This window comes from Bufo gargarizans, chromosome 3 (genome assembly GCF_014858855.1).
Source record: "Bufo gargarizans isolate SCDJY-AF-19 chromosome 3, ASM1485885v1, whole genome shotgun sequence".
Lineage (NCBI taxonomy): Eukaryota > Metazoa > Chordata > Amphibia > Anura > Bufonidae > Bufo > Bufo gargarizans.
In genome coordinates, this window is record NC_058082.1 from 563,034,453 (window position 1) to 563,106,541 (window position 72,089).

At 44.9% G+C, this 72,089-nt stretch overlaps 1 protein-coding gene across 2 annotated transcripts; it reads right to left on the minus strand.

The window, feature by feature from the left end:
- Positions 1-20,132: 20,132 nt before the first annotated feature.
- On the minus strand, positions 20,133-58,096 carry LOC122930701 (zinc finger protein OZF-like). Of its 2 annotated transcripts, XM_044284263.1 has the most exons (7): positions 57,974-58,096; positions 49,087-49,243; positions 48,807-48,974; positions 48,599-48,722; positions 44,787-44,884; positions 38,210-38,282; positions 20,133-21,996 (listed from the first exon to the last, which is right to left on the minus strand). In XM_044284263.1, exons 2-7 carry the CDS (start codon positions 49,192-49,194, stop codon positions 21,041-21,043), a joined length of 1,527 nt encoding a protein of 508 aa, XP_044140198.1. In that variant the 5' UTR covers positions 49,195-49,243; positions 57,974-58,096; the 3' UTR covers positions 20,133-21,040. The 2 variants fall into 2 exon arrangements, with proteins under 2 accessions (XP_044140198.1, XP_044140197.1); XM_044284262.1 differs by lacking the exon at positions 57,974-58,096 and having other exon boundaries at positions 49,087-49,762.
- Positions 58,097-72,089: the final 13,993 nt, after the last annotated feature.

Sequence of the window (72,089 nt, forward strand, 5' to 3'; positions counted from 1 at the left end):
CAATGCGCTGCACAGACCTGTCACTTACCAGTAGGTGGAGCTCCCGGCCGGACACGAACATCGCAGCAGCAAGCAGGTAACTATGAATCTTCTACTATTGTACTATTGCTAAGTAACCCCATGGCAACCAGGACTGCAGTAGCGTCCTGGTTGCCATGGTTACCGATCGGAGCCCCAGCGATTAAACTGGGACTCCGATCGGGACTCCGCTGCCACCAATGATCGGGGGGGGGGGAGATGGGAGGCCGCACACTGGCCACCAATGTTGTTACTGCTATAGAGGGAGGGGGGGCCGATGGGGGGCGCACACTGTGCCACCAACGATTTATTACAATAGAGGGAGGGAGGGAGGGGGGGCCGATGGGGGGCGCACACTGTGCCACCAACAATTTATTAAAATAGAGGGAGGAAGGGGGGCCCGATGGGGGTGCACACTGTGCCACCAACGATTTATTACAATAGAGGGAGGAAGGGGGGGGGCCGATGGGGGGCGCACACTGGCCACCAAGCTATTATTACAATAGAGGGAGGGAGGGAGAGGGGGGGGGCCGCACTGGCCACCAATGATATTCAAACTTGGGAGGGGGGGTCTGCCCCCTGCTGCCTGGCAGCCCTGATCTCTTACAGGGGATATGATAGTACAATTAACCCCTTCAGATGCCGCACCTGAAGGGGTTAATTGTGCTGATCACGGCCCCCTGTAAGAGATCGGGTGCTGCCAAGCAGCAGGGGGCAGTCTTGTACACAGTTTGTAGTGTATTCTAACTAGAAGCGTCCCCATCACCATGGGAACGCCTCTGTGTTAGAATATACTGTCGGATATGAGTTTTCACGAAGTGAAAACTTAGATCTGAAAAAGCTTTTATGCAGACGGATCTTCGGATCCGTCTGTATGAAAGCAACCTACGGCCATGGATCACGGACACGGATGCCAATCTTGTGTGCATCCGTGTTCTTTCACGGACCCATTGACTTGAATGGGTCCGTGAACCGTTGTCCGTCAAAAAAATAGGACAGGTCATATTTTTTTGACGGACAGGATACACGGATCACGGCCTCGGCTGCAAAACGGTGCATTTTCCGATTTTTCCACGGACCCATTGAAAGTCAATGGGTCCGCGAAAAAAACCGGAAAACGGCACAACGGCCACGGATGCACACAACGGTCGTGTGCATGAGGCCTTACAGGTCGATGTTAGCGCCAAGAAGAAGTGAACTCCTTTTACACCATTGTCAGCTGATTCCACATAGATGTCTACAGAACATGATCCATTAAATGCTTATACAGGTCCTTCTAAAAAAAATTGCATATTGTGATAAAGTTCATTATTTTCTGTAATGTACTGATAAACATTAGACTTTCATATATTTACAACTGAAGTAGTTCAAGCCTTTTATTGTTTTAATATTGATGACTTTGGCATACAGCTCATGAAAACCCAAAATTCCTATCTCAAAAAATTAGCATATCATGAAAAGGTTCTCTAAACGAGCTATTAACCTAATCATCTGAATCAACTAATTAACTCTAAACACCTGCAAAAGATTCCTGAGGCTTTTAAAAACTCCCAGCCTGGTTCATTACTGAAAACCGCAATCATGGGTAAGACTGCCGACCTGACTGCTGTCCAGAAGGCCATCATTGACACCCTCAAGCAAGAGGGTAAGACACAGAAAGAAATTTCTGAACGAATAGGCTGTTCTCAGAGTGCTGTATCAAGGCACCTCAGTGGGAAGTCTGTGGGAAGGAAAAAGTGTGGCAGAAAACGCTGCACAACGAGAAGAGGTGACCGGACCCTGAGGAAGATTGTGGAGAAGGACCGATTCCAGACCTTGGGGGACCTGCGGAAGCAGTGGACTGAGTCTGGAGTAGAAACATCCAGAGCCACCGTGTACAGGCGTGTGCAGGAAATGGGCTACAGGTGCCGCATTCCCCAGAAACAGCGGCAGAAGCGCCTGACCTGGGCTACAGAGAAGCAGCACTGGACTGTTGCTCAGTGGTCCAAAGTACTTTTTTCGGATGAAAGCAAATTTTGCATGTCATTCGGAAATCAAGGTGCCAGAGTCTGGAGGAAGACTGGGGAGAGGGAAATGCCAAAATGCCTGAAGTCCAGTGTCAAGTACCCACAGTCAGTGATGGTCTGGGGTGCTGTCACGGCCACGGTTATGGTCGTGACTCCTTGGGAGCCGCATACAGTTGCCCGCGGTTGTGGTTGTTGTGTCAACCGCAGCTGAGGCATAATGTAGTTGGCCTCAGTGCAGTTGCCGCGGACAACAGCTATGTGTGCGGTTCCCGGGGAGTTGTGTGCGTGTGTGGATGCACTTTGTTTGTATGTCTGGTGTGCACTTGTTGATTGGTGCGCACGTGCATCTTCCTTTCACTGTGGCTGCCCGTGGCAGCGTCTGCTATGTTGTACATGTGGTGGCAGTGTCCTGGCCTTCGGGCTGTCTTTCTGGATGGCTGCCACCCATGTCGTTGCCAGCGGCAACAGCCACAGTGTGATCTGTTGGACACTTCCCCTGTCTGTGAATTTCCCTTCTGTGGTGCTGGAAGGGTTAACTCCCTTCCCAGTGTGTGAGTGATGTCACTGGGTGTGTCTGACTGTGGGTGTGGCTTCTTGGGCTATAAAGCCTGAGTGTTTTGCATGGTTCAGGAGGTTGCTTCAGCCCTGCTAGCTGGAGCAGCCTCCTGTGTATTTGACCTGCCTGTGAGAGCCACCCCTGTGGTCATAAAAATTATAGTTCTTGTTGATGTCTTTATGTTGGTGAGGTTGTGTGTTGTTCTGTTGGGAGCTTTCTATGTTTTGGTGCAGCTAATGGTTCTGGATTCCTGTCTCTTGAGGGATCCAGTCAGCAAGGCTGTGGCAGGTTGGTGGAACTACTTAGTTCGCCTGCCATTTCCATTAGTCTGTTAGTGTTCCCCTTTTCCCAACAGCTTGGCCATTGAGACTCCTGCTCCTCCGTGCCAAGGAGGAGTAGGTCGTCTTACCCAGCTCCTAGCGCAGGGATCTGCGGAGGGTAAGATAGGGCTCCGAGGTTCCTGCGCATGGGTCCTCCTACCTTAAAGGTCGGCCCATGCTGATTAGGAGTTAGGGTCAGGTTAGGGACGCGTGAGGAGGTGACCTGCTCCCTATCCTGTGCTCATGGCCGAGTAGCCTTTACAACACCTGGCATCTCACGGCTGAGGGTTTCCCCCATCCTCAGCCGTGACAGGTGCCATGTCAGCTGCTGGTGTTGGTCCACTGTGTTTTATCAAGGGCAGGGTCAATGCAGCTAGCTATCAGGAGATTTTGGAGCACTTCATGCTTCCATCTGCTGAAAAGCTTTATGAAGATGAAGATTTCATTTTTCAGCACGACCTGGCACCTGCTCACAGTGCCCAAACCACTGGTAAATGGTTTACTGACCATGGTATTACTGTGCTCAATTGGCCTGCCAACTCTCCTGACCTGAACCCCATAGAGAATCTGTGGGATATTGGGAAGAGAAAGTTGAGAGGCGCAAGACCCAACACTCTGGATGAGCTTAAGGCCGCTATCGAAGCATCCTGGGCCTCCATAACACCTCAGCAGTGCCACAGGCCGATTGCCTCCATGCCACGCCGCATTGAAGCAGTAATTTCTGCAAAAGGATTCCCGACCAAGTATTGAGGGCATAACTGAACATAATTATTTGAAGGTTGACTTTTTTTTGTATTAAAAACACTTTTCTTTTAAAACTCCAGATGGTACCACTAGTAGGCAGATTGGAGATCACTATAGCTTGCCTCACACTCCAGCTATAATGAATGAATAGATTTCAGTCCCCAATAGCACACTTGATTATGTGGGCAATTATTAGTCCACAATGATCGGTAGTACAGTCTGTAAGAAGAGGGTCAACAGCACTATGTGGCTGCAAAGTATCGATATTCACCCCCAATATGTAGTTGTAAACTGCTACCCAAAGTTCTGGTGTAGCGTTCTGCCAAATATATCAGGCTCCGTATGGTACAAACAATCGTGTCCGGTTAGGGCATCAACAAGTAAGTATGTACAAATGTTCAGTACATTACCCCTCCAGACGACACACGTTATAATTCAATCCTCCCAGGACGGATCCGGTCTCCATGCGGTCAGGACGCGAGGTATGTGTGCAGGACCTTCCTGCTTGTTCACGTGTTCTCCGGTTCACACGATCGACTTTGTCCACGTGATCCGGTAGGGGGAGGTGTCGGAGATTGTATCGGAGGCTGTAACAGCTTGTAGCTCTTATAGTAGTAAGGCGCGTGTCTACTTAATCGTCACTCAGCTGAGATTGGTTGATTCTTTAAAGTCCTTTTAAGTCTTTTAAAATGCCATATCATATCTGGGCTCCTTTGGGTCCTGTAGCTGCTATCACCAGAAGCGTTTCGGGGTCTTAACTTGCCCATTCCTCAGTGGAAGGAGCAAGTTCAGACCCCGATCTCAGCTGAGTGACGATTAAGTAGACGCGCGCCTTACTACTATAAGAGCTACAAGCTGTTACAGCCTCCGATACAATCTCCGACACTGCCCCCTACCGGATCACGTAGACAAAATCGATCACGTGACCGGAGAACACGTGAACAAGCAGGAAGGTCCTGCACACAATCCTGGTGTCCTGACCGCATGGAGACCGGATCCGTCCTGGGAGGATTGAATCATAACGTGGCAAGCGCCCGACTATATAGGGAGGGTGCTTAGGGACTGATGGTCCTCCCTCCCCCATTCCCCTTTGGGTCATTGTGGGATCTGGCCCCGTCATGTAAGGTTTAAGCAGGTGGTAGATTAGGTCGGCCGTTAAGGGGTTAATTCTCTGGTGGAACCTCCTTAGACAGGATGGGGGCGGTTCAGGAATCCTGAAGCAGGGCCGGCCTTTGGGGTGTGCGGGCTGTGCGGCCGCACAGGGCGCCATAGCAACAGGGGCGCCGGGCGGCCGACAGCTCGCAATGTAATATGCGGCAGGCGAGGCGGCACTTGTGTTCTCCCTCTGGGCGGGCCCCCCGCCCCCTCCATCTCCCCCTCCCCTGTATCCAGCAGGGGGCGCCCGGCGCCCGTTGCGGTTTAAAAAAAAAAAAAAAAAGTTGCTTATATAAGTTCGGGCGGCCGGCGGCGCCCCTCATGCTGCGCCGCCTGAGCGGCTGAGGCTGAGCGCTTGGCGCTCTAAAGAATCCTGCCTGCGCCTGCTGTGTGCTGTTAATGTAGCATGGCCGAGCTCTGTTCGATCCGCGGTACAGGAGCTTTTGTTTCCTGTACCCGGCCGGACTGACAGGAAGTGCTCACTTAGTGTGCACTTCCTGTCAGTCCGGCCGGGTACAGGAAACAAATGCTCCTGTACCGCGGATCGAACAGAGCTCGGCCACGCTACACTAGAGGTGGAGGTGGGAGTAGAATGAGAGTGACAAGGGGGGAGGGGGGGAGGAAATAATGAGAGTGACGAGGGGGGGGGAAATAATGAGAGTGACGAGGGGGGGGGGAAATAATGAGAGTGACAGGGGAGGGGAGAGGAGAAAATAATGAGAGTGACAAGGGAGAGGGGGGGGGGAATAATGAGAGTGACAAGAGAGAGGGGGGGGGAATAATGAGAGTGACAAGGGAGGGGGGGGTGGAATAATGAGAGTGACAAGGGAAGGAGGGGGGGGGGGAGAAGAGAGTGACAATGGAGTCCCCAGAGCCAGATTGCAGCCAGAGTCCAGATCATCTTATTGTCCTGGTGGTAAGTAGACAATGCAATATTCAGAACAATAGGTTAGTTGGATGCACAGGGTGGCTGATACACCAAAAAGGGTGCTCTCAAACTTGCAGCGTCACCCCGCTGCTAAAAGGCAAAAGTATATATAGGAATGATTGGGCACACCTAAGATACTTGGTAACCAATATTTATTAAAGTAGTTAAAATAGTTGGAATAATTAAACAGTAATATAAAGACAGCAGTACGAATTTAACAGCAATATGAATTTACGAAACTGCCACGTAATTAAGACAGCATTCAAGTGGAAATTAAGTATGTTTGTGACCGAAAGGAGGCTCAAAATGGTCACTTGCAGATGATATTGGTGACTAACAGCCTCATTGCGACCACAAATATTGATGAATCAATTCAATACTTTATAGATTTAAAAATGCATTGTAGGTGATAAAAATATACATAAAATGTTAATGTCCGGATGTAGCAAGTAGGGATCCCTCTGGTATTGTAACCAACTTAAAGCAGCATGAGAATGTTAAAAAGAAGTTACGGTATTCAGAATCAAAATTTCTCCGTCTCTGACCCGGCGGCGTCCCGCTTACAGTCAGAGATCAATCCAGCAGTGAGACAACAGTCAATTCAGGAACAATCTTACCAATGTTGGAGGGTTCTCCTGATTCGGAGACACCTCAGCCGTCTGTCGAAACCCTCTTTCGGTTTTTATCTTTATAGTTAGGTGGATCCAGCGGTAATTTATGTGCGTCACTTGTTAGCAGTGCGGTTGCTGCACGTGGTCCCGCTTGTTTGGATCCAGAGATGCCGAGTTTCCAGGCTAGGTTTCAGATCGGCTCCGTTGGGTACACTGGTTCAGAGTGGTCCTTAAGTCAGTTGGATGCGGTGCACTCGCATGAAATTGGGGGGTCAGACCAGACGCGTTTCGGGGCTATAGTGTCCCCTTCCTCAGTGGCTATGAGGAAGGGGACACTATAGCCCCGAAACGCGTCTGCTCTGACCCCCCAATTTCATGCGAGTGCACCGCATCCAACTGACTTAAGGACCACTCTGAACCAGTGTACCCAACGGAGCCGATCTGAAACCTAGCCTGGAAACTCGGCATCTCTGGATCCAAACAAGCGGGACCACGTGCAGCAACCGCACTGCTAACAAGTGACGCACATAAATTACCGCTGGATCCACCTAACTATAAAGATAAAAACCGAAAGAGGGTTTCGACAGACGGCTGAGGTGTCTCCGAATCAGGAGAACCCTCCAACATTGGTAAGATTGTTCCTGAATTGACTGTTGTCTCACTGCTGGATTGATCTCTGACTGTAAGCGGGACGCCGCCGGGTCAGAGACGGAGCAACTTTGATTCTGAATACCGTAACTTCTTTTTAACATTCTCATGCTGCTTTAAGTTGGTTACAATACCAGAGGGATCCCTACTTGCTACATCCGGACATTAACATTTTATGTATATTTTTATCACCTACAATGCATTTTTAAATCTATAAAGTATTGAATTGATTCATCAATATTTGTGGTCGCAATGAGGCTGTTAGTCACCAATATCATCTGCAAGTGACCATTTTGAGCCTCCTTTCGGTCACAAACATACTTAATTTCCACTTGAATGCTGTCTTAATTACGTGGCAGTTTCGTAAATTCATATTGCTGTTAAATTCGTACTGCTGTCTTTATATTACTGTTTAATTATTCCAACTATTTTAACTACTATTTAAATAAATATTGGTTACCAAGTATCTTAGGTGTGCCCAATCATTCCTATATAGACAATGCAATATGTTTATTATTTAATTGTTTAGTTATTAATACTACATTGGAAACTAATTTTCTCAGCTGGACACCGGCCGTCACTGCGCATGCGCTGGGAGCCTCACCAGCGGTTAGGGAAAAAGCACTGGCCCGTACGTAAATTTTTCCCTTCCCTAACCGCTGGTGAGGCTCCCGGTGCATGCGCAGTGTCGGCCAGTGTTCAGCTGAGAACATCCATCCGATCACTGCGCCTGCGCATTGGCCCATAGTTTTTCCCTACCCTAACCACCGGCGAGGCTCCTGGCGCATGCGCACTCTGCTGTGAAATTTCCCTAACCTGTCATTGTGCGCCTGCGCGGCGCTGCACACCTCCTCACGTCATGTCCGGTGCGACCGGAAGTGACGAGGGTAGGGAAATCTCAGGAAGTAGGGAAGTATAACATTACACCGGCCTTTGGGGTGTGTGGGCTGATAACTACTTGGTTGGATAGTCAGCCAGCCTATGCCATGATGCCAGCAACAAGCAGTGTTTTTTATTTATTTTTTTTTGGGGGGGGGGGCGCCACAAAGTTAGCTCGCACAGGGCGCCTGAACACCTAAGGCCGGCCCTGTCCTGAAGGTACATATACCCCTCCCCTCGTTCCAGCACTTCCTCTTGAAAGTGGAAGCAAAAATTGGAGAGGTATGCTCCCGCTTTGCTCTGTCCACTCCAAGCTTCCGCGGGAGTTGCGGCCTCTGGTCCTCCTGGCGAGTTTGTATGTGGAGGGTGAGGTTTAGCCGGCTCATTTGTGAGTGTTACCGGCTTTCCCTGGCACCCTCCCCCCTCCCCCTGCTCCTATTCACAGTACTGGCCGGGAGCTGCCGCATCATGCGAGCAGCCCCGGCTCTTAGGCAATGGGGCCGGCGGTCACCTCCGCCCGCCGCCCCTTTTCTCCCTCTCCGCTCCCCGCTCTCCGCTCCGTTTTGCTGAACTTGCCGGGAGCTGCTGCGTCGTGCGAGCAGCCCTGGCGCTTCAGCACTAGTGCCGGCGGTAACTCCCGCCCCCCCCTCCCCTTCCCGCTCCATTTACAGATATGGCCAGTAGCTGCCGCACTAAGCGAGCAGCCTCACCGCCCGAACGAGGGACCTGCGATTTGCACGGCAGCCTCCTCCCCTCCACCCCTCTACCTTGCGGCCCTAATCTGTCCTGCGTCCCTCTATTACCTCGCTGCGCCGCCCGTGCCCCTGCTCCCCCCCCCTTTTTTAGCCCCTACACGGCATCTTTGCTGCCCATTATGTTCGGTGGTGGGGGCATGGGGTCTTTTTTCACCCCCAGCACCTGAGCTAACCCCCCCCCCCTTCCCCTTCCACTAGCGGTACTCATGGGGATTCTGTATACATGGACAACCTTTTGTGGCCCTCCGTGCACCAAGTACCGGCTCCAGCACCGCTGTGGCCCTTGCAACCCCCCTTACTGTGTCCAAAGGGGTTTTACCAACCCCCCCCCCCCCCCACACACACACCCTGGCCCCGGTCTTTTTTGGCGGGGCCCTTATGTCAGGCAGTTATCATTTGCTTCTCCCTCCGCACTTTCTATTCAAAATGCATCATGTAGCTCTGCTGCCACCTACTGGCCACATATTTAATATTGCCTGTACAGCAGATTACTGGTGCCCCGTTTATCAAGTCGTGCCCTCCTAAACCATGGGGCACGATGGGTCTCGTTTTTGTCTGTTTGTATTCCCTCCTCTCCCCGCCCAGGAGCAGGGGTTGCTGGTGTTTTTTCCTCCTTCGCAGGTGTCAGACGTCGAGTCCAAAGTGGGTCCCGCAGGTGCGGGCCCGTCGCCGCTTCTGGTGGAAGTAGGCGCCCCAGTTCCCAGTCGTCTTCTGATGGTCTGTCGGGTGCGTCTGAGGAGTCTGGTCTGATGTTGCTTTCGTTACCGTGAGAGGCTGGTGCCTATCATCCATTCAGCCTGGTCGCTGTAGTGGCCCTTTGGTTTGCAGTTCCTGTACCTGCGACTGCGGTGGCGCCGTCCCTGTTTACACTATGCCTGGTGAGTACCGATGCACACTCTTAGATGCGTGCACTTTAAAAAAAAAAAAAAAAAACATTCCCCGAGTTCCGTATTTTGTGCGACGTTTTGGGTTTCTAAATCTTATATTTCTTTTAGCTTGCTACTTTACATCAAAACGGCGAATAAATGATTTGCAAGTGTTTAAATGGAATATGGTTGGCGTGTGTTGAAATGGTACGCTATGGGTTTGATTTTGGGATATTTAGTGTCGCCGTATGTTTGTACTCTCTCTTATGGCTTGTGTGGGTGAATGCTTTAGCCTTTGGTATAGTGTGCCTCCTTTAGTATAGCTCCCACTGGTTCATTCTCGGTAGATGGGTATATAGAAAAGAAAAAAAGAAAAAAAAAGAAAAGGAAAATATATATATAAAAAAAAAAAGTGATTATAATATGTGAAAATAAATAAATAAATACATAAATAAATATATATAAAATAAATAATAATAATAATAAGTAAAATAGTTTAAAAATAAATAATGAATAATTAAGTAAAAAAAATAATAATAATACATACTATTGCGCATGATATGTATATACCAGGGATGACTTAATATGTGCGGTATTTCGCATATTCTGTGATTATGATATAATTAACTTAGTAGAGCATGGGTAGTGGTGTATTTGGTTTTTCACTGTGTAAAGTAGTGCTTCCTGTTGGGCTCCTACCTTTGTCTCTATGCCGTTGTATTTCAGCAGCATAGTTTAGAAATAATAATGATAATAGTCATTTAATCTGTTCTATTTGTGCTTTCAATGCTGCATATGGGCATGGTTTTATTCATATATTCAGGGGATAATAACAAAAAAAAACATTAACTATTGAAATGAAAAAGAAATAATAAAAGAATAGAATATAACAATGAATTACTGGACATGAATAGATATCCCTTTGTGTAGTGGTTGCTTTCTTGCTTCTGGTTTCGAGGTGGTATTTTAATCCTGGCAGGAACATTCGGTAGTGGAGATAACTTTGTGTATTTACTATTTTCTAAGCTCTGGGCTAGTATGCAGTAGCTGTGGGTTCGGCCCCCCTCGGTTTTTGCTTGTTTGTATTTATTGCCTCGTGTCCAGTGTTATAGGAGTTGCAGTTCAGTGGGTTTCGGTAGGGACGGATCCGAGGGGGGTACCCGCGACGTGTGCATTACAAGGGGGGCTTAGCCTAGTGCGGCTGTGTTGTTTGGCTCGGCGGTATTTGGCGCAGCGGTTGCTGGGTTTGTACGTTTTTCCACTGCCTCTATTTGGGTGTATATTTTGAGATCCGTGTCCCAGGTATTATTGTAAGTATACGCAAACGGATATCCGGGTCCGTTCGTCGTTGCTCAGGGTTGAGCTTTTAAAAGATGCGAACACATTTCATGTAATTTCTCTTTAACCTGCAGCCTTTCATTTCCCGTTCTTATTGGTTTTGCGGCTGATCAGACACGCTGTTTGGTCCTTTTGGCCTTCACAAGCCGGCATGCTGTCCCTCCGGAATATAGTTTTAATGCATCGTTCCAATTGCGATGTGGTTGTTATAAGTGAGTATTTACTTTGGTATGTCATTTGTCGTCTCCTTCAGCCTTTTGTTTTGATCTATTGTTGTTTCATCAGGTGTTTGTCTCTTCATTCTAGGCCGCACAGCGTTTTGGGTTTTATCCCTGGTTTTTTTGCGGGGTAGTAGTTTCGTTGGGCTTTTGCCCGTCTATACATTACCAATCTGTGGATCCAGGTGGTGTGTACCTCCTGTCTAGAGCTACAGCTCAGTGATAAGACACTTGCTTTGCATGTAGTGTTCATGGGTTCAAAACCTGTTTCAGGCTTTTCCTCCGCCCGGTTTCAATACAGCGGTTAGTTGGTTATTCAGTTGTGCCCTTGCTGTGATCGTGCTTCTATTCCTTTTTCTCAAATGAATTGTTACTCAAAAAAAAGAAAAAAAGAAGAAAAATGTGGTTTTTGTTTCTTCTATGGTTTTACATTGCGGAAAATTAATATATGTATAATTCGTTAGAAATTGGAACATATATGACTAATTTAATACATAACTCAGAGATGAGCATGAGGTCATTTGTATGGAGTAGAGGTATTCTGTGGCCAGTTATATGATTGATCCTCTATGTGTTGACTGCTCTGGCTAATTGTTTTTCTTTCAGGTCGTGGCGTTCAGCGGTTTCCTGGTTGTCCTTTCGGATATCTTCCGTGGGTTCGGGGAGAGGACCTCGTCCCGGTGGGCGTTTTTGATTGTCGAGAGGTGGAAGTTTTGGTAACGGTATCCGGGATCCCGGGTGGTTGGTATACAGTTGTTCCAGGGGCGCAGTGATGCTGGAGACCCGGCTGGGTTAGTTCCCTGGCCTATTCCGTAGCTTTGAACCTCACGGTTCTTACGTATGTTTATCTCGGTCATTTTGGGCGGTTGGTGATAATCTCCCAGGTGGGTTGTTTCTGGGCTATGTTTGAGAATGCGTTGGTACGATACAAAGGTATAGGTCATGGGGTGGTGGTTTGTCTCCGTTATCGGATGTTGTATCTATATGGTGCTGTGCTTACAGCTGGATCAACGACCTCTCTGACCTTTTTTCTCCGGACGCGGGGGATTCCCTCTTTTAGTGGCTCAGTCCTGTGGGTAGATTTATGGGAGTTGGGTTGCCTTCTTCTGTACCCCCTCCAGCTCCGGTATGTCTGCTTGTTTACGGGACGTCAGAACTGTACACTGTCCTTCATGAGGTTTGTCTTGTATTTTATTTGGGGGTTGGGCTGTGTTCTCCTCACAGGTTTCTATCCCCTGTTTTCTTCAACTTGTTTTGTTATTGGCATTGGTTTTGATGGTGTGTGTTCTTTTTGTGTGTTAGTCGGTAATTCCTTTTTCCGGCCTATGAGTAGGTTTTAATCAGACCCTGTTCTGCTGGGTGGTGGTCGGAGCCCCGTTTGGAAAACCGATCCGTGGCGGCATTTGAGTACAGCGGAGATATGGTGGGAGCAGATGGCGTGCTTGCCCGCTGGGAGTCCAGCTGTGGGCATACTGCTCTGATGATTACGGTTTAACTTGCCTGCTGGGAGTCCAGCGGTGGGCATATCGCTCTGATGATTACGGTTTAACTTGCCCGCTGGGAGTCCAGCGTTTGGCATACTGCTCTGATATTATGGTTTAACTTGCCCGCTGGGAGGCCAGCGTTTGGCATACTGCTCTGATAATATGGTTTATTAAGGTTTGCCGCTTTAATAAAGAAGCTGTGGCCGATCACCATCCAGCAATAAAATGATACAGTTGTCTGTGTTGTTTGTTATGGGTCAAGGTTGTGTAAAGGGGCCAGAGGGGATTAAAGGCGTTACCCCTTCCCATGTTTCCCTGAATACCGGCAGTCTGGCAAGCGCCCGACTATATAGGGAGGGTGCTTAGGGACTGATGGTCCTCCCTCCCCCATTCCCCTTTGGGTCATTCTGGGATCTGGCCCCGTCATGTAAGGTTTAAGCAGGTGGTAGATTAGGTCGGCCGTTAAGGGGTTAATTCTCTGGTGGAACCTCCTTAGACAGGATGGGGGCGGTTCAGGAATCCTGAAGGTACATATACCCCTCCCCTCGTTCCAGCACTTCCTCTTGAAAGTGGAAGCAAAAATTGGCCCTCCCTCCCTCCCTTTGGCGGTTATCATTGTGAGGCGGGTCGAGGTGCGCGGTTATGATCAGTTATGGATACTTGGTTATTCTGTGTTGTTTTTCTATTTCTTTAGGTCCCCCGCTGGGAGTCCAGCAGTATGGATTTCGCTTCGATGATTTTGGCTTTGGAAGAGCTGCGAATCTTGGTTGAGTTTATGAAGTCACAGCTGGCGGCATTTGAGTACAGCGGAGATATGGTGGGAGCAGATGGCGTGCTTGCCTGCTGGGAGTCCAGCTGTGGGCATACTGCTCTGATGATTACGGTTTAACTTGCCTGCTGGGAGTCCAGCGGTGGGCATACCGCTCTGATGATTACGGTTTAACTTGCATGCTGGGAGTCCAGCGGTGGGCATACCGCCCTGATGATTACGGTTTAACTTGCCCGCTGGGAGGCCAGCGTTTGGCATACTGCTCTGATAATATGGTTTATTAAGGTTTGCCGCTTTAATAAAGAAGCTGTGGCGATCACCATCCAGCAATAAAATGATACAGTGGTCTGTGTTGTTTGTTATGGGTCAAGGTTGTGTAAAGGGGCCAGAGGGGATTAAAGGCGTTACCCCTTCCCATGTTTCCCTGAATACCGGCAGTCTGTGTCGTCTGGAGGGGTAATGTACTGAACATTTGTACATACTTACTTGTTGATGCCCTAACCGGACACGATTGTTTGTACCATACGGAGCCTGATATATTTGGCAGAACGCTACACCAGAACTTTGGGTAGCAGTTTACAACTACATATTGGGGGTGAATATCGATACTTTGCAGCCACATAGTGCTGTTGACCCTCTTCTTACAGACTGTACTACCGATCATTGTGGACTAATAATTGTGGCCTCTGGTGGCCGGAGGAAAACATGACAGTCTGCATAGATATAAGTGCTGGAAATGCTGCTGGTTGATTCAGGGCTGCCTCTTACATGGAACATGAGCACAGAGGGCCCCCCAGGGCAGACCTATGTGAGGACAGGCGATGGGGCACATAGGCAGCGACCAACTGACTACATAGGATGTCTCAATAGTAATTCAGTTTGTCCTCCCTCTCAGCGGGTGTAAAAAAGGCCCCCATTTTGTACTGGTAGCAAGGGTCTAACAAGGTGGAGAACCAGTAGTCATCCCTCTGGCGAATGGTGACAATTTGGCTGTCACTGCACAAGCAAGTGAGCATGCATCAGGCCATTTGCGCAAGTGACTCAGAGGGACTCCCTTCCTCCATCTCCACTGCATACTGTCTGGGTCCTCTGCGTCTTCTTCCTCATTGCTCTGTAGCTCCTCTGGCTGCTCATGCTCTTCCTCTCCACTCACCTGTGTAGAAAAATCACCCATTTCTCTACACATTGCTTGTACTCGAATGTCCTCCTCCTCCTCTAGTTCAGCCCCCACAGGGCTCATGTGGCCATGAGATGTAGTCACCACACCTCCTGTCCCCTGGCCAGTCAGATTTAGCAGCATCTGTTCAAGAACAAGAATCAGTGGAATGACGTTATTTATCCAGTAGTCCTGGCGACTGACAAATAACGTGGCCTCCTCAAAGGGCCCGAGCAAACGGTAGGTGTCACACATAAGCTGCCACTGGCTAACATTGAAGTTACACAGGGGAGTACCTCTGTCCGCCTGTATCATCAAGAAATCATTTATCGCCTTCCTCTGTTCATATAATCAGTCCAACATATGGAGGGTGGAATTCCAACATGTGGAAACGTTGCATATCATATTGTTGGGGGATGCCGTTCTGCCACTGCAGCTTACAAATGGCTGAAGTGCATGCAAAGTTTCCAGGCCATTTTCAGGATGTCTTTCAGATGAGTGGAAGACTTCAGGAACCACTTTACAACCAGATTGAACACATGCGTCATGCAGGGCGCATGGCTCAGCCCTCCTTGACGCAGCACCGACACCATGTTCTTCCCATTGTCGGTCACTATGGTTCCGATTTTGAGTTGTTGAGGAGTGAGCCAGGATTCGATTTTTTGATGAAGGACGTGGAGCAGTTCCTCCCCTGTATAACTTTGTTTGCCCAGGAAAACTAGGTGCAGAACAGCGTGACACTGTCATGCCCTGCACATGTGGTATGCTTCTGGGGCACTGTGAAATGTCCCTGCAGTGGAGGCTGAGGACACAGAACCAATAGCGTGAGAATGTGGAGGCAGAAGCAGCGTCACCTGGCCAAGTTGCTGGTGTGGCTGGGTAGGAACCACATTTGCCCAATGGGCCGTAAAGGACAAATATTGTCTTTTACCGTAGTTAAAGCTCACAAGGGCCTGCTCCTGGACCATGCCAACTAAGTGTTGTGTCTGAAGAACCCACGACTCTTGGCTGGGGGTGTCTGATGTCACTTGCGACAAAGTAGAAGATCGAGTCAACAATTCAAGCACCGCTGGGTTGCTGATCAAGACATGACCGCTAGATGACACCAGGAGCTCAGGCCTCTCGCTGCGACTCCTGCTGCCACCCCTCCCCCTTCTTCTGCTGCCTGCAACAGAAAAATTTTGGCCACTGCCTGGTCCCTTTGAAGGGCCTGTCACCTGTCTGTCTGCCATACTTTTAGATAAAATAATTAAATTAAAAGGAAATTAATACACCCCAAAAAAAGCTGTAGAATAATGTAACTTGACCGCAGAGCGGTAAATAAAACGTACTTGTTTTTTCCACTAATACACCCTAAAAATGGCTGTAGTACAAAGTAACTGCACAGCAAAATGGCAAATAAGACGTACATTTTTTTTACACTTATACACGCCAAAAATGGCTGTACTACAAAGTAACTGCACCGCAGAACGGCAAAAAATACTTACTTTTTTTTACTCCTTTTATAGTGGGGATGATGCCTCCCTATCCTTTCCCTACACCTTGAATAACCTTTCCCTGCACTTGTAAATCGATTTGCTGATGTCTCTTCCTGCACTAAGCCCACTGGAAAGTGGCAGAATCCAAAATGGCTGAGGGTATTTATAGGGCTGTGACATCACAGGCCTGGCTGGCTGCTGATTGGCTGCATGCATAGCATTATGGGCGATCCCTCGTTCCCAGAGTTCTTTGCTCCATGTCCTAACACATGCAGCAGCCATTTTAAGAAAAAATCTGATTCGTTACCATGAAGCATGAGGAAATTCGGATTCGGTGCAACTGATCGAATTCCACTTCGGCAACTTCAATTCGCTCATCTCTAATCACAATACATTAGTAAGTGCCTTTTATTAACTTCCTCTACATGATAAATGCTATTTGATGAAGTGAGAGGACCCCTTTAACCCCCCTGATTTTCAATAGCGACCAAGGAATCTAAGCACTTAGGCCTAGTTCACACTTCAGAGATTTGCTCAGTGTTTGATCAGTAATTTTAATCAGTGATTGTGAGCCAAAACCAGACTTGAGTCAAAAACAAAAGAACAAGTGATAATCTTTCCATTATACCTTATGTCTGTGTAGACTCTACTCCTGGTTTATAGAAAGGGATACAAATGAGCACTTAGCAAGCTCTGCCTCTAATGCCACCAGATGTAAGGCAGCTATCCTACAAGTCAATGTTCAACCCTTAAACTAGGATAATAAACAAGGCCTCTCACCCAGTTAAGCCAGTAATCTCTGCTCTGCCCCGAGATTCTGGCTTATTTATATCCAAGTCATGTCTCAAGTAGTGTTCATCACGAATATTCGAATTTCGAACTTTTATCGCGAATATAGGTACTTTGAAAATTCGCGAATATTTAGAATATAGTTATGTAGATTATTAATTAGATTTTTTTTTTTAATCAGTACACATGATTGCTTCTAGCTTGTGGGCCAATAAGAAGGCTGCAATATACTTGACTTTAGGAGTAGTAGTGTTTGCGAATTTTTCTCTATATTCGTTTTTTTTCGAATATTCGCTATATTGCTATATATTCTAGTTTTAGAATATTACTAATATTCGAAAAAACAAAGTTATAGCAATATAGCGAATATTTGAAAAAAACGAATATAGAGCAATTTAGCTAATATAGTGCTATAATCTTTTTTTTTATAGCTGTAATTTTTTTCCAATCTGAACTTCAGATGAGTATTAGACAAAGAAGATTATAGCACTATATTAGCTAAGTTGCTCTATATTTGTTTTTTTCGAATATTCGCTATATTGCTATATATTATTGTTTTAGAATGTTACGAATATTCGAAAAAACGAAGTTATAGCAATATAGCGAATATTCGAAAAAAAAACAAATATAAAGCAATTTAGCTAATATAGTGCTAAAATCTACTTTGTCTAATAGTTGGAATTTTTTTCTCATCTGAAGTTCAGATTGGAAAAAAATTACAACTATATAAAAAAAAGATTATAGCACTATATTAGCTAAATTGCTCTATATTCGTTTTTTTCGAATATTCGCTATATTGCTATATATTCTTGTTTTAGAATATTACGAATATTCGAAAAAACTAAGTTATAGCAATATAGTGAATATTCGGGAAAAAAATCGAATATCGAGCAATTTACCTAATATAGTGCTATAATCTTCTTTGTCTAATAGTTGTAAGTTTAAAAATTTGAATTACGAAAATTCGAATTACGAAAATTTGCATATTACACAATCATTACCTTGCCGATTTTTCAAGTAAAAAAAAATATAACGAATTTACGAATTTGCTAATATTCGATGAATATTCTACAAAATATTCGCGAAATATCGCGAATTCGAATATGACCCCTGCCGCTCATTACTAGTCTCAAGGATTAGTTAAAGGATTGAACATTGACTTATAAGATAGCTGCCTTACATCAGATGGCATTAGAGGCAGAGCTTGTTAAGAGCTCATTTGCATCCCTTTCTTCCCAGAATTATAGAGGAGCATGTATAGCCTATAAGTCTCCTTGTGCTGAATAAGACACTCTCCCCAAGAAGACATAGAACCCCCCAAATCTTGGTGTTTAACAAATATAAATATTTGGGGTACCTGTAACTTACTTAAAGTTTTTTTAATTATGCTGAGGGAAACAGAAAAGTTGGCTTTTAAATTTTAAGACATTTACTGTTCTACATTTATTCTGTGGGTCAATTACAATTATACCAAATTTACAGTATGCTTTTTTTATATTTTGCTACTTTTGCATAATGTTTTTTGCAGGACAATCCTTAGGTTTTATTGGTGCCCTACTGGGGAACATACGTCCTTTTGATTTATTTTTATTCAGCTTTTTGAAAGACAAATAGCAATGCTTTTTTTGTTCACCTTGCTGGATAAAAAATACCTTCACCTTGCCAATTTTTAGCTTTTTTTTGTAGTTTTTTTCCCTTAATTCTAAAACATCATATTCAATTAAACAAAATTAATTGTGATTTCTTTAGTGGATTTTTTTTTACATTTAAAAACAATATTAAATTAGTCACACAAGCAGACATATATCTGAAATCCTTTGATCAAATAAATAATATACTAAACATCTGGTGTGGTGTTTTATGATTGGCTGCCAATGTTCTGCTGAAGGACGCCTTTTAGACCATGGCTCTACAGGGAGTGCAGAATTATTAGGCAAGTTGTATTTTTGAGGATTAATTTTATTATTGAACAACAACCATGTTCTCAATGAACCCCAAAAACTCATTAATATCAAAGCTGAATATTTTTGGAATTAGTTTTTAGTTTGTTTTTAGTTTTAGCTATTTTAGGGGGATATCTGTGTGTGCAGGTGACTATTACTGTGCATAATTATTAGGCAACTTAACAAAAAACAAATATATACCCATTTCAATTATTTATTTTTACCAGTGAAACCAATATAACATCTCAACATTCACAAATATACATTTCTGACATTCAAAAACAAAACAAAAACAAATCAGTGACCAATATAGCCACCTTTCTTTGCAAGGACACTCAAAAGCCTGCCATCCATGGATTCTGTCAGTGTTTTTATCTGTTCACCATCAACATTGCGTGCAGCAGCAACCACAGCCTCCCAGACACTGTTCAGAGAGGTGTACTGTTTTCCCTCCTTGTAAATCTCACATTTGATGATGGACCACAGGTTCTCAATGGGGTTCAGATCAGGTGAACAAGGAGGCCATGTCATTAGATTTTCTTCTTTTATACCCTTTCTTGCCAGCCACGCTGTGGAGTACTTGGACGCGTGTGATGGAGCATTGTCCTGCATGAAAATCATGTTTTTCTTGAAGGATGCAGACTTCTTCCTGTACCACTGCTTGAAGAAGGTGTCTTCCAGAAACTGGCAGTAGGACTGGGAGTTGAGCTTGACTCCATCCTCAACCCGAAAAGGCCCCACAAGCTCATCTTTGATGATAGCAGCCCAAACCAGTACTCCACCTCCACCTTGCTGGCGTCTGAGTCGGACTGGAGCTCTCTGCCCTTTACCAATCCAGCCACGGGCCCATCCATCTGGCCCATCAAGACTCACTCTCATTTCATCAGTCCATAAAACCTTAGAAAAATCATTCTTGAGATATTTCTTGGACCAGTCTTGACGTTTCAGCTTGTGTGTCTTGTTCAGTGGTGGTCGTCTTTCAGCCTTTCTTACCTTGGCCATGTCTCTGAGTATTGCACACCTTGTGCTTTTGGGCACTCCAGTGATGTTGCAGCTCTGAAATATGGCCAAACTGGTGGCAAGTGGCATCTTGGCAGCTGCACGCTTGACTTTTCTCAGTTCATGGGCAGTTATTTTGTGCCTTGGTTTTTCCACACGCTTCTTGCGACCCTGTTGACTAATTTGAATGAAACGCTTGATTGTTCGATGATCACGCTTCAGAAGCTTTGCAATTTTAAGAGTGCTGCATCCCTCTGCAAGATATCTCACTATTTTTGACTTTTCTGAGCCTGTCAAGTCCTTCTTTTGACCCATTTTGCCAAAGGAAAGGAAGTTGCCTAATAATTATGCACACCTGATATAGGGTGTTGATGTCATTAGACCACACCCCTTCTCATTACAGAGATGCACATCACCTAATATGCATAATTGGTAGTAGGCTTTCGAGCCTATACAGCTTGGAGTAAGACAACATGCATAAAGAGGATGATGTGGTCAAAATACTCATTTGCCTAATAATTCTGCACTCCCTGTATATAGGTCCTAATAGGAGGCAATTGTTACACCCACCACTTATATAGCAACCTCTCAGTACCCAGCAATGGGAGCCCCTTCCCTCTGTTAAACTAACTTGATACTGCAGTCTTCATTGACTTTGGCTTACAAGAAGTTAAACAGCTGGGATCAAAGGTTTCCCGGAATGAGACTCCTGTGGTTCTTACACAGCACATGAACCCATGTGATCATCATGACATACATGTATGTTATGGTACACCAACTGAAGGCATTCTATGACATATATGTCTATCATCATGTGGGAAAGGGTTATAGGGGTTGTAAAGAATCAGAAAAACATGACGGCTTTTTTTTAGGAACTGCACCAAACCTGTCCATGGGTTGTGTCTGATATTAAAGCTTGGCTTTATCCAAGTGAATGGGGAGAACTGCAATACCGCATACAAAGTGTGGACAAGTATGGTGGTGTTCAGAAGGCATCTTGAGGCTGCAGGTCCTACAGCAAAGCTCCACACCTGCCATCTTTTATACAATCTAAACATTGAAATGGCTTCTTACTCGAGTGAACTCTCTGATGTGCCATAAGAGATGATTTCTGTCTAAAACATTTACCACATATTATACATGAATATGGTTTGTCACCTGTGTAAATTCTTTGATTTTGTGACTAAAACACTTTCCACATTCTGAACATGAATGTGGCTTCTCCCCTGTATGACTTCGCAGATCTTCCACAACATGTGATTTCTGAATAAAACCCTTGCCACATTCAGGACATGAAAATGGCTTCTCCCTTGTGTGAATTCTTAGATGTTCCAAAATACTTGTAATATGGTTATAACATTTCCCACATACTGTACACGGCTATGGCTTCTCTCCTGTGTGAGTTCTAAGATGTTTCACAAGACTTGATTTGTGACTAAAAGATTTCCCACATTCTGTACATAAAAATGGCTTCTCTCCAGAGTGAGTTCTTTGATGTTCTCCAAGACTTGATCTCTGGCTAAAACATTGCCCACATTCTAAGCATGAAAATGGCTTTTCCCCTGTGTGAACTCTTAGATGTTTCACAAGATCTGATTTATGGTTAACACATTTCCCACATACTGTACAGGAATATGGCTTCTCTCCTGTGTGAGTTCTCAAATGTTCTACCAGACTTGATTTGTGGCTAAAACATTTGCCACATTCTGAACATGAATTTGGCTTTTCCCCTGTGTGAGTTCTTAGATGTTTTAGAAGATCTGCTTTATAATTAAAACATTTTCCACATTCTGAACATGCATATGGCTTTTCCTTTGTGTGAATTTTGAGATGTTCCATGAGAGTTGATCTCTGGCTAAAACATTTCCCACATTCTGAACATGAATTTGGTTTCACTCCTGTGTGAATTCTCAGATGTTCAACAAGACTAAACTTCTGCCTAAAACTTTTCCCACATTCTGAACATGAAAATGGCTTCTCTCCTGTGTGAGTGGTCTTATGTCCAACAAGATAACATTTCCTAGTAAAACATTTCCCACATTCTGAACATGAAAACGGCTTCTCTCCTGTGTGAATCCTCTGATGTGTCACAAGACTTGATTTCTGACTAAAAGATTTCCCACATTCTGTACATGTAAATGGCCTTTCATCAATGTGAATTCTTTCATGCGTGGAAAGATTACATTTCTTTTTAAACTGCTTTCCACATTCAGAACACACAAAAAAATGTCCCATTCGATGTCTAATTGTAGATTTGTCAGTCTGTGACTCTGTGTCTACGTCATACGAGGAAGATAAAAGGAGACGTTCATGGAAGCCTCTCATACAGTCTTCACCTGGAATAGGACACAAATAATTAATATTTTGACATTTCTATATGATAAATCTGTAAAATAAGCCATATATCAATATACAGTCAACAAAGCCTTGTAAACAGGGTGAAGAATGGGAAGAAATGTTCGTAGATACAGTCATTTAGCCGATCATCAGATTATCTAAACATCTCACCAATGTCAAACGAGCAAGCACTTATAGTTAGTATGGTTGACACAATTGTTAATTCCCCGTACAGTGTTCACTTGTTTGCAGCACATCTCTTGTTTACCTGATAAATAAGCATGATCGGTGAAATGCTTATATAGGGCAATGATCGGGCAAACAAACCTTTCTACAGTCGTTTATTCTCAAGCATTGGCCTGTGTAAAAGGGCTCTTAGGATAAGGGTAACAAAAAAGTGAATCATGTCCCCCCTCCAGATTTTTCCATTCTCCCAAGCTTTATAAACACCATAATTTTGCTCAACTAGCTAGTTCTCTTCTAGTTCATTGTTTAGTCACCTAGAGTATGATTTCTACTAAAACCGCCTTCACAAAAATGAGCAATGATCTCATAAACACAAAATTTGCATCTAGTCATGGACATCTATGCCTCTTTATACATCTCATTATTTCATTTGCCTTACCAGCAGCTGCATGAAAGCTTACTGTCATCAATACCCCCAACTCTTTTGCCGCCGCTCTATTAGTACACACAAAACCTGTCCTAATCACACAGGAGGACAAGTGACTTCACAACACTGAGCTAAAGAGCTGCTGCATCCTCCTCTCCTACTTGTTGAATCTGCTGAATCTCTGTCAGAATGGAGTTCATGAGGACATATGAAGTACAGAGAGGACAGACAGGACAGACTGTGGTAATGGAGACTGCATACACTGCTGCTGCTCATTAGCCACATCCACACCTCCTCTCTGTACTTCATGTCTCCTCATAAACTCCATTCCTACAGAGATGCAGCTAAAGACCATGTCATCTTTATTTAGGATCATGATCCCTGACAAGTAGGAGAGAAGGATAAGGCAGCTCTTTAGCTCAGTGTTGTGATGGGTATTCGCTCTGGTAGACAGGGCAAGCAGGTGCAGTATTGAGGCAAAGACACGTTTGAAACTCAAAAACTCCAGTGTTTATTCACACTAGTTGCAGGTTCACAGTATGACAGTCCATTTTGAGTATTGATGTTAGTTCACACCCAAAACAGTTCATACAGAAAAAACATTCACCTTTGATTCTGGGTGTTTAATCCACACCCGGCTGAATGCTCAGCCTCAGAAAGTCAACCTGCAGGCTTTAGGTGGCCTGCTCGGCCAACACACTGTCTTCAGCTTTCAGCCCACACACAGGCCTCAGATCTCAGCAGAGTTTCATACAGCTCCAGTGTCAGAGAGGAGTAATCCACCCACTGCTGGCTGTTTTTTATAGGCCTGTCAAAACCCAGCTTGTACCGTGGGGAGTATTAACCCACCCAGCACTTTGACTACTCCCAGTAAGAGCCGTCCTGATACATCTATTTACAGCCATACTAGATAGCAAGGTATCAAACAGCCTAAGTCTCCCATGGTAGCTAGGATTACAGGCACGCACCACAGCACCTGGCTCTTACTCCACCGAGGCCAGGAACCTCGGTTACACAAACCTATCATCAACGATGATTCCTTGTACCTTCTTACATACCTCCCGATTTGTTCAACCCTAAGGGAGTGAACACACGACAGACACTCGGAACAGGGTATCAGCGTTTCCCTGCAAGCGACCTGCCCTGTGTTCTATGGAGGACTTAAAGTTCTGTAAGGACAGGAACCACCCAGTGACTCGGGCATTTCTCTCTTTGGCCTGGCTCATCCACTTGAGAGGGGAGTGGTCAGTCACCAGGCGGAACTTTCTCCCCAACAAATAGTAGCAGACAGACTGGAGTGCCCACTTGATAGCCAGGCACTCTCTCTCCACTATATTGTACCTGGTTTCGGCTAGGGTAAGCTTGCGGCTTAGGAAGATAACGGGATGCTGCTCCCTGTTAACTTCCTGAGATAGTACAGCACCGAGGCCTACATTGGAGGCGTACATTTGTACTATGAATTCCCGCTTTAAGTCGGGCGTCACCAAAACCAGCGACCCACACAGGGCTGACTTCAAAGCGGAGAACGCCTCTTCCGACCGATCATCCCAGCGAACCATGACCGATCTGCGTCCCTTCAAGAGCCCTGTTAATGGTGCGGCCACTGTAGCAAAGTGGAGAACAAAACTCATGTAATAGCCTACCATTCCCAGGAACGACTTTACTTGCCCAGTGGTGACAGGTCAGGGCAAATTCTTGAGGTTCAATTGAGGTTTGATAACTCCGCACCCAATGACATACCCCAGGTACTTAGTCTCTTCTAACCCTATTGTGCATTTTTTTGGATTAGCAGTTAGCCCAGCCTTCCTAAGGGAGTCCACTACAGCCTGTACTTCGGGTAGGTGACTTTCCCAGTCGGTGCTGTGGATAACAATATCGTCCTGGTAAGCCAAAGCGTACCGACGATGTGGACGCAGCACAATGTCCATGAGCCGTTGAAAAGTGGCAGAGGCGCCATTCAAACCAAAGGGTAACACCTTGTACTGATATAGCCCCTCCAGTGTGATGAAGGCAGGTTTCTCTTTAGCAGCCTCTAAGGGCACCTGCCAATACCCTTTTGTGAGGTCCAAAACTGAAAAATACCAGGCTTGTCCTAACCTCTCAATTAGCTCATTGACTCGGTGCATGGGATATGCATCGAACTTAGAGATCTTGTTTAGTTTTCGGAAATCGTTACAAAACCTGAGTGTCCCGTCCGGCTTGAGTATTAGCACTATAGGACTAGCCCACTCACTTTTACATTCCTCAATGACGTCTAGCCTCAGAATCATCAGCACTTCCTCCGAGATGGCTTGTCGCCAAGCCTCGGGTACCCGATATGATTTTCGCCTGAGGCTCAGTGACAATGTCATGCCGAATTGTGGAACTGCCTCCAGGGAGATCCAAAAACACATGTATGTTCCGGCTAATAAACTCCCTGGCCTCCTGAGCCTGCTTAGAGGAGAGGCTGTCAGTAATTCTTACTGTGGCAGCCACTTCCTTTGCTTCAGACAGAGGGGCCGAAACCGCTTCCCCTAGAAAACCTGGCCGCAGGCTGTCTTCAGTACAGCTTTCCCTATCTTTCCACGGTTTGAGTAAATTTACATGGTACACCTGCTCCAGCTTTTGCCTCCCTGGCTGGTGTACCTTGTAATTTACCTCTCCAATTTTCTCACGTACCTCGTAGGGCTCCTGCCACCTGGCCAGGAACTTACTGTCCACAGTCGGCACTAGAATCAATACCCGATCACCCTGGTTAAAGATTCAGACCCGAGCCAGACGATTATAGATCCGACTCTGGGCTCGCTGAGCCGCCTCCATATGCTCCCTGACAAGAGGCAAAACGGTTTCTATCCGCTGTTGCATCAATGACACTTTTATGCAGAGTGGGTTGCTGTTCCCACGCCTCTTTGGCTACGTCCAACAAACCGCGAGGATGTCTGCCATATAGCAATTTGAAGGGTGAGAACCCAGTAGAATCCTGGGGCATCTCTCGCACAGCGAACATGAGATAGGTCAGAAAAAGGTCCCAGTCCTTCCCATCTTTAGACACCACCCTTTTTAACAAGGTTTTTATTGTTTTGTTAAACCCCTCAACCACACCGTCTGTTTGCGGATGGTACACGGACGTCCGTAACTGTTTAATATGCAGCAACTTACAGAGTTCTCTCATGACCTTGGACATAAAAGGGGTCCCCTGGTCAGTCAGAACCTCTTTAGGCAGTCCCACTCAGGAGAACATCTCCATTAGCTCCTTAGCTATAAGTTTGGGCGATATGTATGTCGCAGTGGCACTGCCTCTGGGTACCAAGTGGAGTAGTCTAGGATGACCAGGATGTGTTGGTGTCCTCTAGCGGACTTCAGTACCGGGTCTACGAGGTCCATAGCGATTCGCTCAAATGGTACCTCGATGGTCAGGAGGTACCAAGGGACTGCGTAAAAGGTGCTGAGGCTAGTTGCCTGGCAGGTCGGGCAAGACGTACAGAATTCGTCCACCTCTCTAAACACACTGGGCCAGTAAAACCATTGTAATATCCGGTCCTGTGTTTTCTGCATTCCCAAATGACCCCCGAGAACATGTTGGTGGGCTAACTCTAACACGAGTTTGCGGTAAGCCTGGGGCACCACCAACTGTTCAATATGTTCACCCCGCAGTTGATTTACCTAATACAACATATCCTGATGAACTACAAAATGGGGGAACACCGACTCTGCCCCCGGTTGTTGTGGTTCACCATCTACTATCAATACATTTTACCAAGCTCGGGATAGGGTTGGGTCTCGGTGTTGGGCGTTACCAAAATTATCCCCGGAGACATTGAGGTCTGCCAGCTCAGGCCCTGGCGGCAAGTCCTCCAAGTCTCCCACCATTACACTCAGGGGGTTGTCTCCCTCTCTTCCACCGAAGTGGCGGTCACCCTTACTGCTGACCTTCAGCCTCGGATTCCCAGGGTTATGGCGTAAAGATGCTGCTGATCACTCGATAGACAACCAAATGCTTGATTGTCAGATGATCGCGCCTTTCACGTGTTACCTAAATTCACCGCTAGTCGACAACACATCGCTTGCGATCTGCTGTTGACAAACAATTAATATGTCTGGTGATGAAAAGTGCAGTAAATGTAGCTCTACATTGGTTCAAGAATCAAGCAATAAAAAGGGGCAAACCTATTGTGCTTGATAATTGCCCGAGGGTCATCCCTCACTTGAGCAGAAACTAGTCTAAGGGGTAGTGGCCTGGTGGTTCCCCTGTAGTGAAGTCCAGATGCCTGTACAGGGGTGAAGACCAGGTTGGCCACTTAAATAACTCACTTAGGAGTATGGTGACACATCTGCTTCTTAACATTATGTAAGAATGAGTTGAAAACCTAGTCATTAAAATGTAAATGCATATGAAAAAATCTCTCTCTTATGGTATTGCATAACCTTCACACAGAATCTGCCTTCATACTTCAACCCCCTTTGCGATTGTGATTACATCTGTTCATTGTGTATCACACTGTACTAGTGTAGAATAATGTAATTAAAATGTGGATCCACTAAATGAATAATAATAACAACAATAATAATGACCAAGAACAAGACATTTTTTGGACATTTAACCCACTAATATCTCCACTTTCTAACAATGTAAAACAGTGTGAACAGTAGACGTTCAAATAGTATACTATAATCTCAGCTTGAAAATAACGTTAAAATAAAAACAAAAAAATAGCTTTATTTGTGAACTTCACTTAATACCAGGGCAGTAAAATCTGCAAATTATGCCAACAACAGGCTTAGGGCGCAGAAAATAATGAGGGACATGTCTATAATTCTAGCCCTCAAACAGGCTGCACCCCACCAATTCCTCTGTTACAAGGTGTCAGCCAATGTATAGCCACTAGATAGAAACATTGGCTGCCTGACAAATGTCAGGAGTGCTGTACCTATAGCAGCCCACAGTGGTTTGGCGGCCAAGTGCACACAGATGAGGTTCTATAAGCCACCGATAAGATACCCATCAGCTAACGCATTATTCTGCTTTTCTAGCGGCATTAGCTATGGTGAATGGTGCTGTCTACCTAAGAAAAACCTAGGTGCTCGTTGTACTAGCTGCCTAAGCATAACTTAGATGCTCAACGCGTTTCTGAGTGGGAGTTCATCCCACGTGTCATCAGGAGCATTCAATGAAAGGCAATGGCTGCAAACAAAATGCTGACCGACGCTGATGGTGAGTGGACAGCATGTACCCGGCACTGGGAAGGCCCTAACCGGCTGCCGGCCAATTAGGAGTATGGCCGTGTCAGCCAACCCAGCCCCCTGATTCCAGCTGTCCGAGATGCTGATTAACAACCACGGGGAGATCACTGACAGCGCAGGTAAGTAGAGGGGGAATACAGTAGGCGGCTCAACATACAACTCCAGCCAGTGTGTGCTGATCGCAGTGGGACAAGGAGACCCGCTGTCAGAGTCAAATAAAGAAAAACATAGACCCCCCACCTCCAGTCTATAGTGCAGCCATCATTAAACTAGGAAGGAGACATTATTGTCCCAGATGGCTACTATCGTTCTGGCCAGACAAATATATGTCCCTGAAGTTCCCTAGGGAAAGTGAGGCCACCGCTAGAGCACATATGTGTAATATATCAGGGGTAATATGAAAAGCTATCACAACCACAGTGCTGATTATACTTGACATATATATATATATATATATATATATATATATATATATATATATATACAGTACAGACCAAAAGTTTGGACACACCTTCTCATTCAAAGAGTTTTCTTTATTTTCATGACTATGAAAATTGTAGATTAACACTGAAGGCATAAAAACTATGAATTAACACATGTGGAATTATATACAAAACAAAAAAGTGTGAAACAACTGAAAATATGTCATATTCTAGGTTCTACAAAGTAGCCACCTTTTGCTTTGATTACTGCTTTGCACACTCTTGGCATTCTCTTGATGAGCTTCAAGAGGTAGTCACCTGAAATGGTTTTCACTTCACAGGTGTGCCCTGTCAGGTTTAATAAGTGGGATTTCTTGCCTTATAATTGGGGTTGGGACCAATAGTTGCATTGTGGAGAAGTCAGGTGGATACACAGCTGATAGTCCTACTGAATAGACTGTTAGAATTTGTATTATGGCAAGAAAAAAGCAGCTAAGTAAAGAAAAACGAGTGGCCATCATTACTTTTTTTTTTTTTTTTTTTATATTTTATTTTCCAAAAAATAATGTATAACAATCTTCTATTTCAATATCACAAAGCGATAAAGTGAGAGTGCAATAATAGTTTCATCTAAACCTGTACTAAGTTTCCATTTTATTTATAAACCCCCCCTTTTTTCTTTCCGCGGGGCTGCCGTGTCTGCATCTTTAACATTGTTATTGTTTCCAGTTGCCAGTGACCCCCCCTTCTCCTCCACAAAACCGCCGTGCCCACATCGACTGTCGTTATTTCCAGTTACCCCAGATCCGCAGCCAGGCTGCCTTTTTCCGTGCTGTTTGGGCTAGAGTGTGTTCATACTGCCTAACTCTGTTCATCCACTCCAACCACTCCTGAAAACTATGGTATTTCATGGTGCCCCAATGTTTCACAATTATTATTTTGGCTAGTGCGATGCCCCGAAACCACAGTATCTGCTCTATTTTATTTTCGTCTGTCTCTGGGAGTGTACCCAAGATGGCATAATCAATGCATACCTGGTACTTCATTGGGGAGTGGTCCTGCAGTTTCCGAAATATTTTTATCCAATATTCATTTATCCCTGGGCATTCCCACAACAGATGTTTATAATCTCCTCTGTCTTTGTTACATTTATAGCAGTTCTGTTTCCTATCTTTATAAATGGTATGCAATAATGCTGGTGTATAATAGAGGCGGTGTATGATTTTCAAAAGAATCCATGCATGAGCGGGTGAGACGGTCGATCTTTTAATGTTTCTGTACACAGTGATCCAGATAATAGGTTCCCCTTTATATAAGTCTCTTTCCCATTTAGCCGATCGTTTTTGTGTGTTCATATTTTAACTTAGCGTATATATGTGATATAGAAGTGTTAAATGTCATGTCTAGACAAAGATCTAAAAAAGTAATCCTTACTATCTTCAAATAATTCTTATTCTCCGTGTGTTGTATAGCGTGACGTAATTGTTCGTATCGAAATTTATCAGTAAATCCTAATGTAATGTCTGGTAATATTTCATTTAAGGGCTTAATCAGTCTCTGATGAAAAAATTGTGCAATTAAATATATCCCATTTTTTTCCCAATATTCAGCGTGACCTAGTTGCATAACTTGTGGTAAGTGTGCATTCCCCCACAGTGGGGTGTACTGAACTGCTTCAGATACGCCCGCCATATCTCTAATTTGTTGCCAGATATACCCGAGCATTCTACAAAACGGATTTGTTATTGTTTTCTTCTTAAAAATACCGGTTTCAAGAATATGAAAAAGATCCGACCATGGTCTACAATGCTCCCCAAAAAGAAGACAGATGCATTTATTCCTCCGATTCCTCACACACCATCTCAATTGGGCAGCTAAATAATATCCTTTTAAAAAAGGGATGGACATTCCACCCTCTTCTTTATACAGATACTGAATCTTAATTCTGACTCGTTTGCGGCCCCATATCAGTTCGTTAAAGAGGGTCTCTAGCTTGTTGAAAAACTTGTCTTCTATCGTGATTGGACTGGCGTTGAAAACATATAGTAACATTGGTAATAATGTCATTTTAATAAGCGCTATTCGGTTAATTTGTGACAGAGGGAGCTTTAGCCATGTTCTAATTTTTTCCCTAACTTTATCTATTATTGGGAGTATATTCAGTTTCAAATAATGTTCCAGTTTGGTCCCTATCTGGATACCCAGGTACAGTAGGGAGTCTGCTGGGGTCAATATACTAACCCGAAAATTGTGGCCCCGTGGAACCGGGCGTCTCAATGGAAGAAATTTAGATTTTTCCCAGTTTATGTCGTATCCAGATAGGGATCCAAACTCATCCAGACTATCCATAACCCTGGGCAAGTTTATATACCCCTTTCCCAAGAAGAGCAGCATATCGTCCGCATATAAACTGATTTTGTCAGCTTCCCCCTCGCACCCGAAGCCAGATATTTCCTCATCTGTTCTAATTTTGCATGCAATTGGCTCCAGGAATAGCGAGAAGAGCAAAGGGGAAAGGGGGCAGCCCTGGCGTGTTCCTCGGTTCAGGGGAAAAGGGGCAGAGTACTCACCATTAATTCGAACCCTCGATACCGGGTTTTGGTACAGAATGCGAACCCATCTGGAGAAGTACTCGCCCATCCTCACCCGTGATAATACTTTCCAAAGGAAGGGCCACTCCACCCTGTCAAAGGCCTTAACGGCATCCAGGGACAGGATGGAGCAGTCCCCCCCGTCCCCCGTCTGGATGTTCAGGAACGCCCGCCTTATATTATCCTGTATATTTCTTTTGGGAATGAACCCGGTTTGGTCTACATGGACAACTTTATGTATGACAGTTTTTAATCTGTTGGCTAACAATTTGGCAAGAATTTTATAATCTGTATTCAACAGAGAGATAGGGCGGTAGGAAGCAGCTAACAGCGGATCCTTCCCCTTTTTGGGGATCAGTGTGATGGTGGCTTCCATCCATGAGGGGGGTAGGGAACCCATTGTCCAAGATTGATTTAGTACCTCCAACATTGGGGGAAGGATCGTTCCCTCATGTTGCCGATATACTTCGAAAGGGAAACCGTCCACCCCTGGGGATGTATTGCCCTTGATGGAATACAACGTGGTCTGTAGCTCGGTCAGTTGTATAGGTCTATTTAACCAGTCAATGTCTTGTTGGTCAAATTCAGGGATATCGATGTTATCCAGATATTGATCTATTTTCCCCTCCCTGATTTTGGGACCCGGCTTGATATAATGTAGAAAAATACCTAGTGAATTCCTTTAGGATGTCATCAGGGTCTCGTAGGATGTTCCCTGCCTCTGTCCTAATTCCAGTGATAATGGAACCTCCCCTTTGATTTTTTACTATCATAGATAATAATCTGCTTGGCTTGCCGGACTCGCTAAAACTCCTCAACCCTGAAAAAAACATTTTGTTCTGTGCTTTTTTGTATAAATTTTGTTTATATTCCTCTTGTGCCTTTTTAAGTTGGAGTTGTATTTCTGTGGTATTTACAGAGATAATCTCATTCGTTATCTGGTTGAGCCTCCCTTCTATTTCTTTTTGAGTTTGGGCGAAGAGATTTTTCTGTTTCCTGATTTCATATGAATATATACCCCGAAGGTATGCCTTAAGCGAGTCCCAAACCATATGGATATGTGTTGAATTAACATTATCCCTCCAAAAGAGTTTTATTTCTTCATTAATCTTATCTAGATCCCTTATCAATGTCATCCAGTGGGGGTTGAGTTTAAAAATTCTATTTTGATTTGGTTTCTTAGGACTGTCCAGTATTACCATGACCGGGCTATGGTCAGAGATGCCATGACATTCGTAATTCATTTTTTTAACCCTATTAATGAGCCCGGGGCTGGCGAGAGCCAGATCAACTCGGGACATGGACCTATATGTGTTACTAAAGCAAGAAAATACCTGCTTATTTCCGTAAAGAGATCGCCAGATATCGACCAGTGCCATCTCCGTACAGATTCTAGATAGCACTGTACTTGATCCTAGATTTAATTCATAATTAGTTATGGTGGAAATCCTATCTTTTTTAGTGTCCATGACCGAGTTGAAATCGCCCATCACCAGCACCGGGCACTCCTCTCGTGCTGCAATGTATTCCATCAATTTACATAGTACAGTAGTAGTAAAGGGGGGCGGGATGTATATAAACGCTATGATTATCCTTTGCCCCTGCCAATAGCAGTGCAAAAAGATGTACCGGCCCTCTTGATCAATTAGCTGTTCTATTGGGTCATAGTCTACCTGTCTATGAACATACACACTAATTCCCCTGGAATATATAGAGTGGCAGGAATGATATTCGTGAGAGGCCCATCTCCTTCCGCCCAGTGCTGCTATTTTTTCACCTGTAAGGTGTGTTTCTAATAGGGCCACTATTGCTGGTAAATGTCTAGAAACTAAATCGAACACTGCGCACCTCTTAATTTTATCCGCAAAACCGCGGATATTCCATGTCAATATGGTAGACATTTTAAAGAATATGGCAACACTGAGCGGAAGAGCAGGGGAACCACCAGCGACATACCCTCAACGCCACGACAGACCCCCGCGGAAAGAAATCCCCTCCCCCAACCCCCAAAACCCCAATCCCATTCTGACCTGCGAGACGCAGAGCGCGACTCATAGGTCTCTAACTATAGACTATCCCCCCTCCCCCCCACCGCCGACCCCCCCAGCTCTCCCCCACCGCGACCATAAGCGGGTTATTTAATGCCCTGAGAGTCCATCCAATCGACGGCGTCACTTGGGTTGGAGAAAAATTGTACGGTTTCTTTATAGATAATCCGTAGTTTCGCAGGGTACATCATGGAATATTTTAGTTGGGCTTGAATCAGTCTCTTTTTAACATCCTTATATTCTCTTCTTTTGTCTTGCGTAGTTTTCGAAAAGTCCGGGTATATCTCTATATTGGTATCATTATATTTCACCGTTTGCGCTTCTCTCTTCCACCTAAGGATATTATCCCGATCCCTTGAGGAGGTCATTTTAATTAACAAAGGCCTTGGTGCTAGCCCTGGTAGGGGTTTTCTTGTTGGAATACGGTGCGCTCTCTCCACTGTGGGTCCTAGAGCTGCTCCTGAGGCTGTTATATTATCTAACAGCCATTTTTGTATGAAACCTGTAGGGTCATCTTTTTCTGCTCCTTCTGGAAAACCCACTAATTTGAGATTGTCTCTCCGTGATCTGTCCTCCAAATCGGCCATTTTTTCCTTCAGTGCCTTATTATCATTCTCTACAGTTGCCATCCTTTTTTTAATCTGGCTGGATTCTTTTTGCAGCTCTATGGTCAAGGTTTCGTACTCTTTAACGCGCTGCCTCATTTTATTTAGATCGTCCCGGATTACCGCAATGTCGGTCTGCACTGCTGCCACCGTTGTCGTCAGAGTATTTAATGATTGGTTAGTTGTTTTAACTGCTTCCAATATACCTGCTAATTTATGATCAATATTACTCATCTGGTTCTCTACTTCTGCTGCCCGGTTATCTCCCACCCTATTTGGAGGGTTTTCATTCTCTTCATAGTCCCCCATCTGTAATGTTTGTTTCTGATTACCCCTTGTCTTAGGTAATGGAGGTGGGGATTTAAGATATTTATCAAGCTGCGTCCTTCCAGCGCCCCCTTTGGGTGGAGAGGATCCAATGGACTTTCTGTTTTGCAATTTTGGAGCCATTATATATATTCCCCCCCCCCCTCCTCCAGCGGCAGAGCAGGGGCTATGATGGTATATACTGATATGGCTAATATACGGCTAGTATATATGGCAAATATATATAGCGGGTATGTATAGCAGTTTTTACCACGAAGCGGTGCAGTGTCCAGCGGCGAAACGGGGGCTGTAGTGATGTACACTCATCTGGCTGGTATAAGGCTGATGTATATGGCGGGTATATAAAGCTGATATAGGGCCAGACAAGAGAAACTGTTTTAAACTTAGCGACTGTCGCAGCAACCCCACAAATAGGTCGGTAAAGCAACTGGCTTGCTGGCGTATGAAGCGACGTATAGTGGAGCATATAATGAAGATGTCAGCCCCCCTTCTCTTCAGGGCCACACGACAGCAGGGCAGATGGAACCCGGGAGCGGTCGTCTGTGAACCGTCTCAGACAGTGCCAAACAGACGGGACTCCCGAAGGCAACAATGTAGCACACACAAGGGGGCATTTACTCACGCTGCGCCGCGACTCCAAATCTTCGGACACCGCATGTAACCTCCAGTCTTGAACAGTCCGGAGCGGGCACAGAAGGGCAGCCTGAGACAGTTAGGACCCCAGGTAAGGACCCCGGACATACGGCCTCCTAAGTCGACTCAGCGGAGAAGGCAACAGTGCTTCACAGCAGGAGGACAAACCAGCGGACGCAGCAGGCACATCGATCAGGTAGGTCAGCCTCTCAACAGGGAATCGGGCTCATCGGATCGGAGAGCGCATCAGCGCGTCGGAGTCGTCGCCCATGCCTCAGCGAGAGCAGGAGCCGGAGTCGGTGTCATGGGAGGGGGGAGGATCGCCGCACGCCCGTCTGTTCACGTCATGCCGCGTCATTAAGAAATGAAGGTCAGTCAGTCCAAAAAATTGGGAAAACTTTGAAAGTGTCCCCAAGTGCAGTCACAAAAACCATCAAGCACTACAAAGAAACTGGCTTACATGCGGACCGCCCCAGGAAAGGAAGACCAAGAGTCACCTCTGATGTGGAGGATAAGTTCATCCGAGTCACCAGCCTCAGAAATCGCAGGTTAACAGCAGATTAGAGACCAGGTCAATGCCACACAGAGTTCTAGCAGCAGACACATCTCTAGAACAACTGTTAAGAGGAGACTGTGTTAATCAGGCCTTCATGGTAGAATATCTGCTAGGAAACCACTGCTTAGGACAGGCAACAAGCAGAAGAGACGTGTTTGGGCTAAAGAACACAAGAAATGGACATTAGACCACTGGAAATCTGTGCTTTAGTCTGACGAGTCCAAATTTGAGCTCTTTGGTTCCAACCACCGTGTCTTTGTGCGACGCAGAAAAGGTAAACAGATGGACTCTACATGCCTGGTTCCCACCGTGAAGCATGGAGGAGGAGGTGTGATGGTGTGGGGTGCTTTGCTGGTGACACTGTAGGGGATTTATTCAAAATTGAAGGCATACTGAACCAGCATGGCTACCACAGCATCTTGCAGCGGCATGCTATTCCATCCGGTTTGCGTTTAGTTGGACCATCATTTATTTTTCAACAGGACAATGACCACAAACACACCTCCAGGCTGTGTAAGGGCTATTTGACCATGAAGGAAAGTGATGGGGTGCTGTGCCAGATGACCTGGCCTCCACAGTCACCGGACCTGAACCCAATCGAGATGGTTTGGGGTGAGCTGGACCGCAGAGTGAAGGCAAAAGGGCCAACAACTGCTAAGCATCTCTGGGAACTCCTTCAAGACTGTTCAGGTTTCTACCTCTTGAAGCTCATCAAGAGAATGCCAAGAGTGTGCAAAGCAGTAATCAAAGCAAAAGGTGGCTACTTTTAAGAACCTAGAATATGACATATTTTCAGTTGTTTTACACTTTTTTGTTATGTATATAATTCCACATGTGTTAATTCATAGTTTTGATGCCTTCAGTGTGAATCTACAATTTTCATAGTCATGAAAATAAAGAAAACTCTTTGAATGAAACTTTTGGTCTGTACTGTATAATATATATATATATATATATATATATATATATATATATATATATATATATATATATACACACACACACACTCACCTAAAGAATTATTAGGAACACCTGTTCTATTTCTCATTAATGCGATTATCTAGTCAACCAATCACATGGCAGTTGCTTCAATGCATGTAGGGTTGTGGTCCTGGTCAAGACAATCTCCTGAACTCCAAACTGAATGTCAGAATGGGAAAGAAAGGTGGGCTACAACAGCAGAAGACCCCACCGGGTACCACTCATCTCCACTTCAAATAGGAAAAAGAGGCTACAATTTGCACGAGCTCACCAAAATTGGACTGTTAAAGACTAGAAAAATGTTGCCTGGTCTGATGATTCTCGATTTCTGTTGAGACATTCAAATGGTAGAGTAAGAATTTGGCGTAAACAGAATGAGAACATGTATCCATTATGCCTTGTTACCACTGTGCAGGCTGGTGGTGGTGGTGTAATGGTGTGGGGGATGTTTTCTGGGCACACTTTAGGCCCCTTAGTGCCAATTGGCCATCGTTTAAATGCCACAGGCTACCTGAGCATTGTTTCTGACCATATACATCCCTTGATGACCACCATGTACCCATCCTCTGATGCCTACTTCCAGCAGGATAATGCACCATGTCACAAAGCTCGAATCATTTCAAATTGGTTTCTTGAACATGACAATGAGTTCACTGTACTAAAATGGCCCCCACAGTCACCAGATCTCAACCCAATAGAGCATCTTTGGGATGTGGTGGAACGGGAGCTTTGTGCCCTGGATGTGCATCCCTCAAATCTCCATCAACTGCAAGATGCTATCCTATCAATATGGGCCAACATTTCTAAAGAATGCTATCAGCACCTTGTTGAATCAACGCCACATAGAATTAAGGCAGTTCTGAAGGCAAAAGGGGGTCCGACACCGTATTAGTATGGTGTTCCTAATAATTCTTTAGGTGAGTGTATATATATATATATAAATTAAAAACAGAGGGTCGCCGAGACATGTCCCTCATTATTTTCTGCGCCCTTAGCCTGTTGTTGGCATAATTTGTAGATATTACTGCTCTGGTTTTAGGTAAAGGTTTACAAATAAAGCTATTTTTGTTCGACTAATATCTCCTCTTGATATGTTGATTTGTTCCACTAATATCTCCTCTCCTCCATCTTGATACAATCTCCTCCATTTTCGAAAGGAGGTAGAAAGTGTTAAAGGCTATGCACATTTTTTTCATGATTGCATTTTACAGAGTTTTGGCTAAAAATTTTTCAGTTGGTCTTTATTAAAAAATATTGAGCTGTTCTGTCAGAAAAGGGTTAAATGATTTCTGTCATCAGAAAAATCGTTATGTAGTTGGCTGACATTAGCAATGTGCTAATGTCAGCAGAACATAACTGTATGACATATCTTCCTGCCTGCCGCCGTTCGCGCTAAATAATTACTTTTATAATATGCAAATGAGACTCTAGGTGCAAGTAGGGCATTGCTGCAGCACCTAGAGGCTCCGTCCTCTCACCGTTTGGCACGCCCTTGCAAAAGTGATTGACATCCTCGGTCTCCTCCCTGCACCGCAAATTCCGTGCCTGAGCCATCCATTTTAGTAGTAGGTCAGCGCAGGATTTGCGTGGCACGGAGGAGGACGTGCCAAACGGTGAGAGGACGGAGCCTCTAGGTGCTGCAGCAACGCCCCACTAGCACCTAGAGGCTAATTTGCATATTATAAAAGTCATTATTTAGCATGAACAGCGGCAGGCAGGGAGATATAAGTCATACAGTTATGTTCTGCTGACATTAGCACATCGCTAATGTCAGCCAGATACATAACGATTTTTCTGATGACAGAAACCCTTTAACTGTTTTTCTAGCTATGTGACTGGTATTTTTACTTTGTGTCGGTCATCTAATAAACCTTATCTCTAAACTACTGAGAGGTCATAAACACTTATGTAATCCACATTTATATCAGTAAGATAAGGACTGAGCTATAATGAGTTTTTATAATGTCAGAGAACAGAGATAAGGAGACCATCAGCTCCTGGTCTGATGGAAAAGATAGAAAATCCAAAGGGTGCTACTAGAGCATTTCATCTCTGTACAGAAAAAGGGCTCTATATTTTAATAAAGCCCAATTTAAAAAATTACTTTAGCTCAAAATGAGTACACTGCAATAATAATTAAAAAAAAGGCCATGAAAGGTGTACATAGCCTTTAAGTAAACGCTGAATAAAACACAAAATTTATGAAAGGCTCTTACCATTTAATGACACTGATATGGGCTTTTCGAGTCCACTTATCATTTCACCATAACTTTCATGCAAGAATCCCAACTTAAGGACAAGGGAAAAAAGAAACACAGAACCCTGATTATTTTATATACAGACGAAGGTCAAAAATGCTAAAAAAAAAAAAAAACATGAACAACAATGCGTTAAAGGAGAAGGACCTCCTCAAGTGGTGATCACACAGGGTAAACAGTCAACATTTTTTTTTTTCTCCAGCCATAGAGCGGTCACTCTGGTCTTTTGGGCTGGCCTCCCTGTGAAATCTGCTCATAATATTTCTTGCATTCACTGCATATATTTGTACAATTTTGTCATATCTTCCATTAGATGTCTTCTAGAGACTAAATACTCCAGATCTTTATTATAGCTGGCCAGCTAAGACCTGTCCTAGGTTGCTAATATAGCTTATATGTTTATACAGCTAAACCTGCCAATAACCTTAATACAGTTCCTATGTTTGTGTATTAAAGACAAAAGCCGAGTTTATTTGCAGTGACTTCATGTTTGGATGTCATAAAACTTTTATATATTGTGTTCACAGAAGCAGAAAAAATAATGTGCCTTTAAGATTCATTATATAATGTAAGGTAAGCTCAATGACACAGCAGAAACAACAGAAGGCATAGAGTTAAACTGGATTTTTGATCAATCACAGCCAGCATCACACAAAGCAAGAGTTTTGACCAATCACTGCCAGCCTTACACACAGCCTGTGTGGGAAATTCCCCTAGCAGGAGCTGCTAGAATCATTACACCAGAGGATAGAAGCTGAACAGACATTCACTGCACTAAGAGCTGTGTTTTATGGAAGCAGAGAGGCCAAAATAGGTATTTAATACAGTTATATAATGTTTCTACTGTTAATATAGTCATTAGAACTGTATACTGAACCAGTTATGTGTGTTTACTTACAGGTCCACCAATTGCAAACTACAAAGTTCACAATCCAAATTCAAACTCCATATTGCAATCCAAATTGCATACAACCATACCAGATCCTACTAAACCAATCTGCAAATAGTTACTGCTAACTGCATACTGCAAATTGCGACCAAATACAGAAAGTATAACTATTAGTTAGACCTCAGATATACCTCTCAGAGAAATCATAAAGTGCTTAAGTAACTTAAAGTGAGAGTACAGATACTCAAGAGAGAAATACATCCACCATTATATGTTAAATGACAAGATTGAACAGTTGAACCACCATCCTATGCATACCGCCATTTTGTGATATCTTTTCAACACATGTTATGTATATGGACTATCTGCTGTGGAGGCGGCAGTGTAATATTTGAAGAAAAGTTAAAGTTAATAAATAAATTATTTCAAGAATTTGGTGTGCTCTTTAAACCTACTGTAACAGACAGTCTGGTTAGACTAAAAAGTCTGAGATATCAGAATTCTTCTAATGCCACAGAGCAAAAGGCACTTCATAGTGCTGCGTCTGCCACATTTATCACTTTTATTTCTCCTCTTTGTACCTTTTTCAACTGTGGTGCCCAAAACTGAATTGCGTATTCTAGATGAAGCTGTGCTAATGTTTTGTAAATAAGTGAGATAATGTCCATAATTCATGAGTATACATGACAGCATTCTGTTAGCCTTAAAAGCAGCTGATTGGCATTGTGTTGTAATTTACACTGAAAATTTTTACATCTTCCACACTGAATCTTAATAGCGTTGTGTTACGTCAGCAAGTGGCCTTTATCAAGTAGAGAAAGTTAATACAAGGCACTTACCAATGTATTGTGATTCCCCATATCTCGTCATTTGCTGGCTGGATTCATTTTTCCATCAATTTATACACTGCTTGTTTCCATGGTTACGACCACCATGCAAACAATCAGTGGTGGTCGTGCTTGCACACTATAGGAAAAAGCACCAGCTTATGTGCGCTCCCACGGTCCTGGCCACCAGAGAGGCCGTTGCTTTTCCCATAGTGTGCAATCATGGTCACCACTGATTGTTTGCATGGTGGTCATAACCATGGAAACAAGCAGTGTATAATTTGCTATAAAAAAATATGGAAATATGGAAATATAGATAATAACAATACATTAGAAAGTGGCTTGTATTAACTTTCTCTACATAATAAATGCTATTGGCTGAAGTGACACAACCCATTTAAGGGTACCTGCATACGTGGTAATACACCAGCCTAATACAGTACCAAAGTGTATGAGATTAGACAAATTTCATGTACACTTTGTTTTTTTGCGGGGTTTTTTTCCATGCGGAAATTGACCTGCGATTCGGATTTAGAAATCCACAGCATACCAATAGTTTGTGAGATTTTAGGTGCAGATTTAAATGAAAGGGTAAAATCTGCAGACAATCCACATTAAAAACCGCAAGTAATACTTACGTTTTTTGGTGAGGATCTGGTGCGGAATTGCAGATTTTCTGTGTGCAGATATCGTAAAGGGGTTTTCCAGGTCTTCTATTTTGATGGCCTATCCTCAGGTTAGGTCAACAATATCTGATTGGTGAGGGTCCAACTCCCAGTACCCCTTCTGATCAGCTGTTTGAAGATGCCTCTTCCTAGGCCAGTGACATTAAGTTCATCAATCATGTGACCTAGTTTCAGCTCAATCATATTCAGATTCATTTGGCTCAAGCTGCAATTCCAAATACAGCCCCTATATAAAAGCTGCCGCTGTTCTTGGTTAGTGATGGACAAACATCGGCCGGAACGGTTCACAAACGCGATCGAGCCCCATTCGTGGTGGGCCCCATTCACTTTAATGGCAGGCGAACCTGAAAAACCTTCAGAAGTGTACAAATGGTCCCACAACATGAACAGTGACATACTTGTAGCTGGCCAGCTAGGACCTGTCCTAAGTTGCTAGTATAGCTTATATGTGTATACAGCTAAACCTGCCAATAGCCTTAATACAGTTCCTATGTTTATGTGTTAGAAACAAAAGCAGAGTTATTTACTGTGACATCAAGTTTTGGATGTCAAATAACTGTTATATTTTGTGTTCACAGAAGCAGAAAAATATAATATGCCTTTAAGATTCATTTTGTAATGTACGGTAAGTTCAGTGACACAGCAGAAACAACAGAAAGTATATGTCTGTGAAGGTTCTCATTTATCCAGGTCATGGTATATCTGTAAAGAATAAATCAAGGCAACTGGACTTACTGTAGATTTCTTGAAAATGTTTTCAAGAAATCTACAGTAAGTCCAGTTGCCTTGATTTATTCTTTACAGATATAACAGAAAGTATAGTGTTAATCTGTTGTTGCTGGGCAGAAGTCTAGACCAATCACAGCCAGCTTCTCATACAGCAAGAGTTTTCACCAATTACAGCCAGCCTCACAGACAGTCTGTCTGGAAATAATCATTATTCACCAGAGACAGGAGCTGAATAGACATTCACTCCACTGAGAGCTGTGTTTTTATGGGAACAAGAGGCCAAAATAGGTATTTAGAACAGTTATATAATGTTCATATTGTTAGTATTGTGATTAGAACTGTATACTGAACCAGTTATATGTGTGTTGACTTACAGTTCCACCAAATTAAATTGCAAATTCAAATTACGGATCCAATTGCAAGCTACAAATAGCATACAAATAGCAATCCATACAAATTGCATACAGATCAGTAGAACTATCGGTCAAATCTTAGATATACCTCTCAGAGAGATCATAAAGTGCTTAAATAACTTAAACTGACAGTACAGATACTCAAGAGAGAAATATATCCACCATTTTATGTTGAATGACAAGATTGAACAGTTGAACCACCATCTTAATCATACCGCCATTTTGTGATATCTTTTCAACACGTGTTATGTACATGAACTATCTGCTGCGGAGGCATGAAGCAAAGTTAATAAATAAGTTATTTGAAGCATTTTGTGTGCTCTTTAAAACTACTGCTTCCATAGAACGGCGCTAGAGGAATTATAGAGTAATAGACAGTCTGGTTAGACTAAAGGTCAGAGATATCAAAATTCTTCTAATGCCCCAGCGCAAAAGGCAATTCATAGTACTGCGCCTGCCACAATACTAGAAGGGGATCAATGACAAAAATTCCAACAAAAAATATGTATCTTACTCAGGGGACATTTTTATGCATCTTATAGGGAAATTCTCTGAAATGTGCCCTGTTGGAAGAGGCGGTAGCAGTGGAAAAGGAGGAGTCAGCCGAGGAGGAGACAGAGGATGGAGTAGGAGGAGAAGAAGAGGCAGACCTGCATGCAATCCATGGCAGTAACATCAAATCCACACGAGTGCCACGGGTTGCATGCGTGACAGCCGCCAGAAGGTTCACCCAGTGGGCAGTAAAAGTTATGTACCTTCCCTGCCCGTGTTTGCTAGACCACGTGTCTGTGGTCAGATGTATATTGGCACCGACACTGTGTGCCAGAGATAGATTCACTTGCCGCGACTTATGCGTTGGCAACACAGGCTGCAGATGGCAACACCATTGTCAGCAGCGGACACGTTAAAAAAAGCCCACACTGCGGAGCCATATGCCGGCGTCCTGGGAGCACCAGATGTGACCGTGCATGATGTATGGCTCGTTCCCTCCTATGGCTGCTTTTTGCCTCCTGTGCCCTACAAGCTGTGCCTGCTTCTCCTCCCTCTCTGCTGCTCCGTCTCTCCCTCTGAGCAACCCTCCTCTTCCTCTCTTGTGGGCACACACGTGACGTCCATCGACACGTCATCATTGTCCCCTTCACCACCACTGACATTAGGGATCTCGGAGTAGGCAGCAACAGCAGGGACCAACCTCCTTGGGCTGATCTGGGTACTGTCGTCAGACTGCTGGGTGGCTGCCGTTGCTACCTCCTCTTCCTGATCCGATGCCAAGAATGGCTGCGCATCGGTAAGGTCTTGTAACGGATGGGAAAATAATTCCTCTGACTCAAGCGGAGGGGTTATGGTGGTGGTGGTGGTGGTGTTTTTGGGGGTGCACACAGCAGAGAGTGAAGAGGGTGCAGATAGAGAGGATGAGGAGGGTGCAGAAGCGTAAGACTGAGTGAGCCACTCAACCAAATCTGGTGCGTCCTTTGACGTAATCGCACGCACCTTCTCCAACTTCCCACTTAGGCTCCAGCTTGGTGCACCTGCCCGACCCCTAACACCCCTGCAGAATGGCCTGCCTCTTCCTCTGCCTGTCATTTTCAAAATGACCCTGTGACAAAGTCCCTATAGAAGAGCAGTATTTGTGGAAGAAGGTATATCACACCCCTGCTTCAATCATTTTTTTGGGGGGACAACAGGTATATCACACCAGTAGAAATTATTTGTCCAATGGCATTTGTCACTGTCTGTAGCTGAGGTGATGCAGCAAAACCGCAAACAAATGATGCACTACCCAAATGCACTGTATAGAAAGTATATTATTGGTATATAACACCCCTGCCTCAATCACTTTTTGGGGGGGCAACTGGTATATCACATCAGTAGAAATGATTTGTTCCAATGGTGTTTTGCACTCTGTGTAGCTGCGGTATCACAGAAGAACCGCACACAACTGCTGCACAATACAAATGCACTATAATATACTTTCTAAGTATATCACACCCCTCAGTAAGTCACACCTATCGATAGCACACCTATACCAGTCCTTTTTTTTCCTGTAAATTTTCTCACTGTGTGTAGCAGAGGTAACGCAGTGAAAGAGGCTAATTCTCTGCAGTACCCAAATACACTATTTGAAAAGTATATTCTTAGATAACACCCCGCTTCAATATGTGGTTTTAGGGGCCACTGGTCTATCACACCAGTTATAATACTTTTTTCTAATTGCATTTGTCACTCTTTGTAGTTGTAGTATCGCTGCAGAACCGATCACCAGTCACAATGCTGCACTATACAAATCCACTATAATATGCTTTCTATATTAGAAAGTATATTATAAGTGTATTACACCCCTATATACTGCACACCAAACAATAGCACACCTATACCAATCCTTAAAAGGACTTTTGTGGCCCTATTAGCTAGCGTTTGGTGTCCCTAACAGTCTGTCCCTGCTCCACACAGCAACCTCTCCCTACACTGGCAAAAGACTGAATGTAAAATGGCTGCCATATCAGGTTTATTTATAAGGTAGGGGGGGCGTCCAAGTGCTGAAACGTCTCAATTGGCTGTCCTGTACCACCTGATGGATGTGTCATGGGTCAAAGTTCTTCACAATGTAAAAGAATATGGCACCGGCGGACATCGACATATGTTCCAAACCGCAAGGCCATCTCTATTCTTGGTATGTTGTGAGGAGACCGCGTCACTCACCAGATCACTGTGGCCTCTTCAAACAGCTGATCAGGGTGTGCCAGAAGTGAAACTCCCAGGATCCCAAGGATAGGTCATCAATATAGAAGACTCAGAAAATCCCTTTACTTGTCGAGTGTGTGTCCAAGAAATTGGAAGTTTGGCGCAATCTTTCATGAAACTAAAAAACATTTGTAGACACTACTGACCACCGACAACAAGATGATAAGGAGCATCTGCTGCCCTGCAACTGGAGAAGTCAAGTAGAAAGCATCATTACATTAATCTATAGGGAATTTGCAGAAATCTCACCTGATGATCAGGTGGGATATTTTGATTTTCCTCTGGACAATCCTGGGAATATAGAGGACTGGGGCATCTCTCTGGTGGATTTCTCCTACTGGACTCATCTATAGGAAATAAGTAAGTGTACAATAAGTGCATTTCATTGCTTCACCAGCAGTTTGATTGCAGAGGTTGTGCAACTACATCATATTTCTTCCAAAAACCCGTTGCAAAACTTCTACAGTTAAAGTTTTTTTTTTCTAATTTCTTTGTCCTGCTCACTGAGGTGGCCGCACATGCTCAGTTTAATCTTTCAACTGCCTCTTGAGCTGTGATAGGCAGAACATGGACACGCCCCCTTAGCTACAGCAGAAAAGACACTCCCCTTGAGCTGTCATCTTGATATAAGTCTAGCAGAGCAATGAATGTGGAAATCTCTGGATCCATGTGAGGTACAGGGCTGGTTCTAGCTTTGTTAGAAAGAGATTGTCATGTCCTAGATGATGTCTGATCTTCAGTTTTTAACATTAGTCATGGGATAACCTCTTTAACAAGTGTACAATAGCCGTATTTTACTGCGTCTCCAGCAGGGTATATTGTGGCTGCAGAACTTGTACAATTACATCAATTTTTCCAAAACTTGTTGCAAAGCTTCTGCAAGAGTACTTACAGCATCACTGGTAGTGTCAATCTTGCCACAGACATTGCAATTTTTTTTAAAGCACTGTTAAACATAATGTTCCAGAAATTCTATTTAGCACAACCCAATGCACCTAACCTGACGTACTGTCGTGCCTCACAGGCGTTATACATGGCAGTAGTGGACTTTGTTAGTGCAGGCTCAAAAGCTGTGTCAGATATAAGGAAAGCTCAGTTGGTGGCAGAAATAATGCGATCGTTGCTGGTGGGAGCTCTGTGTGGCTAGTTTTTCTCCACAGTGCCGGCCATTATTGTATTTTCCAGTTGCAAATTTTTATCCAAAAAAAAGAAATGATGACAATCGTCTTCAAAACAAATTGAGGAAAATTGTGTTATCAACAAAATAGTTTAAAACTGTCGTCTTCTCTGACAGATTATCTTATGCCTTTTATATTTTAGATTATCTTATGCCTATGAATTTCAGTTATAATTGTTTTATATGGTTTTTAATTACTACCCTGGTGTTTGTACCTTATTAAAATGTAATATGCAGATTTTTCTTATCTAATTGTTTTTGCCTTGAGCGCGAACCAGAATTATGCGGTTATTTGCTGTTTTTGCTCCTTGGTACTGGAGCACTCGGCACATTTATGTCATAAGAGGTGGTGTAGCCCCCTATTTTATATATATTGTAAGAAGGAACAAGGAGCCGTCATTCATGGAAGATACGTGTCACCGAGGTTGCTGGCCTCGGTGAGGTAAGAACCAGATTTTTCCCTGAAGTGTCAGTTTTGCAGTTGCAGTCTGACACTTCAGCTGTTAGTATGGCTGTAAAGCCAATCTGGACCGGTTTCTATTGGGAGCAGCCAAAGGGCAGGGTGGGTGGCTGTTCCCCACGTTCCAGGCCGGGTTTTGGGCTGGAATATAAAAACCCAGCCAGCATGTACAGCTGGTGTGGATTATCCTCCATCTGAAAGTGGAGCTCTGTCATTTTCGGTGTTGAAGCCTGAGAGTATGGGCTGGGATTAAGGCATGCTACATTGTATGCGAACAAAAGCACGTGGACTACTGCTTCATTCAAAGACTTATGTGCTGCAGCCTGGTGTGAACAAACACCAGACTCAAGGTGACTGTTTTTCCTTGAACTTGTTATTTTGTCACTTTACATCTGTGTGAATAAAACACTGCACTGTTTAAGTTAAAGACGTTGTCATTGTCTCTATACTGCGTCCGCTAGCCTGTCTACCAGAGAAAATCCCCACAATATATACACTCACCTAAAGAATTATTAGGAACACCATACTAATACGGTGTTGGACCCCCTTTTGCCTTCAGAACTGCCTTAATTCTACGTGGCATTGATTCAACAAGGTGCTGATAGCATTCTTTAGAAATGTTGGCCCATATTGATAGGATAGCATCTTGCAGTTGATGGAGATTTGAGGGATGCACATCCAGGGCACAAACCTCCCGTTCCACCACATCGCAAAGATGCTCTATTGGGTTGAGATCTGGTGACTGTGGGGGCCATTTTAGTACAGTGAACTCATTGTCATGTTCAAGAAACCTATTTGAAATGATTCGAGCTTTGTGGCATGGTGCATTATCCTGCTGGAAGTAGCCATCAGAGGATGGGTACATGGTGGTCATGAAGGGATGGACATGGTCAGAAACAATGCTCAGGTAGCCCGTGGCATTTAAGCGATGGCCAATTGGCACTAAGGGGCCTAAAGTGTGCCAGATAACATCCCCCACACCGTTACACCACCACCACCAGCCTGCACAGTGGTAACAAGGCATGATGGATACATGTTCTCATTCTGTTTACGCCAAATTTGGACCATTTGAATGTCTCAACAGAAATAGAGACTCATCAGACCAGGCAACATTTTTCTAGTCTTCAACAGTCCAATTTTGGTGAGCTCGTGCAAATTGTAGCCTCTTTTTCCTATTTGTAGTAGAGATGAGTGGTACCCAGTGGGGTCTTCTGCTGTTGTAGCCCACCTTTCTTTCCCATTCTGACATTTAGTTTGGAGTTCAGGAGATTGTCTTGACCAGGACCACAACCCTACATGCATTGAAGCAACTGCCATGTGATTGGTTCACTAGATAATTGCATTAATGAGAAATAGAACAGGTGTTCCTAATAATTCTTTAGGTGAGTGTATATATATATATATATATATATATATATTATTATTTTTTTAACTTTCTTTAGCTTTCACATCTTACTTGCCATCCTATAGGTGTTGGGGACCCACACAGACGAAGCTGCATGGAGTAGGAAGTGAAGTTGGGGGTCATCCTGAGCTGTGATAGAGAGACACCACCGAAGCTGTGATAGAGAGAGAGCTGCATAAAAAGACACACCCCTGGAGCTGTGATAGACAGAAAGCTGCAGCAGAAAGGACACACCCCCTGAGCTATGATAAGAAGACAAACACCCTGAGCTGTGATGGAGATAGAGGGAGAGACCTCTGGAGCTGTGATAGGGAGAGAGCTGCATAAAAAGGAGAGAACCCCTTTAACATTACTTTTTTTATTTATTATTGACGATTTCTTCTGTAACTGAGGCTGACATATTACAGGTTCCAGAGACGTTGTACAAGGTTATTCAGCCTCACTGCAGAGCTGATCTGGGTCTAAGACCCAGCAGCTTGGGCAGATACCTGGCCCCCTGGGTGTCGGAACCCACCAATCACATACTGATGTGGATCCAGAGGATATGTCATCATTATATAAGTTTTAGAAAACCCTTTTAAGCACGGAGCACCCGAACGTTTATAGTCTATGAGAGGTTCTGAAGAAGTTAATGGCTATGAACACCATTGAGGACAATTTTTGTTTAATATTACAATTAGTCTTTATCAAAGATTTTATAACAGTGACTTCTACAGCCTTCACGTTTTTACTACTCTACAGACAGTTCTTTCTGCTTCTCACTGACATCCATCTGCTCTGAGAACTCCATCTGTAGCCCTTATCTCTTCACTCCTGACAGCTCCTAAACACTCCAGCTTGATCATAATTCAGCTTAAATGACTGATTATGAGATTTCAAGATTGAAGAGATAAAGGCTACAGATGAAGCCACCAGAGCCACTTTCTGAGGAATTTTAATCAGGAGAATGAACAGAGAGGCAGTTTAAAATGGAGGCTGCAGAATGCAAACTTTTTTAACAATGACAAATGGTCTCTTACCCGGTGATGTGAGGGGTTGGTGATCCTTCATAATGATGTCCTTATACAGATCCTTGTGTCCTTCTAAATAATCCCACTCCGCCATGGACAAATAGACAGTGACATCCTGACACCTTATAGGAACCTGACACACACAATCATACAGTCATCCTCCAGACACTTCCTTGGCTTTATTGTATAATGTCCCAGCATTCCCAGCAGCGCTCACCTCTCTGGTCAGCAGCTCAGTGATTCTGTTGGTAAGTTCTAGGATCTTCTGCTCATGTATCAGTGAATGAGGTGGAGGCTCAGTGATGGCTCCTGGGGTCCTGCTCCATTCTCCTGTCACATGGGGTGTCACACACTCACCAGACGACTTCTTCACTACTGTGTAATCCTGTGTATGGAGAGACACCGATCACTACATGTATTCTAAAAGTCCTTCACCTTTCCAGTCATTTACCTGTATTATTAATAGAGAAAAGAGTGATGTCATGTGGGACTCTCACCTCTCCAGTGATCAGGTAGATGATCTCTATGGTGAGGTCTAATATCCTTGCAGCCATGAGGTCTCTGCCCTCATCCATCCTTCGTGGGTCAGTGAAGAGAAGGACCATTGACTTGCAAAAAAAAATTGTAGCTGTAGGGTTCCTGCACCTGAGGAATCTAATGGAAAACAAGAAGGACTGAACGCAAAACCACATTTTAAGGGATACTGTCAACAGCGACCTCCCTAGACACATAGCTGTGGTTCACCTGATTAAAATGCTATTTTCCTTTTCTTGATTTGAGGCTTCTTTCCCAAGTTACCATAATACTTTTTCTTAATATGCAAATTTGGCCTTTGGTGCAATGAGGGCATCACCATTGCTTTTGTTGAACCCAGGAAAAAAGAAGAGTGCTACAGCACAACAGTGGGATTGTATAGTGGTGGTGCCCGCGGTGTCAGGTAACAGTCCATACATACCCCCTCACAGTAAATAAAATGTTCAAAATATACCGCGGCACTCTAAGAGAGTCTATTTTGAATTATTATTTTTTTTGAACCCAAGCACAGCTCATTTCTGTGGCCAGCCCATACCTCACTGCTTTGCCACTGCCTGGTCCTGTCAATCAAAGCAGCAAGGATGGAGCTAGCCAGAGAAAGGAACAATTCATGCGTGCAATAAGAGCAAAGGTGATGGCCTCATTGCACCAAAGGCCTAATTTGCATATTAAGAAGAAAGTATCATAAGTCAGAAACGGAGTCCCGGATCAGCATAAGAAAAACAGTGTTTTAATCAGGTGATCCACGTCTATCTGTCTAGGGAGGTCAATGGTGACATATTCCCTCTAAGGCCCTTTTACATCTGCCACTGCACAGGTAACCATTCAGTCCTCAGAACTTTGCGATTTTTCAAGTGCACTAGAGTCACATTTACAAGCATCAATCATGGCCTCTGTATGGGAGATGAATGATCGCAGCTTACACAAGGCAATGTGCTGCTAACAAATGATGATGTGATGTGCCACATAAAAGATGCAATTGTAGCAGTCAGTGGAGGAAGAGACCGCAGGGCAGGGTTCAAATACAGTACAGCAGACGAGGAGGCTGAAGCAGATAACGGCTTTATTAAATAACAATATATAACGGCCGGAAAATTGGTTTAACAGTATTGTGCCGATGCACCAGGGGCGCAATCGACAAATGACTGGAACAATGTTAAAAAGTTTACACAATTTTACAAGAAGGGTAACTGATCCGTGATATACTAAATGCGCTCCAACCAGCAAACACATAAGAATACAGGCTACTCTCCCCTGATATTTTCCTGTCTGACCCCTGATAACCAGGGAACGTTTCTACAACGCTGTGCACACTCACAGTTCTGTAAGTAGCTGGGCAGAGATCAGTCCTGTCACATTCTCCCACGAGGTAGCTGCTTGTCTTGGTCTGGTACGTGGGGGCAGGTGTCATCTGGCTCCTAATACAGTCCCACCGTGTTGTCTTTTCCTCTCTCTCTTTAGATAGCAGGTGCAGGAATCCACATCAGTTCAGCTCTGCCAGGAGTCCCCGTCCTCTGCCACGGTCCCGCTAACCTTTAGCACGTTAGCCAGGCCCGTGTCCTGTCACAAGTCTCTCAATTGGATGATATCTCTCTTCTCAGAATCACATTTTAGTCTCTGTGGCTCTATCCAACAGCAGCCTGTCTCTCAGCTCACCACCAGCCAGGAAACACACCAGCCAGCCCAAGAACTTCAACCACCACGGTCCATCTGGGACCAACAACTTCATTTCTTTCTTACTTAAAGACACAGTGGCCTCTTGTGGCTGGAGGAAGGCATAACAGTCTGTGTGAAATATCACTAGAAATGGAACTTGATAATTCTAGGGGCTGACCCTTACACGCCTTCACACTTAAATGTGGCCGTCCTTGGCCTTGCTATATAGTCCATAAGAAAGAAATGGTTAATACAACTTCTAAACGGTAGTACAACATTGTCCAAATACATACAAGTGGACCAAATTAACTGATCGACAGCTGTTTGGAGGAACCCCTGCAGTAAGCCTACTAGATCTCCGGAGGTCTTGACTATCTGTTAAGACCTGACTCTCCCCACTGGGAGCTTCCAACCTGGAGTCATCCACTGCAATAGGAGATTCGGATGTGGTCGAGGGTTCCTCCTCACTGTGAGCCGGTACTGGTTCTGTGGCAGGAGCTTCATTCCTTGCGGCCTGGGAACTTTCCTCAGTGTTAGGAACGGTCCACCAGTCTTCACTATCATTTTCATTGGGTATAATAAGTCCTGAGGCTGTAGCATTTTCCTTCATAGAGTCCTTGAGGCAAACTCTTCATTTTCAACCCGTACTTCGTAGACTGGACCATTAGGGTACACTCTCTTGATAACTTTGTATGGCTGTACTTCCCAACGCTCACTCAACTTGCCTCTGGGACATTTCTATCGCACCAATACCTGGTACCCAGGCTGCATCGGAACCTCCTGGATTGGAGGACGGTCAGTATATGGTCTCTCTTGCAGCCGCTGACTTGTTAACTGGCGGATGATCTGGAGCCATGGACAGTGTTCTTTCACTCATGAGGTAGTCGATCGTTCTATTAAGTCCTCTGGTTGTTCTAGATTCAATTCAGCGATTTCCCGACCAGCTCTTCCGAACAGTAACATGTATGGGGTGTAACCGGTGGTGGTGTGGACCCGATTATTGTAAGCCCAGACCAATTCAGGCAGATAGTCAGGCCAGTGGATTTCTTGTCTTCCTCTAGCGTCCTCAGCATTTGAAGCAGTGTCCAGTTAAAGCGCTCGCAGGCCCCATTCCCTTGGGATGATATGGGGTTGTCCTGGATTTTTCAATGCCATACAGTCGGTGTACTGTCTTCCATCACTTTCCCTTGAAAACACGCTCCTTTATCTGAGTGAATCTGCTTCGAACACCCGTAGACCCGGATGAAGTCTTGACAGACAGCCCGAGCTGTGAACTCAGCTGTCTGGTCCCGAATTGGGGTGACCACTGCAAACTTGGAGAAGTGGTCAATCATGACCAGGCAGTACTGTAGGCCTCTGGCTGATTGTCCCATGAGATAGTCTATGATTAAACTTCCAGCAGTTCTTTGGTCTGTAGGGCCTGTAGGGGTGCCCTCTGTTCCGTGCTTTTAGTGAGTTCACACACACAACACTGTCGGCAAACTTCCTCAACCGTGGCCTCCAGTCGCGGACAATATACATAACGCTGCAGCCACTGGTAGGTCTTGACTGGCCCGAAGTGAGCCCCAAATTCATGAGCCTCTTTGACTATCTCACGTATCGTGCTTCTGGGAATTACTACCTGCCACCTAGCCTCTAGATCAGCAGGCAGCTGCCACTTGCGGTACAAAACAGCTCTGTGAACTTCCAGTCTGTCCCATTGATGTAGAATGGACTTCATTTTGGCATCAAGGTCAGTCCTTTCTTCTCTGTTGGGTTTCCTTTGCTGGGTTACCCAGACTTTCATCTGTCGCAGTCCAACGTCTTCATCTTGTATTCAGCCCCATTCTTCATTATACTCCCTAATGTCTTGGGTAGAGCACGGGCCTCCCCACTTGTCTTTGCCGCGACTACTGGAGGTGTGAACTTGCAGAAGTCTGGAGTTTCATCCTCTTCTTTTGTTCATCGAGATCCCCTACCAGAGTTTCAAAAGTGACCCTCGACAGACCATCGGCTTTAGTGTTCTCTGTGGCGGAGCGGTAGCAAATCGAGAAATCATACTTTGTAAGGCGAGCTGCCCAACATTGCTCCAGGGCTCCCAGCTTGGCAGTGTTCAGATAAGCCAGGGGGTTGTTATCAGTCCGTACAAAGATCTTAGCCCCTGTCAGATATCCCGCAAACTTCTCAGTCATGGCCCACACCTGGGTAAGCAGTTCCAGCCAAATGGAACTGTAGTTGTGGGGTTATCACTCCGTGTCCCGCAGGGACCTACTGGTATAGGCAATAACTATTTTGTGTCCATCTTATACCTGCAACAGGACTGCCTCGAGTCTGTAGAGACTGCCATCAGTAGATAAGAGGAAAGGCTTGTCGAAGTCTGCTTAAGCCAAGATGGGGGCCGATTCAGGGCTTCTTTCAGGGCCTGGCAGGCCTCCTCCTGCTTCTGTCCCCAGGTAACACTTTGTCCCTTGGGTCTCCCAGCTGTTCCTCTCAACAACACATTCAGAGGACCTGCTATCTTTGTGTAGTCTTTGATGAACCGCCGGTAGTACCCGGTCATTCCAAGGAAGACCTTCAACTCCCGCAGCGTTCTGGGCACTAGCCATTCTCGTATTGCATCCACTTTGTCTTGGGACGGCAGCACTCCATCTTGGGACACCATATGGTTCAAGTACTCAATCTTCCTTTTGAAGAGATGACACTTCTTTGGCTTTACTTTCAGGCCATGGGATCGCTCGAGTATCTGCCCTAGTCGATTCAGGTGTTCTTGAAAAGTAGCGGAGTACACAATGATATATCAGGTATATCAGAGTGGCTTAAAAATTCAGGTCTCCCAGACATCTCTCCTTCAGCTGCTGGAATGTGCCTGGGGCATTAGACAGCCCGAATGGCATCCTGTTGAATTCAAATAGTCCCATGGGGAGTATGAATGCTATCTTTGCCCTGTCCTGCTCTGTCACCGGTACCTGCCAGTACCCGCTTGCTAGATCCAGGGTGGAGAAGTATTTTGCCCATCCTAGAGTCGTCAGAGACTTCTCGATGCGAGGCAGAGGGTATGAGTCTTGCTCGGTGCACGCATTCAACCGCCAGTAAGCCACACAAAATCGAATAGTGCCGTTCTTCTTCTTGACAAGCACCACTGGGGCTGCCCAAGGACTCTGGATACCCCGCCCCACTCCGAAATCTATCATCTGTTTCAACAATTTCTTCACTTCCTGGTACAACTTGGGCGGAATCTGCTGATATCTCTCCTGAATTGGAGGAGTGTCCCCTGTCGGTATCTCATGCATGATAGCATCTATACAGCCAAAGTCATCTGCATGGCGGGCAAACGCAGTCTGATTCTCCCACAGCATGGTTTCAACCGCTCGCAAGCGGTCCGAACTGAGAGCCTTCACATCTATCTCTATTTGGTCCAAGATGGTTCTCCCATTCCATTCTGGGATTGGCGCCTCTTCTGCACTGGCAGTAACTGCCAGGGTCCAAACAACCTCACCTATCGGAGCTAGAGTCACTTCTCTCCAACGCAACACTTCTCCCCGATGTAGGTACACATGAGCCAGTTCCACTACTGGTGTCAAGGAGACTTCTAGATGTCCCATATTCACAGCTCTTATGGGTACTCGTCCATTCTGGACCACTGCCAGCAGGGCATCCTGGCCTAGCTCCTCCAGGCCTACCGGTTCAATGATCACCTTCATACCTTCAAGTTTGCGTAAGGTTCTCATAGGCAGTGTCAGTAAAGTCTCCCGACAAGGAGGGAGGATGAGGGAAGCCCTTCCCGCCACTTGGATAGTTCCCACAGACTGATGTGCTGGGACACTCTTCTGTGTCCCACAGAATTGGATCAACTGTTGAAATGCTTTCTGGGTGGGTTTGTGTAGAGTGGCTTGCTTTCAATAACCCTTTCCACGTTTAGTGAACATGATCTGGTCCAATTTTCGCAGAATATTCATGCCGATTATCACCGGTACATTATCTTTGAACTTCTCGGGGACCAGCATGATACCTTTTCTCCCCACTTCTTGTCCACATAGCCGTACATTGATCCACATGACTCCCGTGACAGGGATCTGTTGTTGATTAGCCGCTGTAACCCGGACCAATGTCTCTCGCTCTGGCATGGCCAGCGCTTGAAAGTAACAGTTGAAGTATGACTCAGGCATTGTCATTACCTGTTACCCGGTATCCACTAAGCAGTCAACAGGAATACCTTCAAATTCGGCTCGTATGATGGGACACCCTGCGACCATGTGTTCGGAGCCGTGCTGGGTATCTTGGCTCTCCACCTCCCACGCAGTATGCCCCACTACTGCAGGGGGCGGAAGTTTAACGGCGGTTCTGGTGTCTAGACGGATCACTCCGACACCCTCTGGCGAGGTGTCCATAATTTCCACACCGCCAACACTGTGCCTCTTGACAGCCTTTTCTTTGCCTGCGTGTGGAAGGTGCCCTTAGAACTTGACTGGCTAGCCTCAGTGGAGGATATTGAGGAACTTGGTGGGAAGGCAAATTAGGGTGAGGATGTTCTGGTGTAGGCAGCCTCAGGGGTATAGCACGACCCCATCCGTCTTTCCATGTGCATCAACTTCTCATGCATAGCACTCAGGGAGCTCTGCAAGTCTTGTACCACCCTGACCAGGACTTCTTCGTTCTTTGTAACCCCGAGGGGTGTGGTGGTCGGTCCTCACTCCGGAGGCATAACTTTCTTCCTTGCTTCGTGCCACAGCCTCTGCCAATATATGTCAAAAGGTTAGGGTAGGTTCCACCCTAACTCGTTCCCACAGGGCCTGTCTCAGGGGAGTGTAGTAGAGTCCCATAATGAATTGTTCCCGCAGTATCCGGCCAACGGGTCCCAGGCCGGTTACTCCGTCTGCTTCTTTTTTCTGTACCTCAGCCAATACTTCCTGTAGCGCTGTTGCATATTGTGAGACCACTTCGTCTTCCCGCTGAATCCGGTAAAAGAACTTTGCCCGGAGGTTTACTGCACTAGCTGTTTCACTGTATATTTCTTCCAGAAATCGCACAATCATTTTCAACATATTGCGTGTGGCTTCTGGTTGTAGGAGAACATTTCTTGGGGCCTCACCCTCTAGGGCGGCCAAAGTGATTTTTACCTGTAGTTCTGGGCTGACATTGTAAATCCTAGCAGCACTCTGTAACCTGGTCATCCAGTCCGACAGTGAGATGTTCTGTCAATCAAATTTGGGCAGCAAGTTAAACAGCGTGCCCATAGGGAGGGCACTTACAGGGGTTTCACCATTGCCTGAGGTACTTACATTAGCATCATGCACATTGCCTTCAGCCGCCTCCATGTCTGTGACCGTCCCCTGCTCGCAGCGTCACTTGTAGAGGTCAGGGGAGAAAGAGACCAGCAGACAAGGAGGCTGAAGCAGATACCGCCTTTATTAAATAAAAAAATATAAAGGCCGGAAAATCGGTTTAACAGTATTGTGCCGATGCACCACGGGTGCAATCGACAAATGACAGGAACAATGTTAACAAGTTTACACAAATTTACCGGAAGGGTAATTGATTTGTGATATACTAAATGTGCTCCAACCAGCAAACACATAATAATACAGGCTACTCTCCCCTGATATTTTCCTGTCTGATCCCTGCTAACCAGGGCACGTTTCTACAACGCTCTGACTAAAGAATCCTGCTCTATGACCTATCACAGGTTAGCATAGGTGCAGGTAGCTGGGCAGAGATCAGTCCTGTCACATTCTCTAACGAGGTAGCTGCTTGTCTTAAACTGGTACGTGGGGGCAGGTGTCGTTTTACTCCTGATACAGTCGTTACTTGTCTCACCGCGTTGTCTTTTCTTCTCTCTCTCTAGATTGCAGGTGCATAAATCCACATCAGTTCAGATCTGCCAGGAGTACCTGTCCTCTGCCACGGTCCCGCTAACCTATAGCACGTTAGCCAGGCCCCGTGTCCTGTCACAAGTCTCTCAATTGGACGATATCACTCTTCTCAGAATCACTTTCTAGTCTCTGTGGCTCTGTCCAACAGCAGCCCATCTCTCAGCTCACCGCCAGCGAGGAAACAACGCACCAGCCAGCCCAAAAACTTCAAACTCCTCCTACATCCTATGGGACCAACAACTTCATTTCTTTCTTACTCAAAGACACAGTGGCCTCTTGTGGCTGGAGAAAGGCATAACAGTCTGTGTGAAATATCACTAGAAATAGAACTTGATAATTTTAGGGGCTGACCCTTACACAATCACCAGATGAACCATGTAACAGGTGCTTTTCGTGAAGTAGAGTGTCTAATTAATTGGGAATTATAAAGAATTACTGATGGCATACAGCGTCAGGACATAATGCACGTACTATGACCTGACGCTGCACACAATTAGGTCACAGTACAGCGCCGGCCCGTAGAAGACCAGGGAGCATGACTTCAGGAGAGCCCGCAAACATACACAGTAGTGGCGGAGTAGGAGAGCTTAGTTAGTTTATTTATTTTAGCTCTGATGGGGGTCTGAAATGGGGCTCTGACATGGAGGTCTAAAGGGGGTCTTATTTGAGGTTTGATATGGAGGTCTGATCTGAGGATCTGATATGGGGGTCTGATCTGAGGATCTGATATGGGGGTCTGATCTGAGGTCCTGATATGAAGGTCTGATGTGAGGTCCTGATATGAGGTCCTGATATAAGAGTATGACCGGAGGTCTGATAAAAAAACATTTTTTTTCTTATTTTTCTCTGAAACCTAGGTGCATCTTATAAAGTGAAAAATATAATATATGAAAATGAACAAGAAATAATGCAGATATAATGAAGCCATGGGGTACAGTTATACAATAATTATAAGAAGTAACTTACTATACACAACACATCCACTTACCCCCTTCCTGGATCACTTATCACAGTCAGGGTCCAATGTCCTTATTATCCATATTGGAGATGATTCTCCCACCGATAGGTTCTAAGTGCTCCACCACCAGTCCTCCAAATGTACTTGAGCTCCAAGGTCTATTTACTAAATGTATAGGATTATAATAAAAGTAACACGCTTCTCTGGACTAAAGACTCCTCACTTCATCGCATATAAAAGGAATCATAAAAACAGTCCGAACTTACAGTCACATTCTGACACTGACAGTAAGAGACCTCACTCTGATATTACACATCAGCTCAACATTCATTTTATCTACCGATTCAATTTACCGAAACAGTACCTAGAAAATCCTTGAGTAATTACCTAATGGGGCAACAGTCTTGGCAAGTTCATAATATTCATTATTGCTCCATAACATGCTTGTAACCGGCCACAGGAATTCTGTGCATTACAAATACAGGAAGTTTGTGTTCCAGATGCAGGAAGTATCATGTGTTCCAACTATGGGAAGTGTCTTGCATTCCACAGACAGGAAGTGCAATGTGTTCCAAATACAGGAAGTTCCATGTGTTCCAAATACAGGAAGTGCCTTGTGTTCCAAATACAGGAAGTACCATGTGTTTCAAATACAGGAAGTGCCATGTGTTTCAAATACAGGAAGTGCTATATGTTAAAAAGAGAAAGTAGATAATAATTGATACATTGAGTTTAGTGCTCTCATTAAGAGAAACAAAATAAGAGTATTGCAGGTTAAATACCTTTTAATGGCTAACAAAAATAGAAGTAATGATGTTACATAGCAAGCTTTTGAAACATCACCAGTCCCTTCTTTAGCCGTACTACAAGAATATATGAAGAAACAGCAATATGTATACAATAAGAACAGAGGCATGGGGGAATGAATGGACATTTGAAAAATAACAGAACAACATATCAAAGATCTTGAGAATAAGTCCTTAATTATCTTATAGATAAGGCGTGTGAAAGTTTTATGGTCTCTAAATTGATGTTATCTAAGAGACCAGGTGCGCCGACTATGTCTATAGAAGACCCTTTAGATCTTGTAAATCCTGGGGACAAATTCAGTCCAGTATTCAAAGTGTCAAGCAGTGTTATAAATTTGTATTCCCAAATTTTTCTAGCTTTTTGAGATTTAAAGTTAACTTTTAATATGAGAACTTTCATGTGTTCTACATTGTGTCCTGGGCTACAGAAATGCTTAGCTACAGGAAAGTGTAGCTTCTTCTCTTTATTTGTGTGGGTCGGTGGGACCTCATCCTTGTATTGAGTTTCTGTCCTGTTTCTCCAATGTAGAGGCCTAGTTTTCTATTGGCTAACACGATACCAGACTTTTTCCTTTTTCTTTTGATACATTTAGTAATGTAAAATCTAAATACTATATTATGAAAATATTCAATATTTGCAAACCAACATTAAATTTACCATAAAAAGCTGCCCATACACCTTCGATAACTGACTGACTCCCCCATACATGTGCACTGCACACACTCAGAAGGTTTTCAATAAGGAGAGAGGAGAAAGCCTCTGATATCTAGACACCTCTGTTCGTGGTTTAAAATGTATCTTGTGTAGCGGTCAGAGGAGAAAGAGCCCGCAGGGCAGGGTTCAAATACAGTACAGCAGACGAAATACCCGCTTTATTAAATAACAAAATATAACGGCCAGAAAATCTTTTTAACAGTTTTGTGCCGATACACCAGGGACGCAATCTACAAATGACAGGGACAATGTTAACAAGTTTACCTAAATTTACAGGAAGGGTAACTGATCCGTGATATACTAAATGTGCTCCAACCAGCAAACACATAATAATACAGGCTACTCTAATAACCCCTGATATTTTCCTGTCTGATCCCTGCTATAATCAGGGCATGTTTCTACAACGCTCTGACTAAAGATCCCTGCTCTATGCCCTATGGCAGGTTAGCACCGGCGCACACTCACAGTTCTATAGGTAGCTGGGCAGAGATCAGTCCTGTCACATTCTCCCACGAGGGAGCTGCTTGTCTTGGTCTGGTACATGGGGGCAGGTGTCGTCTGGCTCCTGATACAGTCGCTTACTTGTCCTAGCGCGTGGTCGTGGTCTTTTCCTGTCTCTCTCTCTCTGTCACTAGATTTCAGGGACAGGAATCCACATCAGTTCAGCTCTGCCAGGAGTCCGCCCCCCCTCCTCTGCGACGGTCCCGCTAACCTAAAGCACATTAGCCAGGCCCCGTGTCTTGTCACAAGTGTCTCAATTGGACGATATCACTCTTCTCAGAATCACTTTTTTGTCTCTGTGGATCTGCCCAACTGCAGCCAGACTCCCAGCTCCCCACCAGCCAGGAAAACACACACCAGACGAAGCTCGGGAACTTGAAACTCCTCCTACATCCTCTGAAACAAACAACTTTATTTATTTCTTACTCAACGACACAGCGGCCTCTTGTGGCTGAAATAAGTCATCACAGTCTGTGTAAAACATTATCACTAGTAATTCATTGCCTGACCATTTATTCCCTCAACCTCTTGTGTCAGGAGGTCCCAATAGACATTGGATAATTGACCAGCCTCATTTCAGTGGGATCAGCAGACAATAATAATGAGTATGGGAGCCTTTGGGAAGGTCTTCTTCTTTGGTCCATCTACTACCCCTAATCTCTCATGCCATGTCCCCATACACGGTTAACCGAGGTGTTTGGGGTAATTGGCTGGTCCTAACCCCTTGGTTAGAGAGTGTTTGATAAGCAGCCCTAGAGAAAGGATTTGCCTGTGTGAGCTGGTGAAACTTAGGCCTAGCCCAAGGAAACTCCATCCTTGAGAATAAAACATGCTAGAGGGGCAGCGGAACTGAAAGACTACCTCTAGGAAAAAAAGAACGGATATTCATTATTGGGAGCCAATTAGAGGTCATACTGAAAATACAGAAATGTAATTGTTCACTTATGGCAAAAGACATTACTATGGCAGACCTCCCAAGTGTCCCTTTTTGCTCTTTAAACGTCCCATCTGTGGTATAGATTTGCATTATTAAATTCACAATATTGACCCAATGTTTCTCTGGTTCCTCTCTGTATATTAGAGATTGACTTTTATATTATTTTATTATTTAATACATTGGCATTTTAGAAATTTCTAGAGTCAGATTATTTTTGCGCTATTTCGCAAAAGAAAACTATTGAAGTGTATAGATATGCAGGAAAAATTGAGCTTTCTTTGACCGTCCCAAAAGTTGGGAGGTATGCTATGGAATAGACTTAGGGAGGATAACTTCCATTATTGTCACCTCCTATATACAACCTTTGAGAGAATCTTGCTGTATCATATAGAGCTGTGTCTATTGATTGCATTTGTACTACAACTCACACCATCTGCTCAGTAAAGAGAGACTTTATTTATTACTACCAAACGGGCCAGGTCTTTGACTACATCCATTATCCGCTAGCTCCTACGCCTGCTCTCCTGCATTTTACCCATCCACCTACCACCAAGGGCACCCCAACCACCACCAGACAGGAGTACCCAAAAGGTCCAGGGTGTGGAAGAAAGGGTCCTTTAGGCATGGCCCAGGCATCGCTAAAGAGAGGGGTTAGCCATCATGAGGACTACAATTACCCACATTACTACTGTCACCGCTCCAATCCTCTCCAGTTCCACCAGCCCCTCCGCACCTATCCTGTGTCCCCACATGCGGCAAGATGACCACAAAGTCAGGAAAAAGACATTGACTATATTAGACTATATATGATTCTTCTATGACTTTAGAAATTGCTTCAATTAAATTGCATCTATCACCCAAGAGTTCCATGGCATTATCTTTATCCTGACTAGGAGTCCCTGCTGTGGCTCAGGAGTCCTGTGCTATATTTTATCGGACAAGAAGATTTTGCAGCATGCTGCGCTATTCTGTCTCCTGTATGTTTGATGGAATCTGCAGCAGAGGCTCCTGATGAATTTTCCATTACAGATGTGGGAAAAACCTTACATGGACTTCTGTGCGTGTAATCAATCCCCCCTTCTGTCCGTGTCACAGGGTCACATTGATGACCCCAAACACTCAGACATCAATATAGTTATTATGTCACAATGTCCTCCTGTCCTTACGGGAAATTCAGTGGAAACCCCTCTGAGTTCTTCTCTAGCTATACCTGTTGCACACTGCAGTAATAGCTATAAGATTATCACTAGAGAGGAAAAGGGCTTTCTAGGGTTATTTGTTTCTCATTAAGAGCTTATTTATTACATTTGATCACACATGAGGCCACCGCAGCATTTTCTGGCCTGGTTTGGCCTTTATTTTAAAAAGTGCACAACTCAAAATATGATTAAACCATTTGTGTCAAACGACACCCAGTGTTAAGCTACGCCCCAAAACCACACACACTTTTAAACCTTGTAAACTTGGGTGGCATTTTTTTTTTTTTTTAGGAAAGGTGGCAACTAGTGTTGGGCGAGCATGCTTGGCTGAACACTAATTTTACTGGAGTATCACGGTGCTCGGCACATCGCGGTGTTCGGCTACGCAGCCAATAAACATGTGCAGAGGTAGTGGCACTCAGTATAATGCTGGCATTACAGTGATTGGCTGGCCGGAACGCGTCATTGGGTGCTGTATAGCACCCGATGACATGTGTTCAGCTCAGTCTTAGTAGGGAGAGATGTACTGAAGAAGAGACAGATAGTGTATGGAGTGGAATAGTAATATGTTAGTGAAAAAACTTGTTAGAGACCCAAAAGCCCTTTTAAGGACTATAGTTGTATCTGGCTGCAATATATATTATTAGAGCAACCTGCGCTAAATTACGTGGAATTGTTAGTGCCGCTACTGATAGTGACACAACCTCTGCTACATCTATTATTTTATATTTGCGCAGCCTACATATCTGTGACATTCAGCACAGCTATTTGGCCGCTGGTGACAGCGACATTACCAGCGCCACATCTCCTGTATAACGTTTGTGCATCCTAAATATCAGTGACATTCATTCAGTGAAATTTTTTATTAGCAGCTGGTGACAGCGACATTACTTGCGCTATACCTCCTGTATAATATTTGCGCGTCCTAAAATTATCTGTGACATTCAGTGTACTTTTTTTTATAGACCCTGCGGTCAGCGACATGCTACATCTCCTGTTTAATGTGTGCGCATCCTAAAAATATCTGTGACATTCTGTGTACTTTATTTGGACATACACTTACAAAACCTGCGCTAATGTACGTGTGACATACTTGCAAGCATATAGACCATTTAAAATGCGCAAGGCGAGCAGTAAGGGATGGGGAAGTGGCCGTGCTGCTGATGGTGCACACAGAGGCCATGGCTCTGGGCGCAGTGAAACTGTGCCTGCTGCCAGAGTACAAGAAACACACTCATCCACGATACCTAGCTTCATTTCCCAGTTTGCAGGGTGGCGCAGGACACCACTCGAAGTGCGACCAGGTGGTTAGTTGGATTGCAGCAGATAATGCTTCCAGTCGGTTAAGCACCACCCTGTCTTCCACAAAGTCCAGTCTCAGTAGCCAAGAGTCTGGTCAACAGAATCCTCACCCTGATACTCCTTCCTCCCACCATAGAGAGTCTTGTCAAACAAGTGATCCCACACTCGGATATTCCGAGCTCTTTTCATCGCCATTCCTTCCTCGACGCCCATTTGAAGAGGGACATGAGGAAATATTGTGCCCTGATTCCCAAACTCTTGAGCATCCACAGTCACAAGAAGATGACGGTGGGGAACGACAATTAGTGTTTCACCAGGTGGATGATAATGATGAGACAAAGTTGCCAATAAGACAACCGCAATTAGTGTCTTAAGAGGTTCATGATGAGGATGAGACACAGTTGTCAAAAACTGAGGTTGTTGTTAGGTAAAAAAGTCAGGAGGATAACCAGAGTGAGGAAGTGGAAGAGCAGGTGGTGGACGATGAAGTCACTGACCCAACCTGGGAAGGTGGCAAGCCGAGCGAGGACAGCAGTACAGAGGGGGGAGATACGCAGCACCCCAACAGGCTGGAAGAGGTAGTGGGGTGGCAAAAGGGAGAAGGCGGGACACACCAAACAGGTCGGCAACTAATCCCCGGAGCACCCCCTTGCGGAAATCTCCCTTGCCAAAGTGTAGGTGTTGAGCAGTCTGGCGCTTTTTTGAGGAAACTGCTGATGATAAAAGAATTGGCGCAACCTGTGCCGTACAAAAATGAGCAGGGGCGTGAACACTAGCAACCTCACCACCACCAGCATGATCTGCCACATGGCATCAAAGTACCCTAATAGGTGGGCCGAACGCCTATGTCAACAATCACTATCTCTTGGTCACACCACTACCTCCTCTTCCCCTGTGTTATGTGCTGGCCAATCCCCTGTCCAAGACACAGGCCAGGATGCCTCCAGCCATGCACCTGGACCTTCGCAAGCACCATCAGCTAGCACATCCACTTCTGTGTACCAGCAGAGCGTACAGATGTCTATACCCCAGGCCTTTGAACAAAAGCGCAAATACGCAGCCACCCACACACAGGCCATTGCACCTTTCCAAATTTCTGGCCCTGGAAATGTTGCCATTTAGGCTTGTGGACACTGAGGCCTTCTGCAGCCTGATGGCGGCGGCCGTCCCGCATTACTCTGTCCCCAGCCGCCAATATTTTTCACGGTGTGCAGTCCCCAGCCTTACACCAGCATGTGTCCCGTAACATCACCCGTGCCCTGACCAACGCAGTTATTGGGAAGGTCCACTTAACTACTGACACATTGGCAAGTGCTTTTGGCCAGGGACGCTACATTTCCATGACAGCCACTGGGTGAACGTTGTGGAGGTCGGGAGCGAGTCGTACCCTGGGATGGCACAGGTGCTACCGACGCCAAGGATTTCAGGCCCTACTTCCATCATGGTTTCTGCCACCACCTACGTTAGTGGCTGCAACCTCCCCTTCTCCTCCTCTGCCTCCTCCTCCACTTCCACCTCTGAATTATCATCTCACAGCCCCAGTCAGCCATCAGTCAGTAGCTGAAAGCAGTGTAGCACTGCAGTGGGGAAGCGGCAACAGGCCCTGCTTAAACTTATCTGCTTAGGTGACAAACAGCACACCGCCGCAGAGCTGATAAGAGACTAGACTGAGTTTTGGTTCTCGCCACTCAACCTTGAACCAGACATGGTTGTGTCTGATAATGGCCGCAACTTGGTGGCGGCATTGGAGCTCAGCAAGCTCACACACATACCATGCCTAGTTCACGTGTTCAACCTAGTGGTTCAGCTGTTTCTCAAAACCTACTTCAATTTGCCTGAGCTACTGGTGAAGGTGCGCCGCGTGTGTGCCCATTTCTGCAAGTTATCGACAGCTTCCGCCAGTCTGGCAACGCTGCAGCAGCGCTTGCAATTGCCATCTCACCGACTGTTGAGGAATCAACACAGATGGTGAGCGGCGATAAAGCTATTATCAGCGTAACCATCCCACTTCTGTGTCTACTCAAATGCTCGCTGCTCACAATTAAGGACGATGCTTTGCATGTGGAAGAGGTGGAAATGGGGGAAGACAGTACACAGGGTGATAGCCAGACCACCCTTAGTTCGTCTTCTCAGCGCAAATTGGATAATGATAATGATGATGAGGAGGAGACGGTTGTCTACACTACAGAGGGTAGTACCCATGGAAGATTTATTCCATCTGTTCAGCGTGGATGGGTAGAAGAGGAGTAAGAGGATGAGGAGATTGAGAGTCATCCTCCTGATGAGGACAGCGAAGTCTTGTCTGTTGGGACTCCGGAACACATTGCTGACTTTATGTTAGGCTGCCTTTCCGTGACCCTCGCGTTGTACGCATTTTGGCCAACACCGATTACTGGTTGTTCACCCTTCTCGACCCCCGCTACAAAGAGAACTTCTCATCTCTCATTCCTGTGGCAGAGAGGACTAGCAAAATGGTGCAATACCATAAGGTCCTTGTGGAAAAATTGCTCCAAAAATTGCCAGCTGACAAGCTGGCTGCGGAGTACGTAGTTTCTTGGCCAACCGAGGAGGGGATACAAGAGAAACACACAGCAGTTCCAGCAGAGGCAGGGCAACACTCTCCAAGGTCTGGGGGAGTTTAATGACACCCCGCCAGCACCCTCAACCTGATGCGCGGCCTAGTGTCACAAGGAGGGAAACATTTTGGAAGATGGTGAAGGAGTACGTAGCAGACCATGTCAGCGTCCTCAGTGATACCTCTGTGCCTTACAACTATTGGGTGTCCAAACTGGCACTCTAAGCCTTGGAGGTGCTGGCGGCCTGCCCTGCGGCCAGCATTTTGTCAGAGCCTGTATTTAGTGCTGCTGGGGGCATAATAACTGATAAGCGCATCCGCTTGTCAACTAAAAAATGCTGACTGGTTGACTCTTATAAAAATGGCCTGGATTGCGCCTGACTTCTCTACTCCACTAGAGGAAAGCGGCTGAACATAAAGGGACTCTAAATGTGACTTTTATGGTGTATTAAATACACTGTATTCCCATGCACCCCTTCCATCACTAAAAAAGGTATATGGTTCAATCTCCCTTTTCTCATCCTCCTCCTCCATCATAGCAACATGCTTATTAGGCTGCCCTCGCTCCTAATGTTTTAGATGGTCAGCTCAGCAGCAGGCCCTCACCCACAATGTTTTAGAGGGTCACCAGCAGGCCCTCACCCATAATATTTTAGAGGGTCACCTGCAGGCCCTCACCCATAATGTTTTTGAGGGTCACCAGCAGGTCCTCACCCATAATGTTTTAGAGGGTCACCAGCAGGCCCTCGCCCATAATGTTTTAGAGGGTCAACTGGAGGCCCTCGCCCATAATGTTTTTGAGGGTCACCAGCAGGCCCTCACCCATAATATTTTAGAGGGTCACCTGCAGGCCCTCACCCATAATGTTTTTGAGGGTCACCAGCAGGCCCTCTCCCATAATGTTTTAGAGGGTCACCAGCAGGCCCTCGCCATAATGTTTTAGAGGGTCACTTGGAGGCCCTTACCCTTAATGTTTTAGAGGGCCACCAGCAGGCCCTCGCCCATAATGTTTTTGAGGGTCACCAGCAAGCACTAGCCCATAATGTTTTAGAGCGTTACTAGCAGGCCCTTGTTCATAATGTTTTTGAGGGTCACCAGCAGGCCCTCGCCTATAATATTTTAGTAGGTCAGATCATCAGGCCCTTGATCCAATAGTTATTGAGGGTCACCAGCAGGCCATCAATCATAATTTTTCAAGGGTGTGTAGGATACCCTCCTTTATGTGTAATAAAGGGTGTATTGTAGTGCCGGTTCCTTGAAATTTTTGCCAGCCCTTTAACGTAGTGCATAGGCTTTATGAGTGTAGGAGTTCCACTACCTGAACAATTGTACCACAATGTGAATGAGGCCCTCCTTTATGTGATATAAAGGTTGTATCGAAGTGCCTCTTCCTTGCAATTTTTGGCAGCACTTGCACTTTATATACAAATATAAATTTACAGGAAAGAACGTTTCCTAACAATTGTTCCTCTAAAATTGATTTTATCTTTGGTTTTGTGCGTAGTACTCAGACAACATCGTTCCCAGCAGCGACCTGGGAGTCCAAGATGCATCCAGACATCCCCCCAATGCTGTTCCCGAACCACTTCAGTGGTGTTTCCATCCATTTTTGACCTTTTCCTGTGAGAAAGACACCCTCCCCTCTTCAGAGCAGGGGGTGCTTGGTTTAATGCTCTGGTTCTCCCACTGATTTCCATTGTGCTCGGGTGCTCTGTTGAGCACCCGAGCATCCTGAGGTGTTCTACTCAAGCACCCGAGCACTTTGGTGCTCGACCAACACTAGTGGTAACCCAATGAGGCAATGACCAGGAGATAGCAGAGCCGAACCGCCACTAGGGTTGCCACTTGGCCAGTATTTAGTTTTTCAAAATGCCAATGCATATATATATTTTTTTTTTCAAGTCATGTGACATTTAAGGACCGAGCTTTGTGTTAAAGAGAAGTGTAGAAGCATGCCTTCTCTTATGCCTCCTTGCTGTAATGGCCTCTGATATCACATAATAATGGCCCGGGCATGTTTAGAGTTGTAGTTCCCTTCTCATACCTCCTCCTCCTGAAATGTGCTCTGATATCACATAGTAGCATGCACACTCTGGGAGTTGTAGTTCTATATTTGGGGGGGTCTCATTCAAGTGACTGTCTTGTAATTACATGGCTGCTACAAAGGAGATAACATGCAGGTAGTTTTGAAGAGGAAGGAAAACTCGCACAAGCGCCGCTAACCCTTCATAGAGCTGATCGTCAGGAGTGCCAGGAGTCAGACCATCAGTATAAAACCACTGCACAACCCCCCTAAAAATAACATAAAAAATGTATTTTATATTTTTAAAAAAGGTTGCAGAACTCAATATGATCAAGTCATCTTTGTTCATGCCCCAAAGTCACAGCCCCTTTTACCCATGTCAATTTGGCCAGTATTTTTTGTTGGGAAAGTTGGTAACCCTAACCACCACAACAACTGATGTGATGTGTGGAGTTAGAAGAGCTGGAAAGTGGAGGAGTCTGTAAAACAAGGAGTGGCCTGTTAAAGGGGGCATGGCCTATGTTTTATGAGTAAGGGTGCCATCTTGCCACATTTACATGGGTAAAAAAGGGGCATGGCTTAACATGTGATGTTTTTTCACACTGTTATGCGAGAGCGTGTGGACCCACTGCGCCTCTGACTGGCTGTACTATGGAGGGGCATAAGTAAGCAACTACCTGGTCTTCACTAGAGCCTCTGATGGTGAGAATAGGCTTGAGCCGTTTGGGTAGTTGCCAGGTGCCGCTCCAGAGCAGTCCCCAAGTCAGTGGCAGCTGACCAGGGGGTCAGAGTACCCGGTGCGAGCACCAAAGGGATGTCCATGGCCAGGAGGATCCGGGTCTGGACAGGCAGCGATCAAGAGATCAAGAGGCAGGTGGCAAACAGGCAAGTCCATAAACGAAATCCTAGGTCAGAGGCAGACAAGAAACACTTTTGCACTTGAACCTAGAGACCATGAGTTGCTCAGGCATTTTCCTGGGGTAGAAAGCACCTTTAAATGCCTCCTGCAATCCAGCCATAGGCTGGTGAGACAGAGGGCGTGTATGTGCTGCTTCATAGGTGAAGAGAGACACACCTATGCAAGCTGAAACACCAGTACAAGTCTCCAGCAGGTAGGAAACTCTGGCATGGAACGCAGATACCATAGTTAAGCTACCTGCTGCCTGCGCTTGTCAGCACAGCGCATGGCGGCAAGGAAAGAGGGAGCCCTGCACCCTTGCTCGTGGCTAGGGGCAGCAGCGCCGGCACAGACCATTGTGCAAACAGTATACCCCCTCCTTACGCCCCCTCTACTTGGGCCTTGTCCTGGACAATAACTTTTTCAGAAGAAGAGGTGCATTGATGTTCTTTCTAGGTTCCCAAGATCTTTCCTCAGGGCCAAACCCTTTCCAATCCACCAGAAACAGGGTTTTCCCTCTACTCTTCTTCATCCCCAGAATAGCTTTTAAACATAGACGTTCTCGTCACTGACCGCAACAGGAGCTGAGACTGATTTCTTGAAAAAGGATTCAGGATGACAGGTTTCAACAGGGAGACGTGGAAGGAATTCAGTACCCGGAGAGAGTCCGGCAGCTTAAGTTTGTAGGAAACATCATTTATTTGCTCAAGAATTTCAAATGGACTGATGAAGCGCTGGCCCAATTTGTAAGAGGGTATTTTGATCTGGATGTATTTGGAAGCAAGCCACACTTTATCACCAGGACGAAAATTAGGTGAATCTAGTAACATAGTACATAAGGCCGAAAAAAGACATTTGTTCATCCAGTTCGGCCTGTCATCCTGCAAGTTGATCCAGAGGAAGGCAAAAATAAAAAAACCTGTGAGGTAGAAGCCAATTTTCCTCACTTTAGGGGAATAAAAAAAAATTCCTTCCCGACTCCAATCAGACAATCACAATAACTCCCTGGATCAACGACCCCTCTCTAGTAGCTATAGCCTGTAATATTATTACACTCCAGAAATACATCCAGGCCCCTCTTGAATTCCTTTATTGTACTCACCATCACCACCTCCTCAGGCAGAGAGCTCCATAGTCTCACTGCTCTTACCATAAAGAATCCTCTTCTATGTTTGGGTACAAACCTTCTTTCCTCCAGACGCAGAGGATGTCCCCTCGTCACAGTTACAGTCCTGGGGATAAATAGATGATGGGATAGATCTCTGTACTGACCCCTGATATATTTATACATGGTAATTAGATCTCCTCTCAGTCGTCTTTTTTTCTAAATTAAATCTCTACGTTTTTTATCAGCAGCCTCCTTCATGCGCACAGAAGCCTCTTTCAGAGCTGCCCTCGTCTCCTCCCAGATTTTAGAGAACTCTCTTGAGGTGGCATCTGCAGCAGGAATACCAGAAGAAGAAGACACCGGGAGTGGGATACTCCGTTGTTGGCCATAAACAACAAAAAATTAAGATTTCTCAGAAGACTCGCTGACATGATTGTTGTACGAAAACTCAGCCCAAGGCAATAGTTCGGCCCAGTTGTTGTGATGACTGTTAGTGAAGTGACGCAAAAAGTTTGTTAGAATTTGGTTGACACGCTCAACCTGACCATTGGACTGAGGATGATACACTGAACTAAGACCAGAGATACATTTAATAGCTTACAGAGAGCTCTCCAGAATTTAGATGTGAACTATACTCCTCTATCGGACACAATATGGAGTGAGAAGCCATGAAATCGAAAAATGTGCTCGATAAATTTCTTTGCCAGTTGAGGAGCAGAAGGAAGTTTGGGCAGAGGAACGAAATGTGCCATTTTAGAGAAGCGGTCCACCACTACCCAAACAGAACAACCAGAGGAAATGGGTAGATCCGTGATAAAGTCCATGGCTATTTGTTGCCAGGTAACCTCAGGAACAGAAAGAGGAAGCATAAGGCCGGCTGAACGTTGTTTGGGAGTCTTATTTTGCGCATGGATAAGCAGTTACGAATTCTTGGATGTCTTGTCGCATGGATGGCCACCAGTACCGCTGCGCAATGAACCTGAAGGTTGTTCACTGACCAGCATGACCCACCACTTTATATGTATGGCCCCATAGTAAAATTTGCTTTCTGAGAGACTCTGAAACTAAGATCTTTCCAGGAAGGATTTCGGATAGCTTGACAGGACAGGCCGAGATTTTAGCGGGATCTATGATGAGGCTCCTCCTCCTGGTCAGTGGAATCAAAGGATCTAGAAAGAGCATCTGCTTTGAAGTTCTTATCTGTAGCACGAAAGTAAGGAACAAGATCAAAATGGGCAAAGAACAGGGACCATCGAGCTTGTCGAGGATTAAGTCTCTGTGCAGACTGTAGGTAGGTGAGGCTTTTTGTGGTCGGTATAGATCACTACAGGATGACTGGCTCCCTCCAGAAGGTATTGCCATTCTTCCAATGCCATCTCTGTCCCCAATCGAGTAGTTGTGCTTAGGAGCGGAGAAGGCCGTTGAGAAGAAACCACATGTTGTCATCCTACCTGAGGGAGATCTTTGTGAAAGCACCACCCCAGCTCCAATAGATGATGCATCCACCTCCAAAAAAAATTTGCTTACTGGCATCAGGATGCAGGAGTACTGGAGCTGCAGAGAAGGCCTGTTTCAAGGCTTGGAAAGCTGATTCAGCCTCAGCAGTCAAATTTTTGCGATTTGCCCCTTTACGCATCAGAGCAAAGATGGGGCTGTCAAAGAAGAGAAGTGTGGCAGAACCTGACGTTAGTAGTTGGTGACACCCAGGAAACGTTGAATAGCCTTTAAACCAGAAGTATGAGGCCACTTCAAAATCACAGACAGTTTTTCAGGATCCATCTGTAGGCCAGTATCAGATATTATGTACTCCAGAAATGGAAGCGAGGTTTGTTCAAAGATACATTTTTCAAACTTGGCATACAGATGATTTTTTCTTAGCCTTTGAAGGACCAGACAAACCTGCTTCTGGTGAGTAGCCAAATCTTGAGAAAAGACAAGGCTATCATCTAGATAAACCACAACACAAGAGTATAACAAGTCTCTGAAAATATCATTAACAAATTCTTGGAACACTGCAGGAGCATTGCTTAGTCCAAAGGGCATCACCAGATATTCATAGTGACTGTCACGGGTGTTGAAGGCGGTCTTCCACTTGTCCCCTTGACGAATTTGAATCAAGTTGTAGGCCCCACGCAGATCTAATTTAGAGAAGATCTTAGCTCCTCGGAGGCAGTCAAACAACTCTGGAATAAGGGGAAGAGGGTATTTGTTCTTAATTGTGATTTTATTTAGGCCCCTGCAATCGATGCATGGCCGGAGAGAACCGTCTTTTTTCTTTACAAAGAAGAAGCCAGCGCCAGCTGGAGAAGATGATTTCCGGATAAATCCTCTGTCAAGATTTTCTTTAATATAATCAGACATGGCCTGTGTCTCTGCAGGTGACAGAGGATAAATGCGACCACGGTGAGGTGAAGAACCAGGAACCAGATCAATAAG

Coding starts and splice junctions, on each gene's coding strand:
- LOC122930701 (XM_044284262.1), bottom strand. CDS start 49,320: ATGTGTCTAGGGAGGTCGCTGTTGACAGTATCCCTTAAAATGTGGTTT. Junction 48,975..49,086: donor TCTACCTGATCACTGGAGAG/GTGAGAGTCCCA, acceptor CTCCATACACAG/GATTACACAGTAGTGAAGAA. Junction 48,723..48,806: donor CTGAGCTGCTGACCAGAGAG/GTGAGCGCTGCT, acceptor TGTGTGTGTCAG/GTTCCTATAAGGTGTCAGGA.